At 36.1% G+C, this 72,089-nt stretch overlaps 1 protein-coding gene across 3 annotated transcripts; it reads left to right on the forward strand.

The window, feature by feature from the left end:
- Nucleotides 1–1,141: 1,141 nt before the first annotated feature.
- Nucleotides 1,142–10,042, forward strand: LOC114174163 (mediator of RNA polymerase II transcription subunit 18). 3 transcript variants are annotated; one of them, XM_028058939.1, is made up of 7 exons: nucleotides 1,142–1,481; nucleotides 1,585–1,869; nucleotides 1,980–2,030; nucleotides 7,158–7,257; nucleotides 8,447–8,504; nucleotides 8,608–8,964; nucleotides 9,545–10,042. In XM_028058939.1, the coding sequence occupies exons 3-7, from the start codon at nucleotides 1,995–1,997 to the stop codon at nucleotides 9,645–9,647; spliced, it is 654 nt and encodes a 217-aa protein (XP_027914740.1). In that variant the 5' UTR covers nucleotides 1,142–1,481; nucleotides 1,585–1,869; nucleotides 1,980–1,994; the 3' UTR covers nucleotides 9,648–10,042. The 3 variants fall into 3 exon arrangements, with proteins under 3 accessions (XP_027914740.1, XP_027914739.1, XP_027914741.1); XM_028058938.1 differs by having other exon boundaries at nucleotides 1,142–1,449; XM_028058940.1 differs by having other exon boundaries at nucleotides 1,142–1,449; nucleotides 9,405–10,039.
- Nucleotides 10,043–72,089: the final 62,047 nt, after the last annotated feature.

Consider the following 72,089-nt stretch of genomic DNA (forward strand, 5'->3'; position numbering starts at 1 on the left):
ACAACATATGGAACATCTTCTCAATACCACAACCCCACTAATATACCCCATTTCTGTAAGTGACGCTAATACTTCAAAATAGCTCCATCGGTCAGGATCACATGACCAATTTCTAGTTCCCCCCACCAATATATTTAAATAATCCATCACTGGCAAAGTGTCCATCGTGGTGGACCACAATCTCGAATCTTTTGTTAGACATCCCAAAGATCGATACACAAGAAAAAGCCTAAAAAATAACAACCTTTAAAAGGATCACTTACACAATAAAAAATGCATTAAAGGTTGGTGGAAACAGAAATCCAACATCATTTTGGACTAAACCCACCACCGAAAGCTGACAAACAAACAATTTAAAATTGTGGGATACAAAATTGTATTCCATTGACAACGACAACTCAAATATAATAAATCCCCTCATGCAAAAACAGAACGAAGCAAAAACCTTAATCAAAAAAATTAACCACAAACCCTAAACACAAAGCTAACTTGTGGGATGAAGATGCACACAATCCACGAAACGAACTTCACATAGCATCAATATTCTCTCACACCAATGTTCTCTAATTGAAGCAAATGCCCAATGCACACAATCAATCCACGAAATGAAGATAAACCCTAAGCAAATGTTCTCCCAACAACAATATAAACCCTAAACCCAATTTTGTCCCATTCGTAAACCTATCTAATTCAAAATTAAAAAGCATAGTACAAGTCACGGTAAATTAATAGCCACGTGAATCTACAATGCACCACGTTACAGGAACAATCCACCGTGTACACTGTTTTATTATTGATTTTAATGGTGTTAAGTAAAATGACTTAATTAAACGATATTTATGAAATTTAGGACCAAATTGAACACAAATCCTAAACTATGAACAAATTGAAAAAACTTAACCAAAATTAAGATTAAATGACTATTTAAGCCTAGTTTAAATTGATTATTTTAAAAAAAAGTTTTGAAACAAATATTTTAATCTTTAAATTCTAGGAGCGTAAACTTATAACTATATATTTTAAAATTTTCAAAACTAAATTATTTAAAAAATTTGGAGAAACAAAATTTAATTTGTCCAAGGAAAAACAACTCTTATAAACATGTTGAATTTAAGAAAAGGGCATTCTACGACATTGTATCACAGAAATTCATAAACTCGCGCTACTCAGAGTGAAATGTTTCTTTGTTTCATTCCTTCGCTTTCATCTGTTTTTCCCCTTTTGCTTGTAAAAGAGAGATTGTTGTTTCTAAATATTGAAGAACCTCGATCATTGTTTTGACAATTGACAATACCTAATAGGACCTAGATTTTATTCGTTGTTTTCATCTCAGTAGAAACTACACAGGTCAAATAACCTCGTTATTACAGTGTTCCAGTAAAACTAAAATCAAAATTGCAAAATAGATGTGAGTGTACAAAACACTTCTCTGTGATCTTTTGGTTTAAGGTATGCGAAATTATACTCGTTTACATTATCAGGTTTGTTATGTATGGTTTAAATTTTGATATCGTTAATGTGGTGTTTTCTTTTTTCTTTTTGTTTCCTTTTGCTTATGTACTGGTCCCAATCCCAACTCCATAGAAGCCAGAAGCCTAGAGCTGCCACGGCTCACCAATGATAACTGCACGAGAGGAGCGTTGAAGCCGCGCCACCGCAAGAGCCGCCACGCGAGAGTCGCCGCCGAGTGACCACGAGTAACATCGACGCCGTGAGAAGTCGACTTCTCCCTTGGCGCCGCCGCGAGAGGTTCCACCGTGAGGACTATAGGCTTCTCTCTTGCCACTGTGAGAATCTGCATCGCGGGACTCGCCACTTCCACGCGAGTTGCGATTTTCAACGCGGATCCAACAAAAACGCGACTTTCAGGTGACGCGAGATCGGAGAAGGAGAATAAGACTGTATAGTCGTAAGATGTTACATTTTGAAACGCGATTTTGACTTCCATAATACGTATATCTTTTTGTGTAATAATGCAGGTGAGCTTAGCGAATATGGAATGTGTGGTTCAGGGAATTATAGAGACACAGGTCAGTTTATGTTTTATTTGAATTGTTAATTGGAATTGGCGTTTCTTTTTCTTTGACGAATGGGGAGGTATTGTGGCTTTTCTTATCATGTTAATGACAATCTCCATTTTTAGAACCCTGATCTTGATCGCTGATTAACCGAAAGCCCAAGGCACCAGACAGTCAGGAAAAAGAATTGAGTAGCTACTCTTAATGGTGCATTTCTCAAAATAAAAAATACGAAGGAAAAAACTTAAGTGCACAGAAGAAACAAATTTAGTTACTTTACTAAATAATCACAAGAATGATTTATGGGTCAAAATAGTCAATTTCATATGTTTAAAGTCAACATTATCTGCAGGGGGTTAAAGTTCTCTCGAGAATGCTTGTGTTTATGTGAATGTGAAATTCATTGTGGAAAATTCTGCAAATTCATTTCGTTTATTTTTTTGTGTTATCAGCAAAGAGATTATACTTATAACGGAGCATTTGGGATGCCCAACCCTTTTACAATTATGTACTTACATATAGTTTCTATATATAATAGATCTGCTCCATTCTGAATCATATGAGGGACTTATAAACCAGCTGTATTTGACAAATCATTACAAAAAACATACTTAATATGTACAGATGCGTTGATCCCCTTCCTACGTATTCTCCTCTGTTACGTATGTCTAAAACCAACTGATTTTCTTCTGGTTTTCTCCTTCCAACTTTTGATCTGTATTATTTGTTGTTGCTTGTATGCATGTTTGTTGCCCCCTGCCATGTAATGTGTTGTTAGAGTTCCTTCATCTTTTCATGATGTCTTCCTCTCCTTCATTTCCCATGATGTTGCGCTGCCAATATTTGTGCACTATGTAACTCTGCATATGACTTTCACAAACCCATATTGCTTTACAGAGTAATATAATTTTAGAATAACTTCAGCCTTTCTGCTAGAGCTTCCATGTGCTGCTGGTATATTCACATTAATTTTAGACTTTCAACTGGACAAAGGTACCACTCTAGGTATGACACTCTTGCGTTGGTTATCTTGTGTTTCACCCATAACCATGCATTAAGTTGTGCCATACAAAGGATTTCTTCCACATCCACCTTTTCTTGCCTAAAAGTAACCCTATTTCTCTAGTTCCAAATGGCCTAAATAATTGTTATCCACATTCCCTTCCATATTCTGTTTTGTTTTCCATTCAATTCCATTAGATAGACATGCTGGAAATGAACGTTGGGTTGGTTATGGTGTACAAATGTTACCGCCACCCACCTATCACATAGCTCCCACACTCTTTTAGCTATTTTACAACTGAAGAATAAGTGTGTTGTGCTCTCATCTTTTTCTTTGCATAGTTCACATAATTTGTTGCCTAATTGTTTTGTACCCCTTCCTAACTAAGTTCTCTTTTGTTGGGATCTTGTTTAACAATACTCTCCATCCAAAATATTGTGCATTTGGAAGACTCGTGTTTTCCCCACTTAGATTGTGTTGCAATATGGTGTAAGCTGATCTGACCGAAAACACACCCGCCTCTGCAATTTTCCAGACCCATGTGTCCTCTATTTCTCTTCTAAAAGGTTTTTCTGTTACGATTTGCTTAAATTCTTGCTCTTGGGTAGTTTCCCAAACCATTCTTTGTCTCCTCCACATTAGATGCCATTCCCAACTAGTTTCATTTCATTCCCCAAGTTCCCCTATTGTTTTGTGCTTGCAATTTGTGATACCATACAACCTAGGGAACCTATAGCATAATGGTGTATCTCCCACCCATTTATCCTCCCAGAATTTTATTTTGTCCCGTACTCCCACAATCCAACCTATATTATTGTCAAACCAATTATCTTGTTACCCTTCCCCACACACTTTGCGCAAATCACTCTGCCACCACGATTCATCCTTTAGTTTTGTGTTGGTACTTAGGTTCCTTCATGATGCATACTTAGATTCTAATATTTCCTTCCATAATCCCTGTTTTTCCACCCCTAATCTCCATATTTTGCTAGTAAGGCAGAGTTAAACTTATCTATATCTCTTATGCCTAAACCACCTTCTTCTTTAGACTTGCACAAGTTTTCCCATTTGATCCAATGTTATTTTCCTATCCTAAGACCCCAACCCCACAAGAAATTTCTTTGTCATTTTTGTCAAACTATTGGAAACCGTTTTTGGCATTTTGAAAAGGGATAAGTAGAACAGTGATAAGGCGGAAGTAATAGACTTTATTAGGCATACTCTACCTGCAAAAGATAGTAATCTCTACCTTTCTATCTAGACAACCTATTCCTAACTTTATCCAATACATCCTGCCAAAATAGTTGCTTCCTTTTGTTATCTCCAATAAGGATACCTAGATATTTAAAAGGAATTTTCATGTACCCGCAATTCAATGTCATGGAAAATTTTTCCAGCTCTTCCTTGTCTATACCTATGCCTCCTATCATAGTATTGTAGAAGTTAACCCTTAACCCTGACACCATCTCAAAACATCTCAAGATAGTTTTTGTGATTTTAATGTTTGCCGCATGAGCTTCACATACAAATAAAGTGTCGTATACAAACTGTAACAAATTAATCATGGTTCCTTTCGATCTCACTCGTACTCCAAACATTTGTTTCTTTGTTGTTTATCTCACCAACCCTGCCAACCCCTCTGCAACTATTAAGAATAAGAATGGTGTCATTGGGTCCCCTTGTCTCAATCCTCTTTTTGGTTGAAATTCTTTAGTTAGGCTACCATTTACCAATACTGAGATTGTAGATGATTCCATACATGCTTTAATCCATCCAATCCATTCCATACAGAATCCTAGTCTACCCATCATGTAGTACATGAATTCCTAACTAATTGAGTCATATGCTTTCTCATAGTCAACCTTAACTATCGTGGCTTTCTTTTTTTTCCTCCTAATCTCTTCCTCTACTTCATTGGCTACCAAGATGCTATCTAAGATTCCTCTCCCCTTAATGAATGCTGATTGGCAATAATCTATAACTTTTGGAAGCACAATCTTCATCCTATTTGCCAGCACTTTAGCGATGATTTTGTAGACACACCCAACCAAAGATATTGGCCTAAAATCATTCAAATCAATTGGATTATTTTTCTTAGGTGTTAAAGTGATGAATGGCGCATTACAACCCCTAGGTATTTCCCCTAACTGTTGGAAGCAGTTCACTGCTTGGATTATATCTTGCTTCATGGTTTGCCAATTATTTTTGATAAAGTTGAAGTTAAATCCGTTTGGCCCAGGACTCTTATCACTCCCACACTGGTTAACTGCTTCCTTTATTTCCACCTCCTCAATATTGTTTATCAATGCGTTGTTATCAGCAGGTGTTAAGGATGGGAAATCTATATTGTCAAGGGTGATCCTGTTGTGGGTAGATGCACTAAATTTGTTTTGAAAAAAATTCTTTTACCATTTCTTTCACCTTAGTTGGATCCTCACACCAACTTCCTTGTATTCCTACCCTTTTAGTTCATTCTTTATTCTTCTCCATCTAATCCTAGAATGGAAGTATTTGGAGTTGGTGTCTCCCTGTTCTAACCAGCTGACCCTTGCCTTTTGATTTAGAATTGAGTTTTCTTTGTTATAAATCAATTTGAGGTCACTAAGTAACTTCATGCGCAGTAACCTTGTGTCTTCTTCTAAGTCTCTCTCATCATCTAACTTGTCTATCTCATCAATTTGTCTAATGATTGTTTGTTTTTTCATACTTGTAACCCCAAAGACCTCCTTGTTCCACGGTGTTAGATCATTTTTTAGTTTTTTCAGTTTTTTTTTTTTTCAATACTGACATAGGATTCCCGTTTTCTTTGTACTTTTCCACCTTTGATTTACCATGTCCTTAAAACCTGATTCTTTATTCCAAACATTTAGGGTTCTAAATGGCTTCGGTCCCCAATTTATTAATGTCATCTTAAGTACCAAAGTGCAATGGTCAGACACTTGTCTGACTATAACATACTGTTTACAATTTGGCCATTGCTCCATCCATTCTAAGGATGCTAATATTCTGTCTATCCTACTCTTAGCCCTACCATTAGGTCTATACCATTCATTCATTTTGTATCCTTAACTTTCTTCTAGATTATTTAAAACATGACTTAAAGGTTTAGCTGCACAATTCTACTTGTTATATTCACCAAAGCTTAGTTACCTTTTGCTTGCATGTAGTTATGCATTTCTATCATGGTTGATAAAGGTTAACCATTAAAAAAAAATTTAAGCTGTCATCTTTTCGAGAATTTGACTTATAGAACCAATTGTTCAATTGTCTGAATATATCAAAGTGAGATGCAAATAATGACTGTTCCAAGTTCTATAGAATCAGTTTTCATTTACATCATAAAAATATTGTCTTTCAACATTTGCTTGCATGAGCAAAAGGGTTTGACTATTTCATATCTGTATTCAAATATCATTCCAATAATTGAATATAATAAGCTTATTATGCGAGAATAAAGGCTTAACATACGTAAATAAACTGTTGTTCTCCCAAAGTTGTCAAATATTAGAATTCCAAATTGATCATTTTCACTTCTACTAAAATGTTCAAAAGAATTCTGATATCTTTTTAAAATTATATGTTGACACCTGGTATTCTCATTATGTTTCTCCTTGTTGCACAAATCTATTTTTTCCTGTGAATGATTCATTCTTTCTTACTCGTTTGGGCTTTTTTCTAAAATAACTTGATCCCCTTGGTGTGAAGCTATTGTAGTTTTAGACAGTAACAAAACTATTTTCTAATAGCTTGGGTATGCATGATTGTATATTATCCTACTTTATTATAATTATTTATTTGAATCTACACATGAAAGACAGGTTGTCTCATGGAAACCATTCTAGCTGTATGTGTTTTTGTGTCTTAATTGGAAGAAATAATCACTCATATTTTTCACAGACAACTTGCGAAACAAACATGCACACACTTTTCCACTCATTATTTGATGAAAGGCAATAGAATCACCCTATATCTTGAACCGATAATAATGTAAACATTCTTTTTGTTCTATATCCACAAATATTCTTTTAGATAATCAAGATATGTTCTGTTAGTATTACATTTTTCGGAAGGAAACTTTCATGTTGAAAAGCTGTCTATGACAACCTTGGCTTTTAATATTTTATTATTCTTCACAGCATGTTGAGGCTTTGGAGATTCTTCTTCAAGGACTATGTGGTGTTCAGAGAGAACGATTGAGGGTACATGAAATATGTCTCAAGAGTGGTCCACATCTGGGTGAGTGTTTTATTTCAATAATTTGATATTTTTTGGCCAACAACATTTTCATACTAAGAGGGAAAAAATATCCTGGGAAAACTAGCACGAAATAACTTGCATCAGAAGACAGGGATATGTATTACAACAAAGCCTTCAATTGCTATATGTCAAAGAAGCAAGCTCATGAGCAGTTAAAACTGGATATGAGATGAATAGTACTGAGAAGGAAGAGAAAAAGAAGGATAGCCCATCGGAAGCTGAGAGTGCCTATGAGATGAACAATGCTGAGAATAGAGAGAAATTCTATTTTGTAACAGCAACATAAAAGCACCATCCTTCACCCAGCTCCACCAAAAGAGAAAAAGGGCACTTCTGCCCAGAACCTTACCCAATTTACACCCTCCTAAGCCTTCTCCAAATGCAATTTTGGAAAATTACTTCGAATTATGAAGAAATACCCAGAATGCTTTGGAAGTCTGCAATGAATAATTCAGAATACCATATATGATTAGCTTCTGAACATTGTAAAATGGAACGACTTTATATTTTTGTTTAGTGTTGTCTGTACAACCACATAATGTGTAATCTCTATTAAATGTTTGTTTCAGTATATGGAGTGACAATTTCATTTAGAGTGATTTCGATTTGCTAACAAATGAAGAAGTAGATGATACAAATTTCCAAAATTATTTTAAACAAAGCCCTGAATTTGGCTAAACCTCATGATGGAGAATAATCATCAAGCCCAATCAATCTTGTACTAAGCATGGACTCTTACTCCGTGTCTGGAACTAAATAGCAGACAAAGCAGAACACTTGGATTTGACTTTGCTTGAACTGAGTTGTTTCTCGTGAACTGTTTTTTAGTGTGCATCAAGTGCACCCTTAAGCATTTGCACTGGGCTACATCTAAATGGCATGATTCATGCTTCTTTTTTTGACCCTTGATGCTCTTTTCTACCGGCTTCAGTTTTACATTTCATATTGTTGTTTTACTGTGTTCTCTGAAGAAATTTATGCTTATCCAAGATGAGGTTTTCTCTGTATTGTATCTTCATGAATAGAGATGAAATATTTTCAAATTTCTGTATGATTCCCTCAATATTTTTGTGTATTTTTTAAATTATTTGTGCATGTATCCAGTTTTTTAGTATAGCATATTTTGATCCTTTTCCATTAATCATGATTTTATGGGCTTTGTTTTTAGGCAGTGTAACCTCAGAGGTGCGACTCCTGTGTGACCTAGAGCAAGCTGAACCTTCGTGGTAAACCATGCATATTTACTTTCAAAACGTTGTTAGATTTTTATTTTTATTTTTTCATAATCAAGTACCCATTTAATATGTGATTGATTGGTGGCTTGTTCAGGACTGTTAGACATGTAGGTGGTGCAATGAGGGGTGCAGGTGCAGAGCAAATTTCTGTTCTGGTTAGGTCAATGGTGGAAAGCAAAACAAGCAAAAATGTTCTTCGTTTGTTTTATACACTGGGGTACAAATTAGATCATGAGCTTCTGAGGGTGGGATTTTCCTTCAATTTCTACAGGGGTGCACAAATCACTGTAACAGTTTCATCAATCAATAAAATGCTGAAGTTGCATGCAACTGACGAGGCGGTGCCAGTAACACCCGGTATACAAATGGTGGAAGTAACAGCACCTGCAGCTGCTGAAACCTACACTGAAGTTGCTGCTGCTGTGTCATCCTTCTGTGAATACCTTGCACCGTAAGAATCGCTTTTCTCAATTACTCATTTTTCTATACCAATTGCAAATGTTTTACACACCAAGAGGCTGGAGCTGCTAGTAACTAGCAGACTTACTGCATGCATTGTTAATTTTAATAACTTTTCATGCTTGGTTGATATTTCTCGGTCCTGATTGTCTAAGGTCGTGCCATCATATTAGAAATAGTTAACGGTTATCCATTTAAGTGGTTTCTCAACCTTGAGAGTCTGCAGAAAAATATCATACATTTATTATCTTTCTTCTCATCTATGAAGCACAAATACGAGGATAAAACTAAATTGAAAAAATATAGAACAATAGCGGGATCCGCTTGCGAAGCTCTCAGACAAGTGGGCCTCCATTTTGTTTCTGATTTCCTTATCTTGTTTTATTAAATTTGATTCACGTGTCCTGAGTGTTCTCCGGTGTGTTCCTCCAGCGTGTCAAGGACTGCACTCCTTCATCTCCGGTGTGTCTGAGAGCATGGCCGCGTTTAAACGCCATTTTTGTTACCTATCGGAGCTTCGCAGCTTCACATAGATCATTGATATATTTAACTCTTCGGTGTGAATTTCGCAGGCTACTCCACCTATCCAAACCAGGCATTTCAACCGGTGTTGTACCTACTGCTGCTGCAGCTGCTGCATCTCTAATGTCTGATGGTGGGGGCACAACATTGTAGTGAGACTGTACTGTTACTTTACAATCACACTTTATGTACATCACTTGCTTAATTGCTTCAAAGACACGTCAACGTAAATTTTCACTTCACAGTCGAAATATGCCGTCTCTTGCTTCATGATCTATAATTTGGTATAGAACAATGTGATTGTTTCAAGCTATTGGAAGTAGGAATAGTGTCATGTTTTATTCGTAAGAGAAGAAAAGAAACAGATGCGTGGCTAAATGTTTAATATGCTAAATTTTCAAATGTCCATGCTTCATTACATACGTTTCTGTTCGTCAATATCGCCATGATTTTGTACTTATGCCCTAGCTTTCTTTCCTAAATTGTGATCTCTGTAATTCAAAAGGAATTGAAGATTATAAAGACCTATGATGCATTGATTCTTCCTTTATTTTGTGTTCCGTATCCGTATCATTTTGTGTTCCGTATCCGTATCCGACATTTATTTGTATCCGTGTCCGACATTTATCCGTATCCGATACTTTAGGATATTTTATTGATATTTATGAATGAAGTATTTAATATATAAACCAATAATGTTTTTATGATGATAATAATTTATAAGGTTTTATGTTAAAAGTATTTAATACATCAGATTTAATTTAGATTCATATAAGAATAATCATATATTTCTCAGATTTTTTTTAAGAAAATTGTATATTTTTGAATATGTATATATCACACATGTTCTATTATTTTTAAAATTAATGTATCAGTATATCGGACACATATCATATCTGATACATGTATCATATTTACTATACGTATCATATCTGTGTATTATAGATAAAGACAAATACAAAACAAGGATTAAAAACAAAGACCGAAAAATGAAAAAAATACTCTAACCCTTTGTTACTTCATTTTGGGATGAGCGAAGAATATCCCGATTTAATTGTTTTCTTAAAATCATGTTTTTATTCTTAAATGTTAATTATGAATTTGTTAGGGGTATCGAAAAGTGGGAAGAAAATATTTAAGAGATTGAGAGTCACTATGACACAAAAGGTTAATAAGGTAAATTACTTATGGATAATTGATGGTCAAACTTCAAGATGGTCGATTGACTGAAAATTAAATATTATAAAGATCAAGGATTGTGAGCTTATAGCATTTAGAAAGTTGCCTTTGAAGACAATGTTGCCTTTGAAAGTTGATTGAATATTGCCTAACATCTTCTAAGCTATGAATCACAGATATGATATGTGTATCGGATATGACATGTATCCGATACGTCGATACGTTTATTTTGAAAATAATAGAATACGTAATAAATACGCGATATATGAATATTGAAAAATGTACAATAATTCTTAAAAACATAATAAATATATGATTGTTATTATGTGAATCCAAATAAACTGTATTACTAAAGTGGTCAACATAAAAAATATAAATTATTGTCATCATAAAAGTACTACTGTAAGAAAATTCTTAAATTATGACCAATTTTAGTAACAAAAAATATGTTAGAGACCAATTTCCTAATTAGAGACCAATCATTTTGGTAGCCAAAACCTTGCTAACAAATGTTAGTGACCAATTTAGAAACCAATTATTTTGATAATCAAAACCTTGGTAGCTAATGTTAGTGAACAATTTAGAAATAATTCATAATAAAGACTATTTTACTTATTAATCTAGAGACTAATTATAATGTTTTGGAACTATTTTAGTTTTCAATAATTTTTAGTTTTTAAATTGGTACCTAAATTGGTCACTATATAGTAACCAATTATTTGTGAGCCAATTATTTGTTGTCACAAAAATTGGTCATTATTCAAATATTTTTTTTTTGTAGTGTACTACGATTTTATAAATTAGATACTTCATTGATAAGTATCGGTAAAGTATCCTAAAGTATCGAACACAGATACGTGACCCAAGTTGAAGTATTAATGCATCATAGCTTCTAAGTCTCTATGGTCGTAAACTAGAGAGAATTATATTCTACAAAGGCCTTCGATTAAGTGTTTCTTTATGAAATGGATGCCATAAGACGAACATGTAGATCTTGGGAAGCCACAACAGTTATTTTTTCATCAAGAAGATTGAGGAAAGATAAAGATTAAAAGCATCAATCAATGCACAAAAGGAGGCAAGTCAAAGCAAGTGAAGCAACAATCGACCTGGAGGTTGGTGAGGGGTAACTGCCCATGCCATATGAGTCTTAAAACCGTCAAGGGTAGTTATTTAGAGTTAAATCGGAATTTAAATTCAAATATTGTAACCAATTGCGGAAGAGATAGAAAATATAAATAGGTTTATTTTGTATTTTACAAAAGTGACAACTTATGGAACTAATCATACATTCTAAAACGTTACGAATAGGAAAAAACGACTAGGCCAATGTTGATTATTGCAATTTGGGCCACTGCTTTCATTGACTTTTGTTACAAGTTTCTTTACTTTTCAACACAATTTACTTTAATTTACTGTTGTTAGCTATCATTTCCATCAACCATTGTGTTTTTGTTTGATTCAACCATATTTAATTTTCACTTCATCCATTCGTTATTACGTTTCATTCATTATCGCAAAAAATCCAAAAATATAAACAAAATGGCTGATTGTTATGTTCAAGATCCTTATGGAAGTTCGCATGAGTAAACAATCAAATTTCTTAAGTGTGTAGGTGAACTTAGTGCATCAAATCGACAACTTGCTTCAAATATTGGTGTTGTGCATCGATACTAAGATGTGAACAACACCTAAGTTAGGATTGGAAAACCAAGTATTTGCTAGCCCCATTAAGGAGAACTCGCATTAAAGAGATTTAGTTGTCAAAATCACCTTTAAAATCGGTTGACCGAAATCCTCGTGAAACAATAGTATAATTTGTAATTACTAGCTTATGGGCCTAAAAGTTTAAATATACAAAAAATATTCTATTTTAAATTTGTTAAAAACTAAAACAAAAAAGATGGCAATATTTGATCTAATTTAGGTTAGAGTTTGAATTTGATCTAATTTTGGTCTAAATGGTATGGAACTATTCGCAGAAATACACTAATCAATCGTATAATATAAATGGAAGAATACAATATTCTTTTACAAACTCACGAGTTGATAAATTTTAGATGTTTCTTAGTTTCCTCCTACTCAAATTTGACATACATTTAGCATTTAACAAAAAAGAGTGAGTTGCTCCAGAATCATATAAAACACTCAAACATTAACCTAACACGTATAATACTTTCATAATAAGCTAAAACATAATGCATAAGTAAGTCTTATATCCTTCAATGATTTCTACCAAGTGAAAAACTTCAAAATTAAAATAGAAAGTTATCCTTGATTTAGTCATGAGTGTTTATCCTCATCACCCCATCAAGATTATTTTTATCCGAATAATTTCATTTTCACAAGTCTTATCCACAACTCTATACTCAACCATTCTTAAGATAGAAGAAACACAATAAACTAACAACCCTCAAGTCCATCCTAAGATTGAGTTGTTATGAACTCTTAGATAATTCTCCCTAAAACGAACACACAACTAACACAACACAAACATAAGACCCCACTTCCCAAAGATCACCTAAGGTTGAACTTGCTCTCATACCATCAATTAAGACCCTTTTAGTCCTTATAGAATATTAATCAAACCATTATGGAGATAATATAAAGAAATTTAAAATACACACGAGAATGTATGTATACATAGTACATATACAATTCTCCTCTATGTAAATAAGTTATTCGAATGATAAAGAAGTTGAAATGTTCCATAAGTGGAGGATTTATACATTACTAAATACATATAATATTCCAAAATACTAGCTTCATATCTCTTTCTTAAAATCTCTACTACTGAGCCTCATTGTCTTTTACACTATCCTCCTCCACAATGGTGTCAAAAACTTATTAGTTGAAAACGGTAAGTGCACCGGTCACACGTAGCAAGTAATAAATATTGTTCTCTCCATAGAGACTAAGGAAACACATGACAACTCTTGCAATTCACAACTCAATTAGATAACTAATCTCACAAAAATACAAATCTCTTTTCGTATTTTAATTAAACAGTTGATGTGCACCAGGAAATTAACATAGAGTATTTACAAATGTTAATACTAGATTTCATGAACTTTATTCTCATGCATACACAATCATCTCAATTCCAAATTAATATCAAAATCAACTCATAAGATTACTCAAATTCTATTTCTAGTGACTTTGAGCCTATGTTAACTAATCAAGTTCCAATTCCTTGAATCCTCAATAAGCAACTATACATTAAGTTCAAGAGTCTTAAGACTACTAAGGAAACATGTTCTATCTCTAGAGACAAGCTCCATTAGGTATTTAATTCTAGTTCTAGGTTCAAAAGACATTTTCTAACACTTCAAAAACCACAAACTAGTCATGGGTGGTCAAGCCGCAATAAGCATTAAGCTCAAAAATCAAATACTAACTCGAATTTTAAAAGCATATATATATATATATATATATATATATATATATATATATATATATAACAACACAAATTACATAAGAAATTTGTTCATTACATCTAATCCCAACAAATGGGTCTAACTCTCCATGGTGGAGAACCTAGAGTTTATAAATATAAGAGATAAGAAAGAAATTGGAACCAAAGAGAAGAGGAATGTCCTTTTCCAAGGCACTAAGCAATTGCTCCAAGCTCCATTTGCATTCCGCATTGGCATCCACATCTCCCATTCATAACTCATCTTCCTCTCTAATCCCAAAAGTGAGAAAACCTCCATGGATGAAGGAGAAGACCAAAGGAGGAGTGAGAGAGCTTCCCAACACCCGTAGCAACCTCCAAGAGGCTATCCCAAGCACCCAAAGTATTTCTCTATTGTGCAAAATGAGGAATACTCAAAACTCTCGTGGAAGACATGCACAAATACCCTTTTTACGTGTCAACATTACTACTGCACATTGTATCCAAATAAAACACATATTAATGGCCTCTGCAAAGCCACTACCTGACGCCTTTTATGTATCGCCCAACACCGACAATTTCTCTTGCATGTGTCGTCTAACACCATTATCCATCGCCTAACGCAAAGCTCCCTTACAACACTAGTTGCGTACTGATTTTACAGTGATGGGCTCGATTCCAATGATGCCTAGTGCGAGCATTTGCTCCAAAATTATATTTTCTTGTCCAAAACATGATTCCTTGAGTCTTAGCTTGTTTTCCTCCACCACTAATGCTTCTTATTCACTTATTTAACACACTAAAAATAGAGATTAGAGGTAAAATAAGCATAAAATAACTAGAACACAAAGTAATTTGAAAAACATAGTAAACTTGAGGATTGAATAGGATAAAAGCTAGGAAGAGTTGATTTTATTCACTAAAACCAATATACCAAAACACGTAAAAGTTAATGCTATTAGTACCCCACAATCGTTGTAGGTGGACAAACCATAAAAAAAAGAAACACAAGGGTAAGCTATTGATATTTAACTATTTAAAATTAAAAAACACATCCAATATCAACCAATCAAAGCACCACATAAGATCATTCATACATACCTAATAATTTGTCACGACATAGAGTCAATTTATGGAATACTTATGCATTAAGTAGAATACTTGTGCAAGTCATGTAATCTTATAATGGATTATAGAAAAACACGACCCTGGCTCCACTTAGCCTAGTGAATTGCGGTAAGACACAACCTTGACTCTATTATAAAAGATGTGTGCTGGAATGGAATGATAGTGTGTTGAAGACAAAGATACGTGGGTATTTATGGAATGATGGGTAGAAAAAGGTGGATGGAGAAAAATAAATGCAAATGATGGTTGTAGAAATTAGATAGAAAAAGTGGATGGAGAAAAATAATTAAAAAAGATGGGTGAAGAAATTAGTTGGAGATAATTAAAAATGATGGGTCTATTAGATGAAGAAAATGGTTGGAGAAAGTAATTAAAATTGATGGGTGAAGAAATTAGATAGAGAAAGTGGGTAGAAAATTATTATATATAATATTCATATTAAAATATTAAAACATGTGTTTTACTTACTTAATTTAATAAATAAAAAGTTTAATTAGTCATCCAAATTATACACATCACATCATTTTATTAAATATATAAACTTGATTCAAGTATATTTTTAATCCTTTTAAATAAGTTTTTTTCTTCTTTTAGTTATTTCAAAAGTATTTTTGAATTTCAAATCTCTAATCTTTAATAATGATTTCATTAAATTTCTGATCGAGTAAGTTGACAATTAACAATTTGAGTATAAATTTTATCAAGATAATACTTTATTACACATGCTTTGTATACTTCTAATATATTTGAGATTTCTATTCTTATTGTAGTTTGTAGTGTATGAAACATCTACTGACTTTTTAACATATTATATGTTTATTTATTTGACTTAAAATGTTATTAGTGTTACATGGATCCATGTTTTAGGTCCATTTACTTATGACTTTTAGCATTACCTTTGTTTATATATAACACACCTTTTGTAATATTTTATACATAGTCAATACTACACAATCCCCTTCTTCATGTATTTCTTTGTTTTCTACCTGGTATTAGAGCCCCAAATCATACATGATTGAGAAGGATTCTTGTAGTAGTTCCTTTTTTCCAAAACCCTAATCCTCAAGTCCCTTTCACAAATTTTATGATTGAGAAGACTCTTGTAGTAGTTCCTCTTTCCTAAACCTCAAACCCTAAGTCATAAGCCCTAAGCCCTAAGTCTCTTTCGTAATCCTTTAGATTCCATCCGATCACAATTTTATTTTCTACTTTGACGCATTTTTGGAGGTTATATAGCATGTGCTTTATGCTATTTTAAGGTATTTGCAATCCTCTAATATCGGGTTTGTATTATGTTTTGTTCGTTGCTTTTGCGGTGTGGTTCACATATATGTTTTGTATTCAATTTGTTATGGCAACTTGTAAAGATGATTCTCTTTAGTCTATTAGTGTGCAATTGGATGGTAAAAATTATTCCTACTGGAGTTATGCTATGAAAAAATTTCTTCGTGGAAAGTCTGTAACATCCCGACCGAATATTATGAATTTAAATATTAAAATAAAGAAATATAATTAAACTACATTTAATTAAATATCATTACCCCAAAAATACGGGAAATTTTAAAACTTTTATTACCTCAACAATAATCCAAAATCCATAATAATAAATACTATTATAATTATCCAAAAGTCTAGTAATATCAATGCTTACAATTTATTTGAAATAATAAAAACAATATAAAAAATCTAAGAAAATCCTTCTCCCAAGTCTAGCCTCGCTTCAGCTCTATGCCTCACCAGATCCACTTGCAACATCATCTGCTCACGTATATTACGTATACGATCATCGCCACACACAAGCAAATAGGGTGAGCTAACAGAATAAACATATATACAATACATTTATAGATATATAACACAATCACACCAAAGCCACAACCAACACACTCACACCAACAACACTCGCAAACCTGAGCCACAACTCAAGAGTTCCTCGTGTTCATCCGCCATCCCAAGCCGCAACTCAAGGAATGCCACATGCTTAACCCCTATCCCGAGCCCCTACTCAATGGATATGTTCCGAGCCACAACTCAAAGAACACCAGCAAGTCGACCTTTAAGTTATCCTAGAAGCCTTGTAGACCACACAAATCACACAAGCAGAATATAATTCTGCTGCAGCAATATCGCCTGGCGCTGCTCACAAGGCACTAGGCACTCTCACTTCTAGACCGTCTGGAGGGTATGAGGAGTTCGAACCTTTGCCCTCATTAAGTGTTTAAATTTTGGGGTTTTAATATCATTTTTGCGCTTATGAATTGATTTTAGTAACATAATATATTATTGAATATTCTTATCGTTTAATAATGCAACCGAAATTTAATTTAGGTCCTTAAGAGTGTGAATTGGGAATATTTCAAGTCATAAAATAAGTCCCAAAATCAGAATTTTGGAGAGGAAAAGTTCAGGTGCTAAATGACCACCAGTTTTAATTTTTTACACCCCCTTCTGCAATTGGGCTATCTATTTCTAAAAAGGAATATTTTTGGAGCTAAATGCACCTCTAGTTTTTATTTGCCACACCCCTCCTGAAATAGGGTCTCCTAACTCTATTCTGCACCCCTTTTTTTACTAATTTGCACTCCTAATATCACTTGCTCTCCACTCAACCAGATTATGCCACGTGGCAATCCTCCACTCACTCAAATAACCAATTAAAGTTTGTCACGTCCTCAATCTTCCACTCACTAAAATAACCACTCATGGGATGACACCTCATCACTCTTTCTCCTTCACACATTTAGAAATCCTAACCCTAATTTTTTTTCCTCCTCTCTCTCTCGCACCATGCCGCATCTGCCGCCCTTGACACCAGCTATCACCGCACTGCCGTCGACTTCCTCCCTCGCACCTGCAACTCATCGAAACAACCCCCTTTCCCTCGCGCATCATCTTTGTCGTCTGCAGTAGCCCAAAACGGAACTCCATGGCTTCCTCTTCGTGTCACCGTCTCCTTCAATTTATCACGCTACCGGAAAACCACCATGGTTGCACCACCCGAGCTTGCAAGAATAGTCCGCACCTGCCCTCATCCATAATAGTCTACGCACCACACGCAGCCATGCTCGACGCCAAACCAGCCATGCTCATCGCCGTCCACCGCTGCACTCGTCCATTACTGTAACACATCGTCTTCTCCAAATTGTCATGCTGACGGAGCCTCCATTACCGCACCATTCGAGTTCGCCGGAACAATCCAGCATCTTTGGCAGCACCTATACCAACGTTGCCGTATCCCCCTCGCATGAGCTGCCATACACGACGCCAGAACCACAGCTCCGTCTTCACGCGTCGAACCACCACTGATGCACCATGCTCAACACCTTCACGGTAGCGCCGCCGTCACCTGCAGCCGCGATCCTTCGCGCGCGACCACCATTGCATCTCTGGAACGCAAACCTATCCCCATATTTCCACAACAGCCACGAACCTAGCCCCTCCGACGTTTCCGCCGCCACCACGTCAACCCACGTAACCTTCGCGCAAGCACTCACGGCAGTCAAACCCTAATGGAGAGAGAGACTACTCTGACACGTGGCAACCTCTCAATGGACTGTCAAAGAGTCAAGACTTGTCAACCAGTCAACTTTTGATGAAGGATTGACCCCAACCAAGGATGGAGGCACATGCTTAAGAAGACTAAGCATGTTTAGAAAGGAAGTTCACTAATCCTTCATCCCTTTCATTTGTGTTTGTTATTTTTGATTCCCTAAGTTGACTTAGTTGAATCAACTTTAGTTGACTTGTTGACCTTTGACTAGGTTTGACTTGTTGACTATAGTTGACTTGACTTAGCCAACATGCTAATCTATGTTTATTTGCTTTGTAGGTTAATTAGGAGTAAGAAAGCAAAGTTAGGTGGTGCATGGTGATTGGGGAGCATAAATGATGTGGAGGAGAGAGTAAAGCAAAGGCATAAAGCATAAAGTAAAAGGCATGAAATAAGTGTACCTATGTACCTTTGGTCTCCTTTGTTTTTAGCACACTTTGGCCACTTTTTAGAGACATATGAGACACATTCTTTGTCTCCTTTTGTGCTAGAACGAAATTAGCCTTGCACACACCATAGTTATTAGCTCTTTTGTCTCTCATTTTTTGTAACCTTATTTGACCTAGTTTCTAGAAGCTAGGGTTAGGTTTTTGTAGAGACATCCTTAGATATCTTTTATTTGCTTAGAGGCCCCTAAACTCTTCTATATAAGGGGTGCTCCTAGACATGTAAAAGGGTTGAACATTTTGAAGTAAAAACACTCTTGTGTCTCAACCATTTGTGAGAGTTTCCTCCCTTGGGAGTGAAACTTTTAAGCCTTATCTTGCATAGCAAGTGACGGCACACATCCACTCATCTTCAAGGTTGCCATGGCTTCTAGCCTAGCCTTGTAGTGGCGTGCTTCTCACATTTTTACCATTTCTTCCCTTTCCATTTTATGTTTTCTTCTTCCTTTAATTGTTCTTGGTTTTCTATGGTTTATGTGCTTTCCATTTCCTTTTTGTTTTGAATCAATCCATCATCTTCTTCTCTTGAGCTTTGTGAAAGGAACCTTCACATCTAGATAGCTTGCTATCTTAATGTCCAGTGGGGATTTCGCTTAGCTTTCTTAATCAACTCACACCATATTCAATAATATTAAAAAGGAACAAGATAATCCTTCATCATTTGGTATCTAGAGCCTAGGTTATCTTGAATATGATGTTTTTCATGTGCTAACCTTGTCTTATTGTACCAGTTCAGCGGTCCAAAAATTACATTTTTGGTATCAAAAGAAAGCTCTCTGAGTCTAGTTTCCAGAAAAAAAAGAACCAACGTATTTGGAGTTCTGTGGAGAAAGTTATGATCAAATTAGTGAGCAAAGGTCAGATCTGCCAAGAATACGTGAATCAGCGTTTTCAGGTTCTTGTGTGGCAGTTTGGCTACGGTTTTTGCACCTCTTTAAGCTCCTAAATGTGGTTGGATAACATGTCTTTGGATGCTTAGTCTTTGAGCCTCAAATCCATGAGTTTAAATGCATGATAGCTACATTTTTATGTCTTTGTGTATGTCATGTTGAGTCTTTAAATGCGTCTAACTTTTGCTTGAGTCATATGTCATATGCTTCTTTGAGTTTTCTTATTCTTGTTTCTAAGTATTTGAGCTATTGCATGAGATCTATGCCTTTTGTTGTAGCATGCTCCTTGAAATTGATTTTGACCTAATTTTTAAGGAACTAAGTGTTCAAGACACCCTAAAATATCCTTCTCATCATCTTAAGTACCTAGTTTTGAAAAGAAAAATTATTTTCATGACCAAAAACAGTTTGGCCAAGAGCTAATGTGTTGCTTGGTGAATCCATTTGGCCATTTTTACTAGGTGTTATGCTACCAAATTTTATACTTGGATTTTGGGTGATATTGGCAAATTAGTTCCATGCTTTAACTTGGTTATGATCTTTCTTGGTGTATGCATAATTTGAGGTATAATCTTGGCTTGTTCAAATGCTTTCCATAGAGTCTTTAAAAGTGTTTTTCATTGCTTTAGTCTTGTTCAAGTTTTGTCTTTAAAACAAAATTTCCTTAGAAGTTAAACTTTCTTGTTTTTGTGTTTTTCTTGCTTGTCACTAGGTGTTCTTTGTTGTGTCACAGTAGTTTTCTTTTCTTGAAACTCTTGGGATGTTGTGGCCGAATCACTTGTCTTGCATTTGAAAGGTTTTGAACAAGTTTTTAAAAGTGTTTGCTTCACTCCTTTGGTGGATTTTGAGTGCTAGCCTTGCCTTGTTACTTTGGGAGTGTGATCTAAACACTTGGGTTGCATTTTGGGTTGGATTTGGTCTCGATTTTCATGTTGTCTAACCCCTAATCCATTTATTTTGTCTCGGATTTGAGTGTTTTTGTTGTAGGAATCATGGCAAGTTCATCAAATGCACCTACACCAAACAAAAACAATACATTGATGAGATTGCTTCGGGATTTGGAGTTGTCTAGGAAGGAGGCCTTTGAACAATTGAGAAAGGACAAGGAGCAAAGTGACCTAAGAATCCAAGAGCACATTCAAAGGCTTGAAGCTAGGGAGCAAGAAAGAAAGGCTAGGAAAAGAAGGCATTCTAGGCACAACCCATCACAAGAGAAGCAAACTCCAAAGATTCCTAAGTTCAAAGGAGAAAATGACCCAAACATCTACATTGAGTGGGAACAAAAAGTGGACCAAATTTTTACCATTCATGTAGTTAGTGATCAAAAGCAAGTAGATTTGGTAGTCTTAGAGTTTGAGAATTATGCCATGACTTGGTGGCATCAATTATGTATGGACAATATTAACCAAGAGTCACTCGCGACTTCTTGGAGGGACCTTAAAAATTTGATGCGCGCTAGATTTGTTCCTTCCTACTATAGGAGGGACACTCTTTTGAAGCTCCAAAGGCTTCAACAAGGGTCCATGTGTGTGGATGAATATTACAAGTTGATGGAGTCCATGCTTCTAAAAGTAGGACTCCAATTTGAAAGTGAAGAGGAAAAAGTAGCTAGATTTGTGAGTGGGTTAAGGAGGGACATACAAGATTTAGTAGAGTTATATGAGTACTCCTCTCTTGACAAAGTTTTACATTTGGCCATCAAAGTTGAAACTCAATTGCAAAATAAAAAAGAGGCCAAGAGGAGTGGTTCATATAATGACTACTATTCTAGTACTTGGAAAGATAAAGAAAGAAAACATGATAAATCACCACTCAAGAGTTCCCAAGACCCACCTCTTAGGACTAATTCGTCTAGGCCTTCTAATGAAACTCCTAATTCTTCTCAAGGTACAAGGACAAGTTCTATGAAATGTTTTAAGTGTTTGGGATATGGGCACATAGCTTCAAATTGTCCCACCAAAAGAACCATGGCCATAAAGCTTAAAAAAGAAGTAGAGAGTGAACATTTTTCTCCCCCTTCCCCCAAAAGTACTTCTTCCCACACTTCTTCTTCAAGTGAAAGGATTAAACCCCTTGAAGGTGGATTGTTAATGATAAGGCACCAACTAAGACAAGTTTCCAAGGAACTTGACCCTTCTCAAAGACAAAACCTTTTTCATTCAAGGTGTCATATCAAAGACAAACTATGTCCCCTCCTCATAGATAATGGAAGTTGTGTAAATGTGGCTAGCGCAAGGGTTGTGGACAAGTTTGGCTTGAAAACTATCCCTCATGCCAAGCCCTACAAGCTATCATGGCTTAAGAAAGAAGACATTAAAGTAACTCAACAAGTCCTCATTAACTTTTCAATTGGAAATTTTAAAGATGAGGTGTTATGTGATGTTGTGCCTATGGAAGAAACTCATATTTTGTTAGGTAGGCCATGGCAATTTGATAGAAAAGTCTTTTATGATGGCCATGCTAACACCTATGCTTTCTCCTTCCAAGGCAAGAAGTTCACACTCCTACCTCTCTCACCTAATGAAGCAAATGAGGACCAAAATAAAGTGAAAGATAAGAGAAAAGATGAAAAAGAAAAAGAGCAAGTTACCTCCAAAGTGTTACTTGCCTCCAAAAAAATATTTCCAAAGCAAGATAGACATCACCATTCTTCCTTCTCTTGCAAGGCTCAAAAGGAAGACCCAAAGCACAAGCAAGAGAGGAATTGTAGTCTAGAAAATAAAGATGGCCTAACCAAAGCTAGGGGTAATACCCTTAGAAATGATGGAACAAGAGCTCATAAAAGGGAGGCACAAATCTTCCCTCAAACCAAGTCAAGCTCCATCTACAATGGCTTAAAGAATTTATGGTCAAATTCTCTCCAAGGAGGGGAGGATGATGAAGGATTGACCCCAACCAAGGATGGAGGCACATGCTTAAGAAGACTAAGCATGTTTAGAAAGGAAGTTCACTAATCCTTCATCCCTTTCATTTGTGTTTGTTATTTTTGATTCCCTAAGTTGACTTAGTTGAATCAACTTTAGTTGACTTGTTGACCTTTGACTAGGTTTGACTTGTTGACTATAGTTGACTTGACTTAGCCAACATGCTAATCTATGTTTATTTGCTTTGTAGGTTAATTAGGAGTAAGAAAGCAAAGTTAGGTGGTGCATGGTGATTGGGGAGCATAAATGATGTGGAGGAGAGAGTAAAGTAAAGGCATAAAGCATAAAGTAAAAGGCATGAAACAAGTGTACCTATGTACCTTTGGTCTCCTTTGTTTTTAGCACACTTTGGCCACTTTTTAGAGACATATGAGACACATTCTTTGTCTCCTTTTGTGCTAGAACGAAATTAGCCTTGCACACACCATAGTTATTAGCTCTTTTGTCTCTCATTTTTTGTAACCTTATTTGACCTAGTTTCTAGAAGCTAGGGTTAGGTTTTTGTAGAGACATCCTTAGGTATCTTTTATTTGCTTAGAGGCCCCTAAACTCTTCTATATAAGGGGTGCTCCTAGACATGTAAAAGGGTTGAACATTTTGAAGTAAAAACACTCTTGTGTCTCAACCATTTGTGAGAGTTTCCTCCCTTGGGAGTGAAACTTTTAAGCCTTATCTTGCATAGCAAGTGGCGGCACACATCCACTCATCTTCAAGGTTGCCATGGCTTCTAGCCTAGCCTTGTAGTGGCGTGCTTCTCACATTTTTACCATTTCTTCCCTTTCCATTTTATGTTTTCTTCTTCCTTTAATTGTTCTTGGTTTTCTATGGTTTATGTGCTTTCCATTTCCTTTTTGTTTTGAATCAATCCATCATCTTCTTCTCTTGAGCTTTGTGAAAGAAACCTTCACATCTAGATAGCTTGCTATCTTAATGTCCAGTGGGGATTTCGCTTAGCTTTCTTAATCAACTCACACCATATTCAATAATATTAAAAAGGAACAAGATAATCCTTCATCAACTTTTGGCAAGGGCGGGTCAATATTGGTCAAACAGGCTATTTTACACTATATTTGGTAGGTGGTTCATCTACAGGAACCCTAAATGGCCTAAAAAGGAAAGAGTCGTCTTGCAACAATTTATCACCAGCCAGATAGTTTCTCCAAATTTCCAGAACCACAAGCTTTAAACGGAATAAAATAATTCATGCATAATCATACCATATTTAGCATGCCAATCATACTTAAAATAAAATTAACGCGTAAAACTACTATATTTAGCATGCCAATCAGACTTAAACATAGAATTAATGTGTAAAGCTCCCCTAACCTGGTTTCCTTAGCTTATTTCGGACTTGTTGTGAGTTACCTCTTGATCACCAATGATCTTCCTTTGACTCTATCTCTATGCAGCTCCTTACTTCCCTCAATGCTCACCTTACTCTCTCAATTTTCGTATTCCTATGGCTATGCAACAATAACAGTCCTTAAACCACTTTTTCTTTCTCTTAATTGGTCACTAATTGTGATCTTAATGAGAGGTAAATGATATAAAATGAAAGTACCATTAAACTTGAGTTTAATTGTCATTCATTGGCCATTCTATGATGGTTTTCCAGCCCCTTGGCTGCTAGGGTTTCCTTGCCCTTTCACCTTCATGCCAAAACTAAAATTGACAAAAAGAAAGCCTAATTTGATTCACTAAGACTCGAATCCATAACCATGCCAATGTCATATCAATGTACAACCATTTAATCAATTCTTTCCCTTTCCGACTAAGGTTGTACGCATCAGTTCTTTCCTTATTGAATGAGATTGTTCGTCTATGCCTTTGTTAAAGATCAGCTCTTTCCATTCTGAGATTTGTTCGTCTGTACTATTGTCAAAGATCAGCTCTTTCCTTTTTGGGGTTTGGCCGTTTGTACTTCTCAAATATCAACTCCTTCCTTTTTGGGGTTTGCCCGTCTGTACTTTGCCAAATATCAACTCCTTCCTTTTTGGCTGAAATTGTGCGCTGCTCCTCTGTACCTCTACGTCATAATCCCATATTCTATCTGTCACATCATTGGGCTGGGATGTACACGACCAAAAGGGGTCGGGATATATCCGGCCATCACACTTATTGGGCCCTCTGTGTTGTGTTGGAGAAAAGGTGAAAAACAGGTACCCGAGTGACTGGGCCACAACGAATGTGCCTAATACTTGGGCCAGGGTGATCCCGACCATTTATGTCTTATTGGGCCAGGATGTACCCGGCCATACACCAACACCAGCCCCCCAGTCTCGTAGTGAATGAAGTGAAACAAGAGGTTGAAATGTGTAAAATCGAGTGTGAAGGAAAGAAAGAGTGTGGTTGGTCGAGATGTACCTAGCCATTCCTGGACGGGATGTACCCGGCCATTCCTGGCTGGGATGTGGTTGTGACGCTGCCAACATGTGTCTTGGCCGAGATGTAGCTATTGTTGGTCGAGATGTGGCTGGCCTCCTGTCCTACTAGGTTAGTAAGTCCGCCTTTGTGTGTTATTATGTGTCATCTTTGTCGTATTTATTTTATCAATATGGGGGGATCATCTAGGGCGATGAAGCTTCCTTTCCCATTGATATAGATATGAGGGGATCATCTAGGGCGATGAAGCTTCCTTTATCATTGATACAGATATGGGGGGATCATCTGGTTTGATGAAGCTTCCTTTCCCATTGATATAGATATGGGGGGATAATCTGGTTTGATGAAGCTTCCTTTCCCATAGAGAAAATGCTAAAAAAGTATTTGATTAATGCATTTGATTTAAATGCATGTGTGCTTTAGCGATGGAAAATGTAAGCATAGAGTAATAATGAGGAAAAATTATGCTTTATTTATTGCTATGATGCCTCATTAAATCCTTCTTGACAAAAACCCTCCTTAGGGAAAAAATATCAAGGTAGGAAAGAGTACACCACTTATTACGCTATCAATCCACAAATCGTTTGAAAGAAGTCTGAAAATTAAAAATAAGCATTTAACAAACTAACTGTAATAAAACTTGAGATGTGAGGCGTTCTAGGTTGTTGGAATAGGAGCACTCGACATGTGTTCCAATCTGTATGCGCCCTTACCCACAACTTTCCTCGACACGGAATGGCCTTCTTCCCAGTTGGGTGAGAATTTCGCCTCGTGTTTCTGGGCAGCACTTGTCATTCGTTATACTAGATTTACCTGATGAAAAGACATAAGCTTGATTTTGGTTTTGTAGCGGCGCTGGGCTCTCAGCTTGGCGTATGGGTCTTTCTCTCAGGCTGTCTGCATAGCATTTGCGCACAGTTGGTTGATCTACATGTATAGTGATTATGACCCCCAAAGTTGACGAAAATTTCATAGCTAAGTGATATGTGGATACCACCGCACCAAGTATGTTCAACGAAGGTCTCCCTAGCAAAATATTATAAGAGGTATGAGTGTCAACAATAAGGTATCGAATCTTTACCGTTCGCGTCATGCCCTCTATCCCAAACTTGGTGAACAAATCAATGTAGCCTTTCTTCTTCTGGAATTCTTAGTTTTCTGAATGCGCCCAAGTATAGGATGTCCACCGAACTGCCTGGGTCTACCAAGGTTTTCCTTACTGCAAAGTCCTCAATTTCTACTGATATTACCACTGGGTCGTCATGCTGGGGGTCAATCGCTTGGAAATCATCGTCTCGAAACGTGATGGGTGGCATGTGCCGTCTGGGACATACGGATACGGCATTGACGCTTTGGATGGCTCGTACATACTTCTTTCTTGCGGACATAATGGCTCCATGTAACATCCCTAAGGAATATTACTTAAAATTAATTAATAAGAGAAATAAATTATATCAAAAGTTGTCTTGATAATAATCCCAACGCGGGAAAAATTAAATTTATGAAAACACGTGCCAAATCTCATAAACTTAAACAATAAAGTATTACAATTTCTCAAAATTCGTGTTTGTAAATGAAAGTATGATAAAGTACATAAGAGAAAACCCTAGCTCTACTCCCAAAGATAGCCCTTACTCCGTCGCCTGAACATTCTCAGCACCACCTGTATCAACATCTGCTCCCGTGTAACGAATCACACGATCATCGCCATACACACACAAAAAGGGTGAGCTGAGACAAATAACATAACAGATATATCATATATAAGAGAAATCATCCACGCATCTTAATTAATCTACTAGTTCTTGGCCAAGACCTTAAACCCAAGGCTTTATAGCCTGCAATCACACAACTGGTTAGCCTTGGACTCGGGAATATGATGCTTACACGAACCTGCCCGCTCGTGGTCCGGCATCTACGAACCTCCCCGCTCGTAGTCCTGCTCTACGGACCTGCCCGCTCGTAGTCCAACACATGTGATCCACCAGCCCCGTAACTCCCCGCACGTGGCATCTCTCATCGTGAGCACGGAACATACGAACCTACCTCGCTCGTATCCCCACGTGAGAGTAACTGGATATGAACCTCCCCGTTCATATCATCACATGTCAAACACCATCCATGAACCTACCCGCTCATGGCACAGCATCTCCCGATCCAAGCAAAACATCATTGTTAGTTAAAAACAACACACACAACTCGTAACCTAATGCACAGCCGCCTAACGCATCAGTCAGCACCGCCTGGCGAAATAGGCTCAGACCGCCTGGCGGTATCTGCCTACCGCCAGGCGCCAGCGCTCTTCCAGCGCCACTGTATTTCAAACACAGCCTGGCGGAGCACACCCCTGCCGCCAGGTGCCATGCGATGCAGAGATCCTCCATGCTGATCCTATCGCCTGGCGGCACCAGTAGGCCGCCAGGCACTACACCAAAAGTCTTGCACTGTTAGTTTTTTTGGCACCCTCTTTGGTCTATCTCATAACCTGATCACTACCAAAAGCCTCGCACTACCACCTTTATCAAGACTTTACACAAATTTCCCAGCCCAACCTTATGCAATTCTTTTATTCATAACTTCTAACCTAACTCCATGCAGTCTCAACAATTAATTCCCAAACTCTCCATCCAAGTATAATAGCTCAATCAAATTACCCAATTCATCCCCTTTTACGTACTCCAATCAAAGGTGGGAATCAATCACCAATCTCGACTATCTAAGGCTCATAATAGAGTAGTGGCTTACCTCTATTGATATTCAATGTCAATCAGCTTCAAGTCTCATGCTTACTATCTTGCTACCTCACCTTACACTGTCGCCCTCATTACTTGACTCATCAGCCACAACCAATTATAACTCTCCCTTTCAAGGTAATTCCACGCTTCCTACACCACATTCTTATATCAGATTATTCATTGTCACACCAACGTTTTCATTTTCTAATTGTCAGCAATGCATTTCAATTTCACTCTCTCATTTAGTACACTATATATATGGCACAATCCACTTCCTATCCTTCTAATTTTCTTTCACTCAAGCTACCTTTCTTCCCATCCACTTACTCATAATTTCCTTCGCCCCACTGCACCAAACTTTTCAATTCACCAGAGCTCTCTCTTCCTCTCTCGTAGTGACCCACAACACAACACGCAATTTGGGACTGCCACACGTCATCGCCTGGCGGTCAACACGGAGCCACCAAGCGGCATATCAGAACCGTGCCACACTGCGCCTGTTTCCGCTTACTCCCTGATTCCAATCCCACTCCTCTTCATTCTAGTAATCCATTAGTCAATCATATTACAGACGTAAATCAAAATTTGTGATACTAATCCCCTCTTGATCATGATACCAATTTAAGATTTCATCACCCACGAAACATGCATAGAATCTGGAAACCTACCCTCACGTAAATAAAACCTTTAGGGTTATAATCACAATCTGAACTATAATTACCCTCCACAAAGCACCCACGTATAATTAAATATTCTCAATCGGTTAATCATCCCAATGGAACCCCAACACACGCAAAAATCCAAAAAAACAACGCCAAACAGCCACAAACATCAAGAATCGCCTAGCGGAATGCCATCCACCGCCAAGCAACTCAAACTTAAAAACCCAGTACATTCAGCACTGATGTGCCGCCTGGCGGCACATGCATGCCTGCCAGGCGGTTTCTGGGCAGATTCCCAGAATTTCGCAGAAGTATCATGATTCAATAGAGAACAATCATACAATTCGATTAATATCATTACAGGGCATTATGCACGAATTAAAAACATAAAAAACAACTCCCCTTACTTGGATTTCCCGCTCTTCACTCGAATCCTTGATGATTTCACTAACCCGAACCTTCCTTGAGTCTTCTCTTGCACTCTCACACTATCTTCCGCTCTTCACTCTCAGTTTCCAGCCCTCTCTCTCTCTCTCACAGTTATATCTTTTAAGTGCTCCCTTCCCACTATAAATCAAAATTAGGTTTCATGTGCCTAATGACTAGACAACTACCCATTGGCATAAAACTTTCAACCATTTGAATGCCTGCTTCTGCAGTTAGGGTTCCTATGCCTCTCCAATGCCATGCAAAAATAATAGTAATCAAAAAATGAAACATCTATTTTGGTTCTTAGCAAGACTTGAACCCACCACCAATCAATTACCAAGTTAAGAGTGCAACCAATTCAACCAAATCATCTTTTGTGATAACTCCTACATCTTTAAAATTTTATCATCATGTCAAACCTCCGATATATAACTAAATAAAAATTCATAATTGAAATAACATAAAATAACACACATAGGACTCGAACCCAAGTCCTCTCACACAATCAAAGTACTCTTAACCACTTGAGCTAGCACTTTTTCACGTCATAACTCCACACATTAATTGCTTTAAATATTTCTATTACCCGCCATACTTAAATAATTATTTAAATAACTATTTAATTTTTCTCGGGTCTTACGCTCCACCTCCTGCAAAGCCTCCTGAAATATAATTGATTACCCCTCTTAGCGGTTTTTCTCTCATATCCCGCTCATAATCTTTCTTGGGTTCGATCCTTCTTCGGGTGCCTTCTCCTTCTCCCTCCCAGTATCCTGATGTTCCTCGTGGTTGCTCCTCATATCTCCCTTCTCACTCCTCTTTGGAAGAGAATCCCCTTTCCTCCCGTTTGACAAATCTTCTCAATTGTCCTACCTGTATAAGCTCTTCGATTTTATCCTTCAGGGTAAAACAATCCTCTGTCGTGTGCCCATAATTTTGATGATACTCACAATGCTTAGTGGTGTCCGCATTTGGGGGAGTCGGGACCCTTTGAGGGGTTGCTATTAGGTCGGCATTCAGGGCCTCGTCCAGAATTCTCGCTCTATTAGACATGAGGGGTGTGTACCTGTTGTACTTTGGTTGTCTAGAGTCCTTGAACCTACTGTTAGGTCGCGGCGCTAGCACCCTTTCCTTGTCGATGTATTTCTTTTCTTGAGTGTCCGATCTTGTTGTACTGCAAAACTCTTTTAATTCTTCCATCTGCATGAATTTGGTTGCCCTGATTCTAAGCTCGTCCAAATTGCTCACAGGCTTCTTGCACAGACTGTCAACAAACGGGTCAGGCTTCAATGTTGTTATAAGGTGGTGCATGGCGACCTCAAGATTCAGATTAGAGATATTCAATGATATCTTCCTGAACTACTCCATAAATTCTCGCAGAGATTCTCCCTTCTCCTGTCGTATATTCACTAACGCCAGAGAGGTGAGATGATGTGGTTTACTAGTGGCGAATTGAATGCCAAAATGGGTGACCAACGTATCGAAACAATCGATAGAGTTGGGTGGTAATCGTGTGAACCAGTTGAGTGCAGGCCCCTTCAGGGATGTTGGGAAAACACGACAAAGAATTGCGTCATCTGAAGTGTACAACCCTGCTTGGGTGGTGAATATATCCACATGCTCCTTTGGATTTGTAGTGTTATCGTACTGGCTCATAGTCTATCCCTTCTAGCGTGCGGGAAGTTCTACCTCCATGATCCCGTCCACGAAGGGGTGGCGTCTGGTTGTTTTGGGTCTCGCGCTTGTTTGGTTAGTGGTCTGTACCCTGGATTCATTCCGTTCTGTGTCGCCCTCTCCTTCTCCATTACTACGAGATTCTTCCCTTTGTTGGAAATTTTGCTCAATTTTCCTTCACATCCGCTGGTTCTCCTCTTTAAGGGCATTTATCTCTTCTTCGTTCTTGCGTCTTAATTCTTCCAGCTAACGGTTCATCTCCCGTTGCATCTCCGCTGCTACTGTACTTTGATCGACTGCTACTCTTGTCGACACCATCCTTCTTGAGAATAGCCTGGCCCCACGGTGGGTGCCAATTGTACCTGATCGATACTATTTTGGTGCGGAACCAGACGATCTCAAGAACCCTCTGTGTCGAACCTCCTCCCGTTCCTTCCTGGACTCCTCCTGGATCTCCCTGCCGTCTGCACTCCGGGGGTGGGGGTACCTACAGGCACTCCGACGCTCAAGTCAGAAAGTGATTCGATATGAGGTGTAATTGGTTCAGTGAGAAAAGCATATCTTTACGTGTTCACTAGGCCTTAATTTATACTAATTTCTTAATGGACTTGTTATTATTATTTGCGGGCCGTTTGTATTCGAGGATCAATTCTTTCCCTTTCCGACTGAGGTTGTACGCATCGGTTCTTTCCTTATTGAATGAGATTGTTCGTCTGTGCCTTTGTTAAAGATAAACTCTTTCTATTCTGAGATTTGTTCGTCTGTACTTTTGTCAAAGATCAGCTCTTTCCTTTTTGGGGTTTGGCTGTCTGTACTTCTTAAATATCAACTCCTTCCTTTTTGGGGTTTGCCCGTCTGTACTTTGCCAAATATCAACTCCTTCCTTTTTGGCTGAGATTGTGCGCTGCTCCTCTATACCTCTGCGCCATAATCCCATATTCTATCTGTCACATCATTGGGCTGGGAGGTACACGACCAAAAGGGGTCGGGATATATCCGACCATCACAATTATTGGGCCCTCTGTGTTGTGTTGTGTTGGAGAAAAGGTGAAAAGCAAGTACCCGAGTGACTAGGTCACAACGAATGTGCCTCATACTTGGGCCGGGGTGATCCCGGCCATTTCTGTCTTATTGGGCCGAGATGTACCCGGCCATACACCAATAATATTGAAACAAATTGCCATTTTACTTATCATCATCTTCAACTTATCATTATATATTTACGATTTATTCCTTCGGTTGTACAGATTGCAGGTATATTTATCAAACTGCACTCCGTTTTACGCTTTCCTTTTTATTTACAAATTCTTAATGCATTTTGTCGTAACATTGTGAGTTTGAAGGAGATATTAGCACATGTCTATGTTTTAGGCCCATTTACTTGTGACTTCTAAGATTATATATATATATATATATATATATATATATATAAATAACACTTGTAACATTTTTTATACACAGTCAATATTACACAATCCCCTTCTTCGTATTTTTTTTATTTTCTACAATTTGAGTATTATAAAATTTATTAACTTAATACTTATATTGCATCTTACAACATTCCTATAATACGAACCTCTTTAAATATTTGTGGTTTCATTAAAATATTCGGTCCTAATACTTCTTTATTTATTTAACCATATTTTATAATAACTTGTTTACATTAATTATACCTTTATTTGACTACATAAAACTAAAAGCGTTGACATATAAAAAAAAGAAGATAAAAGAGACACTGTTGTTGAATTATTAACTTAACTTGTATATTTCAACCATGAACCATATATGTTCACAATATTATTAGGCCCAAATATCCTATGGAAGTCCTTGAATCCTACAACCATAAAATACATTTATTCAAAATGATTCATTAAGTAGAATCATCACTCTGCCTCCTTTATCGATTCCGTTCAAAACAAATTACCTGCAAAATTGAATAATTTTAATGTTAATAAAAATAAATAAAATAAAGTCTTTATTGTAAAAGATATAAGTGGAAAATAAACGGAATAACACGCTTTTGGAGAGCAAGAATAACAAAAACAATTTTGATAAATTTTCATAACTTCAATATCAAGACCTGAGGATGGAATCTAGCATTAACTACATTTTTTTAATTAATTTAATTTTAAATACCTGATTCTTCGTTTTTATGATTACAAACACAGTATCCCGCAGAGCAAGAAACTATTGATGGATCGCAAGGTAGAGCACGAATATTGCGAAGACAGTCCTGCTTTGTTTGACATGAAACTACAACTATGTTGTCACTTTCCTCTGTCTTTGGTTCTGTAGAAAATGAATGACCTACAAAGATTATTGTATCTTTTTAATACAAGTATATATGAGAAACAATAACTCAGTGACGAAGGGATAATCGAATACCATAACAAGCTTCCACGGTGAGAATTACAAAGAGAAATGCTAATACGAATGAATTCCTCGACATATCTTTCACGTTACAATCTCACTATATGATGATGAAACTTAGAACTCAGACGTTTGTGATGACTTTGTAATTCTTAGATTAGACGTTAATCCCTTGATTATTTATATGAGAGGACATGGTTTTTGAGTAACGATATGCTTGATGTATTTAATGTAACTTATGCAAAAAGTTTTCTTAACTTTATGTGTAATTTAATATTATATTGTTAAATATTATTCACTGCAATTAAGGAAATTTCTCATTAACAATCAATTTTAATGACAAAAAATTATTATTTATTATAATAATTAAGTTAGGTACCAATTTATAAAATAAAAAATATTAGTTACCAAAATAATCACTATTATGAATAAAAAAATTATAATTAATCACTAAATTAGTCAGTAATCAATTAGAAACTAATTTAGAAACCAATTCTTTTGATATCAAAAACCTTGGTAGCTAATGTTTAGTGATCAATTTTTTTTGGTAACTAAAAATTTGGTTGCTAAATTTTAGAAATTAATTTAGAGACCAACTATAATTTTTTATTCATATTACTGAATATTTTAGTAACCAATAATTTTTTATTTTGTAAATTGATATCTAAATCGGTCAAATATGTAAAGATTTAGAGAATAACTTTTGATCAATAAAATTAGTTGTTAATAATTTTTTTTTTTGTAAAGATTGGGTTAAATGTATATTTTTTTTTTGTCTCTAAAACATATTTAAAGGGTTAAATATGTTTTTGGTCCTCAAGTTTCAGTGAATTTTGGAATTAGTCCCTATTCAAAATTTTATACCAATTTAGTCCTTCATCTTTATAAATGTGTGGATTTAGTCCCTCTTACCAAATTTTGTTAAGTTTATTTGACATTTTAAACGCATTTTATGATAATATTTGAGTTAACATTGAAACGAAAATGTGTCAAACGGTGTAAACAATTCAAATACTATTATGAAATACGCTTGAAACGTCAGATAAACTTAACAAAATTTGGTTAAAAGGACTAAATTTACGCATTTTTAAAGATGAAGGACTAAATTGGTCAAAATTTTTGAAGAGAGACTAATTTCAAATTTTACTAAAATTTGAGGAATAAAAACATATTTAACCCTTTAATATACGTTACTATGAAACAAATGAACGACATGTAAAGATTATAGTCTACTATGAAACTCTCTTTAATATATGAAAATCATTTCACGTATTGATTGTTGGAGAAGATATATTATATTATTTTCATGGAAGTATACACTTTATGATTTAATTTAAAACTAAACTCAACTTTTTATAATAGTTCCCATGTAAAACGTATTTAATGTAATCTAATAATATTATCATACGTAACAGTTAATAAATAAGAGCATTTGATTTTGATAAGTATGAGATTTGTTTCACTTTATTTCACATTATATTTAAGTGATTTATATTCCATTATCTAAATGAGACCGTTATTGCACTATACTTCAATGAATTTTTTTAAAAGGTATAACAAGTTTCAATAAAAGTATAGTTAAAATATTATATTCAATATTCATATTTAAAGTATAGAAACGCATGTTTTATTTATTTAATTTAATAAATAAACAGATTAACCTTCATGTTAAAAAATTGTAATGTGATATTTGTGATCAACTATGATGCTTCGATATTTTAATTTGGGTTACGTATCTCTGTCCGATATTTATCATATCTGATACTTTAGAATACTTTATCGATACTTATCAATGAAATATGTAATATATAAAGTCGTAGTGCACTACAAGAAAATCTTTGAATAGTGACCAATTTTATTGACAAAAAATAATTAGTCACTATATAGTAATCAAATTGACAACTAAAATAGTTCCAAAAAATTATAATTGATCTCTAAATTGATAATTAAAATAGTTTCAATTATGAATTGGTTTCTAAATTGGTCGCCAGCATTAGCTATCAAGGTTCTAGCAACCAAAATAATTGGTTTCTAAATCGATCCTTAACATTAGCTACCAGATTTTGGCTACCAAAATAATTAGTCTCTAAATTGATCTCTAATTAGGAAATTGGTCTGTAACATATTTTTGGTTACTAAAATTAGTCATTATTTAAGAATTTTCTTGTAATGGTACTTTTATGATGACAATAATTTATATATTTTATGTTGACAACTTTAATACACGTAGTTTTAATTTAGATTCGCATAAAAAAATCATATATTCATTATGTTTTTAAGAATTATTATATACTTTTCAATATTCATATATCACATATCGTATCTTATTATTTTAAAAATAAACGTATTGACGTATCAGATACGTATCATATCCGATACACGTACCGTATATGTGCATCATAGGTGATCAACAATATAATATAATTATATCATTATCTTTTTTTATTTATTCATATTTTATTTATATATTTGTTTTAGGTGAGGTGTTTTTAGTCTCATTTTTATTTTCTTATATTTATTCGAGTTATGCACTATATGGTTTATTTTTTTATATGTTTAATTACTTTTTTTAATCCTATTTTTGTCATATTTATTCGATTTGCTTATCTTTTTCGTTAGACGTTCAATTAAATCGCACTCCTTGTTATTTTGGTCAATTTAGTTTTTTTTGTAACATTGCTTAAATAGTTAATGTGTGTTAACCGTGCATGTCAAGTTTCAGTTCTTCATTTTTTTAATGTTTTAAATTTTTTTAATTTAAAAAAAATTGTCCATGTGTTAAGTCAGCATCGTGCCACACGTTACAAACATTGACACGTGGCATGATGCTGACTTGACACGTGAACAATTATTTTAAAATTAAAAAAAAAACAATTTTAAAAAATTAAATACAAATATTAAAAAATTAAAAAAAAATTAAAAAAAAATTAAAAAAGTAAAGAAAAACTAGGATCTGACACGTGACATGGATAGTTAGAAAATGTTAACTATTTAAAAACTATTAGCAAAAAGGACCAAACTAACCAAAATTAATGAAAATGAAGACCTAGGTGAACGTACAATGAAAAAAAGGACCAAAATTGAGCAAACGCGACAAAAATAGGGACAAAAAAATATTTAAGCCTTATTTATAATTATCTCTAATTATTTCTTGATCTTATTTATTTAGTTATGTTTATCTCCTTACGTACTCGTCTTTTCTACTTATATATATATTTATCTCAAGTTACACATTAATGTTACTTATTTATTTATTCAGTTATGTTGTTTGGTTTCAAATAATTATTATTTTATTTGCTTATGGCAAACAAATATAGTGATGATAAAGTGAAACATGAAAATTTATGATAAATAAAGATTTGATTACTGCATCTGGAAATATGACCTTAGAAATTTAAATGAGTGGTTATTATTCAATATGAGATGTTCTTGGATTATTTTGATGAAACTCATTTATCGTGACTAGGCACTATAAAATTAATTAAACTCTTCACGAAGAATGATAAATGGAGTTGGAGAATTTATAAAGAGTTTTCTTGAACTAATGATGATTGTGTTATATGTAATATGTTTTAATGTCAATATCTTACTCTCCTTATTTTTTTTTTCCTATTCATAAATGGTTATTTACTCCTTTTTTTCTCCAATCATTTCACTTTATTTTTAACAAATATAAATTTATTTTATATATTAATTTAATAACATTACAATATTACCACCTACTAATATAATATTATACATATTTAAAAACTGAGTACACACAGGTAGGACAACGCTTGTGTTTACGCTATTATTTTATAATGTAAATTTGAGTAAGTTTAGATTTCCATTTTGTGTGGATATAAGCTTTGTACAATCTCTTTGATGGGTTTATACTACAATTGATAGTTTAAATTTTATGGTGTTACATTAACAATGAAGTGATCAAAATAAGCTCATGCCAGGCATCAGTGCCATTACATGAATATTTTATTAAAACATAAAAAATAAAAAAGAAAAAGAAAATAAGAACATAGGGGACGATGTAACATCCTAGCCAGATATTACTTATTTAAATAAAATTTAAAGGGTTAAATATGTTTTTGGTCCCTAAAGTTTCAGTCAAATTTGGAATTAGTCCCTTTTCGAAACTTTTGACCAATTTAGTCATTTATTGTTAGAAATGCGTGGATTTAGTCATTTCAACCAAATTTTGTTAAGTTTATTTGACATTTCAACGCATTTTATGATAATATTTGAGTGAACATTGAAGTGAAAATGTGTCAAACAGTGTAAACAATTCAAATACTATTATGAGATGCGCTTGAAACGTCAGATAAACTTAACAAAATTTGGTTAAAAGGACTAAATTTACGCATTTCTAAAGATGAAGGACGAAATTGGTCGAAAGTTTTGAAGAGGAATTAATTCCAAATTTCGCTGAAACTTAAGGGAACAAAAACATATTTAACCCAAATTTAAATTATCATATACATAAATCGACAATTTATAAATAAACCTCTTTCCCAAAGCGCGATAAAATTTCAAATTTTATTAATGCACCAAAGTTCAAATTACATTAAAACCACAAAGGTGCCAAGTCTCCCATTCATAAATCCAAGTATAGGAAATTGATGAAGGATTATCTTGTTTCCTTTTAGAGTTATGAATATGGTGAAGTTGTTTAAGAAAGCTTTTTGAAAATTCCCACTGGACATTAAGATAACATGCTATCTAGATGTGAAAGTTCATTTCTCAAGCTCATGAAAGGAAGAAGAGAGTTGGATTCAAGCTTAAACACACACGGCAATAACAACACTAAAGAGCAAAATGAAAGAAGAAACAATAAAAATGGAAAGCATTGAAGATGAAGAATGGAAGAAGCACGCCACTCATAGGGGGGGATCTAAGCCAACCAGGCCCTAGAGATGAGTGATGGTGCCGCCACTTGCAAGCAAGATAGGCAAAGGTGAGTTCACTTCTAGGAAGGAGAGCTCACGAAAATTGGTGGTTGAATGCACAAAGTTTATAATAAAATAATCAACCCTTTTACAAGACAAAGAGCACCCTTTAAATAGGAGTTCATAGGGGTCCTTTAGCAAATACAAAAACATGAAAAAGGATTAACTAGCAAACCCTAAACCTAATGTGAGAGTGAGTCTTGGCCAAGTGAAGGGAGATGATTGGTGGAGGCATTCCCATGAGGATTCTAGGCCAAAAGAGGAAGGAGACCAAGTGACCTTCTAAGGCATAAAACACAAAGGCAAAAGGAGACAAGGTACATGTCTACTTTTGCTTTTGCTTTATGCTTTTTGCTTTCCTCTCTCTTCCACTTCATCCAAGTGCTCCAATCACCAAGTGCCACCTAGCCATGCTCTACTTTCTCTTAATTACCTACAAAACAAGACAAACAAGGATTAGCATGTTGGTTTAAGTTAATCTAATCTTGGTCAAAGGTCAACTTTGGATCAAAGTCAACAAGTCAACCAAAATAAATCAACTAGAAACCAACTTAGGGAATTCAAACTAAAGTAATGCAAAACAAAGATAAAGGTGATGGAATAGAAGACTCCCCTCTAGACATGCTTCTAGTGATCCTTCTTGAGGGAGCTTCTAAGGAGGTGGTCATGCCTTCATCATCCTCCCCTTCTTTGAGAGAATTCGACCACGAATTCTTAAACCCTACATCAAAAGGAGAAAGGTCACAAACATTAAATGAGTTACTTATGTTGTAGCTTGGGGGTAAGTCTAACTCATAAGCATTGTTGTTAATTCTCCTAATGACTTGAAAGGGGTCATCCCCTCTAGGGAGGAGCTTAGACTTCCTTTGAGTAGGGAATCTCTCCTTTCTCAAGTGAAGCCAAACCCAATCTCCCTCTTGGAAGATGACTTCCTTTCTTCCCTTATTACCATCCTCTTGTTGTTTCTTAACTCTCCTCTCAATTGTTTCCTTGACTTGTGAATGCAAGTCTTGGATGTACTTGGCTTTGGCCTCACCATCTTGGCAAGTCCATGCCTCATAAGTGTGTAGGGGAAGGAGGTCTAAGGGAGTTAGGGGATTGAACCCATACACAACCTCAAAAGGGGAATGAGAAGTGGTGGAATGCACAACCCTATTGTAGGCAAACTCTATGTGGGGAAGAAGTTCCTCCCACTCTCTAATGTTTTGCACTATCATACATCTTAGCATTTGCCCTAGGGTTCTATTAACCACCTCGGTTTGGCCATCACTTTGGGGATGGCAAGTGGTGGAGAAAAGAAGCTTGGTGCCAAGTTTACCCCACAAGGTTCTCCAAAAATGGCTTAGGAACTTGGAGTCCCTATCACTTACAATGGACCTAGGTAGGCCATGTAGTCTTACCACTTCCTTGAAAAAAAGATTTGCAATATAAGTTGCATCATCAATCTTATGGCAAGGAATGAAATGGGACATCTTAGAGAACCTATCCACCACTACAAAAATGGAATCCCTACCTTTTTTGGTCCTTGGGAGGCCTAAGACAAAATCCATAGATATGTCAACCCAAGGCTTGGAAGGGATAGGCAAGGGAGTGTAAAGACCATGGGGTTGGACTCTAGACTTGGCTTTCATGCATGCTATGCAACTTTTGCAATGCCTATCTACATGCTTCCTCATGTAAGGCCAATAGAAGTGTTCTTTCAAGACTTCCAAAGTCTTGTTTGGCCCAAAATGCCCCATTAATCCTCCCTCATGTGCCTCTCTAATGAGTGAGGCTCTTAAGGAACCTTGGGGAATGCAAAGTCTTTTACCTTTGAAAAGATATTGATTGAGAAGGTAAAAGTCTTTGTAAGCCCCTTGGTGGCACTCACTAAGAATGGAGGAGAAATCAACATCCCTTGGATACAATTCCTTAACATGATCAAAACTAAGAAATTTAGTTTCAAGAATTGAAAGGAGGGAATGCCTTCTTGAAAGTGCATCCGCCACAATGTTAGCCTTTCCTTGCTTATGTTTGATCACATATGGGAATTGCTCTAAGAACTCTACCCACCTAGCATGTCTCTTGTTTAACTTGCCTTGGCTTTTCAAAAATTTGAGTGACTCATGGTCACTATGTATCACAAACTCCTTTGAAAGAAGATAGTGTTGCCAAGTTTGCAAAGTTCTCACAAGAGCATAAAGCTCTTTGTCATAGGTGGAGTAGTTGATGTGACTCCCCTTGAGTTTCTCACTAAAATAGGCTATGGGGTGCCCTTCTTGGAGAAGCACGGCCCCAATGCCTACATTGGATGCATCACACTCAATTTCAAAAGTTTTGGAGAAGTTAGGGAGGGCTAAGAGTGGTGCATTGATCAATTTTTGTTTTAAAGTTTCAAAAGCCTTTTCTTGATCTTTGCCCCACTTATAGGCCACACCTTTCTTGACCAATTCATTAAGAGGGGCGGCTATGGTGCTAAAGTTTGGCACAAACCTCCTATAGAAACTAGCTAACCCATGGAAAGACCTAAGCTCACTTATATTCTTTGGGGGAGGCTAATCCTTGATGACCATCACTTTTTCTTGGTCCACATGGACCCCATGTTGATTTATTTTGAAACCTAGGAAGATCACATGATCCATCCCAAACACACATTTATCCATGTTAGCATACAAGGATGCCTTCCTTAAGGTTTCTAACACACTCCTTAAATGATGCAAGTGGTCATCTTGAGACATACTATAAATGAGAATGTCATCAAAGTATACCACAACAAACTTCCCTAAGAACTCTCTAAGAACATGGTGCATGAGTCTCATGAATGTACTAGGTGCATTGGTCAAGCCAAAAGGCATGACTAACCACTCATATAATCCAAACTTAGTCTTGAAAGAGGTTTTCCATTCATCACCTTCTTTGATTCTAATTTGATTGTACCTACTCTTCAAGTCTATTTTGGAAAATATGGTTGCACCATGTAACTCATCAATCAAATCATCTAATCTAGGAATAGGATGCCTATACTTGATGGTTATGTTGTTGATAGCCCTACAATCTATGCATATTCTCCATGTTCCATCCTTTTTGGGGACAAGAATCATGGGCATTGCACAAGGACTCATGCTATGTTGCACCCACCCCTTTTCTAACAACTCATTCACTTGTTTTTGAATTTCCTTAGCCTCCTCGGGATTAGTCCTATAGGCTGGCCTATTAGGTAAAGATGAGCCTTGTATGAAATCAATTTGGTGTTCTATACCTCTTAGGGGTGGAAGACCCTTTGGAGGTTCTTGAAAAACATCTTTGAACTCATCTAAGACTAATGACAAGTCTAAGGGACATTTAGAGTGAGGGTTTTGGAAAGAGGGGGAAGATTCACTAGGATAAGCTAGGAAGATGGGTTTTTGGGCAAGCATTACCTTCTTCACCCCTTTGAGGGTGATCATGCTCTTCTTGGACTCATTTCCATGCCCTTGCGCCTTCTCTTCTTTTCTTTTCTTTATCATTTGCAATTGGTCCTCATTGACTTCTCTTGGTGAAAGAGGTAGTAATGTGATCTTTTTGCCTTGGAAGCTAAATGTAAATTTGTTGCATGGCCATCATGAAAAGCTTTCCTATCAAATTGCCATGGCCTTCCTAATAAAATGTGGGTTGCTTCCATGGGCACTAAGTCACATAATACCTCACCTTTGTAGTTTCCAATGGAGAAGTTAATAAGGACTTGTTTGTCCACTTTAATCTCACCTTCCTCACTAAGCCAAGAAAGCTTATAGGGCTTGGCATGAGGGATGGTTTTCAAGCCAAGCTTGTCCACAACCCTTGTGCTAGCCACATTAACACAACTTCCACTATCAATTACGAGGGAGCAAGTTTTGTTTTTGATTTGGCACCTTGAGTGAAAAATATTTTCTCTTTGGTTTTCAAATTCTTTAGGCACTTGGCCTAGCATGCGCCTAACCACCAACAAACCTCCTTCATTAGGTTTGATTTCATCTTCACTTGAAGATTGGGAAGAAGTGTGGGAGGAAGAACTTTTAGGGGAGGGGGGAGAAGAATGCTCACTTTCAACCTCTCCTTTAGGGTTCAAGATCATGTTCCTCTTTGTTGGGCAATTTGAAGCAATGTGACCATAGCCCAAACACTTAAAACATTTGATGGAACTAGTTCTTGAACTTTGAGAAGAGTTTGCACTTTCATGGGAGGTTCTAGACGAATTAGTCCTAGGTGGGTGGTCTTTTGAAGGTGGTTTCTCATCCTTTCTTTCTTTTCCTTTCCAAGTTCTAGAGTAGTATTCATTGTATGAAGTATTCCTCTTGGCCTCTTGTTTCTTTTTCAATTGACTTTCAACTTTAAAGGCCAAGTGTAAAATTTGTTCAAGAGTGGAATACTCATACAACTCAACTACATCTTGAACTTCTCTTCTAAGACCACTCACAAATCTAGCTACCTTTTCTTCTTCACTTTCAAATTGGAGTCCTACTTTGAGAAGCATGGACTCCATCATTTTAAAATATTCATTCACACACATAGACCCTTGTTGAAGCCTTTGGAGCTTCAAAAGAGTCTCTCTCCTATAGTAGGAAGGAACAAATCTAGCGCGCATCAAAGTTTTAATGTCCATCCAAGAGGCCGCGGGTGGCTCTTGGTTAATATTGTCCATACACAATTGATGCCACCATGTCATGGCATAATCTTCAAATTCTAAAACTACTAAATCTACTTGTTCTTGATCACTAACTAAATGAATATTGAAGATTTGGTCCACTTTTTGCTCCCACTCTATGTAGAGGTTTGGATCATTCTCCCCCTTGAACTTTGGAATCTTGATTGGTGGAGGTTGTCTTTGTGGGAGTTGATTGCGCCTTCCACCACCATCATAGCCGTGTCTTCTTCTTCTTCCACCATGGCTAGAGTCCTCGGAAGAGGACCTCCTCCTTCTCCTCTCATCTTCCCTAAGCTCAAGTCTTTGGATGTGCTCTTGTAGGAAGGTCTCACTTTGCCTCCTATCCGCCCTTAATTGGTCAAAAGTTTCTCTCCTACTCACTTCCATCTCACGTAAGATGTTGGCAAGGGTCATTTGTCCACTTTCTTGGGCCATAGGAGTCACCATGGGAGGGGAATAAGGTGAGGCCGACTCCTCCTCTTCTTCTACCTCCAAAATTGGATCCATATTCATGTTCCTACACCAAAAACTCACCAAAAACCGAGACAAGGAAGAGGTTAGCTAACAAACAATCCAAACCCGAGACCAAGTGTGGTCTTCTCAAGCACCCAAGTGTTTTTGATCACACTCCCAAAGCACACAAGCAAGGCTAGCACTCAAAAACCTTCCAAACAAGTGAAAACACCTTTAAAGAGATGAAAACCTTTTCAAAGCTCAAACAAGTGGCTCGGCCACAACACTCTAGGATGACAAGGAAAAGAAAACTACTAAGACAAAACAAAGATTACCTAAAGACAAGCAAGCAAAGCTAAAAAAAAAAACAAGAATGTTTAACTTCTAAGGAAACTTGTTTTTAAAGACAAAACTTGAACAAGACTAAAACAATGAAAAGCACTTTTAAGGACTCTATGGAAAGCATTTGAACAAGCCAAGATTATACCTCAAATTATGCATACACCATGAAAGATAATAATCAAGTCAAAGCATGGAACTAATTTGCCAATATCACCCAAAATCCAAGTATAAATTTTGGTAGCATAACACCTAGTAAAAATGACCAAATGGATTCACCAAGCATTGTAAAAGCTCTCGGCCAAACTGTTTTTGGTCTTGAAAACACTTTTTCTTTTCAAAACTAGGTACTTAAAATGATAAGAAGGATGTTTTAGGGTGTCTTGAACACTTAGTTCCTTAAAATTAGGTCAAAATCAATTTCAAGGAGCATACAACAACACAAGGCATAGATCTCAAGCAATAGTTCAAAAACTTAGAAACAAAAACAAGAAAACTCAAAGAAGCATATGACAAGAGACTTAAGCAAAAGTTAGACACATTTAAAGACTCAACATGACATACACAAAGACACAAACATGTAGCTATCATGCATTTAAACTAATGGATTTGAGGCTCAAAGAGTAAGCATCAAAAGACATGTTATCCAACCACATTTAGGAGCAAAAGAGTCACAAAACCGAAGCCAAAATTGCCACAACATAACCTGAAAACGTTGTTTTTCGTATTCTCGGCAGCTCTGACCTTTGCTCACTCATTTGATAATAACTCTCTCCACAGAACTCCAAATGCGTTAATTCTTTTTTTGTTGGAAACTAGACTCACAGAGCTTTCTTTTGATATAAAGAACGTTACTTTTGGACCACTGAGCTAGCTGCAGTATTTTTTTTCAAAAACGCACACGTTGCTGCCAGCACTGTTTTTATATGGACCATTCAAAGATAGCTACACAAGACAAGGTTAGAACATGAAAACACCATATTCAAGGACAACCAAAGCTCTAGATACCAAATGATGAAGGATTATCTTATTTCCTTTTAGAGTTATGAATATGGTGAAGTTGTTTAAGAAAGCTTTTTGAAAATTCCCACTGGACATTAAGATAGCATGCTATCTAGATGTGAAGGTTCATTTCTCAAGCTCATGAAAGGAAGAAGAGAGTTGGATTCAAGCTTAAACACACACGGCAATAACAACACTAAAGAGCAAAATGAAAGAAGAAACAATAAAAATGGAAAGCATTGAAGATGAAGAATGGAAGAAGCACGCCACTCATAGGGGGGATCTAAGCCAACCAAGCCCTAGAGATGAGTGATGGTGCCGCCACTTGCAAGCAAGATAAGGCAAAGGTGAGTTCACTTCTAGGAAGGAGAGCTCACGAAAATTGGTGGTTGAATGCACAAAGTTTATAACAAAATGATCAACCCTTTTACAAGACAAGGAGCACCCTTTAAATAGGAGTTCATAGGGGTCCTTTAACAAATACAAAAACATGAAAAAGGATTAACTAGCAAACCCTAAACCTAATGTGAGAGTGAGTCTTGGCCAAGTGAAGGGAGATGATTGGTGGAGGCATTCCCATGAGGATTCTAGGCCAAAAGAGGAAGGAGACCAAGTGACGTTCTAAGGCATAAACCACAAAGGCAAAAGGAGACAAGGTACATGTCTACTTTTGCTTTTGCTTTATGCTTTTTGCTTTCCTCTCTCTTCCACTTCATCCAAGTGCTCCAATCACCAAGTGCCACCTAGCCATGCTCTACTTTCTCTTAATTACCTACAAAACAAGACAAACAAGGATTAGCATGTTGGTTTAAGTTAATCTAATCTTGGTCAAAGGTCAACCTTGGATCAAAGTCAACAAGTCAACCAAAATAAATCAACTAGAAACCAACTTAGGGAATTCAAACTAAAGTAATGCAAAACAAAGATAAAGGTGATGGAATAGAAGGCTCCCCTCTAGACATGCTTCTAGTGATCCTTCTTGAGGGAGCTTCTAAGGAGGTGGTCACACCTTCATCAGAAATACAAAGAAAATAGTGATAAAATAGTCTCTATGAGATCCCCATACTAGCCCCGTTCTGACATTAAGCATCACCAGCACCACCTAAAACATCATTTGCTCTCATGTAACAAGTTACACGATCATCACCAAGCACAAATAGATAGGGTGAGCTCAAATAAAATAAAATAATTAAGAACAATAAATGGAAACTTAGACCCAAGACCCCTCTGAGAACTAAAATCCTCAGACCCAAGAAATCACAGCTTCCATTGTATGCCTCCTAATTCTACACCCTTTGATGATATCCTTAAGATGACACTTGCCACCACAAGCTCGAACTCATGCTCCTTCCATCTCCCGGCCACCACCTGTATATCACATACGAGAATTATCCAGTAACGAACTACAATCTGTAACACTGAGTGGAGCTCCTCAATACGGACCATAATTTGTATTCTTCACAAGACTACTAGCTCCCTGGCTCCGACCGTGAATGGTAATCTAGTGAACCATTCGTACTAGTCAAAACTAGTATGCTCACACAGGAATTCCAATAGCATCAGGCTACAACCTAGAATGACCACATGTTTAATTTCCCAATACAAGCTACAACTCGTAAATGGCCCTTAGTAAGTCATCTCCTCAAGGCCTTCATCCAAAGTTGTGTAGAAATCCCCTAACGCAACTCGCCCCTACACATGAAATCGCCAGGCACAACACCCGCGTCACCAGGCGAAACAACGCTCCAGGCCGTTTGGCGGCACCTCACGCCGCCAGGCACCACGCACTTTCCAGAGCCTTTGTTTAATCATTTTCGCTTGGCGGGACAACCCTTTTCGCCAGCCATGTGTTGCAGGACTCCCTGGTTTTCCCCCAATCACCTGGCGGCTCACCCCATGCTGCAGGTGCCACACCAGTAGCGTCATTGTTACTAATTTTAGGCATTGTAGAAATGGTTCCAAAGAACCCAATCACTCCACATGCAATTCTTAGCACTAAACATCCTTATCTAGTCATAATAACCTGACTGAATAACAATCCAACACAATCATATACACATCAAATCGTAAATTTGAGGTCATGCCTTTACGTAAATGTTTATTAAGAATCCACCACACCTATCCCTTTCCCAAGTAAAGCTTTCCATACTGATTTCCAACCAACAATACAAATTGGCACATAAAAGAAAGTTCTCTAAATAGAAATTGTACCACCATTGTCAAAGTAAACCAGTCCCCGTTACACTCTTATTAATTCTAATTGACCCAGGTTCAACTAAGTTTAGCACTAACATGAAATCACATGTCATACCTTTGTCCCTTTTCCCAATACGCTTTGCCAAATAGGTAACTCTTGTTACAGACAAATCTAGAAAAGGACCCCCTGAAATCCTCACTTCAACCCCAATGCAGACACAACCAGAATGCACATTTGCACTGGTCTATCGCCTAATGGTAGTTCGTGTGCCGCCAAGTGGTGTATTCAAATTCTGGGCAAATTCCATATGTTCTTGCATTAGTGGGGACCCTAATCCACAAATCATTCCTTCCCTTTCTACAATATCCATCAATTCGTGTTCGCCCATAATTACAGAGTTCGCTAGTAAATAATCTGTCATTTAATTGCATCTCATCATTCCCTAATTTTAATCTGAAATTAGAGTCCCTCATCCTAATCCCAAACATATACCTATGCCCCGATTATACCCATGTTCATGCAATCATCATTAAATAACGCAATCCTATACATTCAATCACCTCACCAATTACCCAATCATACATAAAGATTCAATTCAGGCCTTTCAAACATCACAGAAAACACAAGAAACCAGAAAAGTAGGCAATCTAGTTCGCGTCGCCTGGCGGATAGAACATAGCTGCTAGGCGGTTGATGGCAAAACCCAGAAAATAGGTTATGGAAGCATGAGTCGCAAGGTGGGTCTTCAACGCTACGAGGCGATTTTTGGAAAATTCTAGAAACACGAATAGTTTAAACAAAATTTGGCAGAATCCAAGGACCACATGCATTCCATTTAATCCAGAATCATACAATTAAACACAAAACACAAAATACAACTCCCCTAACCTGGTTTCCTTCTCTAAAAATGTTCCTAAGCTTCTTCCTTGATAAAAATCTCCATATGTCTCTAACAACAGTCCACTCTTCACTTTTGGGCTCTAAAATCCTTCTCTCACCAGTTCACACGAATTCTTTCTCTAAAACGAAAATTAATTAGGGGAGGGTTAATGCTAATTCAATTCCCTATTACTTGGTGGTTTCTCAGCCTCTCAGCCTTCTCTGTAGAAGGCTAGGTTTTCCTTAGCTTAGCAAAAATAATAAATGTAAACAAAAACTACTTTGCACTAGCCAAGGTCCAAACACACAACCACATGCTTAACAAGCCAATGCACAACCATCCAACCAATTCATGTTTCTTGATAATTCTTACTTATCTAAGATTATATCATCATGCTCCATGATCAAGCATACATACAAAACAATAAAAGAATTAAATTAACGCACTATGGCATATACCAGACTCAAACCCAAGTCCTCTTAGCATAGCCAAGTACTTTCAACCACTTGAGCAAGTACTATTCCTTGTCTTCTCTCTCCACATTAATTAACTTAAGGATTCTTGCCCTCACGTTTATTAAATAAATATTTATTTATTTCATTTTCCCGAGTCTTACAGACGACACCAAACCCATGATAAAATAACATCACACACATGAATAAACTTAGTAAACACATGAAAACGCCTTTAAACCTCATTTTTTTTTCTAAATTCCTTGCTTTGGATGATTTAGTATTAACTTTCTTTGGCATACCCCTACTAGGTTTTCTTGTAGTTTGAACTAGTACATCATCCTCTTTAGTATTAAAATCTCCCTTCTTATCAAGCATATTAGCCCACTTATAATCTAATTTCAATTTCTCTACAAAATGAGCTTCCTTATACATAAAATAAATAGGAATTGCCTCATAATTACTAGATGGTGAATGTAGTTATTGTAAACCCTGTAAACTATTAACAATGGGAGTGACATCCTCTAAAGAAGGCATACTAGTCAAGGAATTAGGCTCCACTAGCACATTACTAGTACCAATATCTAGATTCTTAAGAAGAGAATATTCATTCACAACACAAAAATTATCATAATTAACCACTAGTGGCTCTAGTTGTGACTGAACAGTAGGTTGTACCACAAGCTTCATAGCAAGCTCCACCATACGTTCTACCACAGGCTCCACATCTTTTTATTTCTTTCTTTTATGCCTTCACATGTTATCTTATCCTTTTTATTTTCTCTCAATTTCACCTTTAAATCACATCTATTGCAAAATCTGACCACATCTTGTCATAGTGGAGGAACTAAGAAACACTTTGCATTGATTAGGTTTCTAAACAAGGTAAGTTTCTATTTACTCTATAGAATCATGCATCTATTAGTTTTATGTTGTTTTAGTAACCAACATTAAAGGGGTCAGTTGAGAGAAGTAACCCTCTAAGCTTGTTTAACCATATATTGAAATTCTATTATGTTTGAATACTTTGCTTTAGGGCTCTTGTTATGAGTATTAGTGTTTTTTTAGTTGTAGAACCTTAATTTTGAGGAAAGTTATTCTCAAGTATCGGAAGTTAATAAAAAAATACTAATAGTATTGAGTCAAATTTGTAATGATGATAAGATAGTGCTAAGTGGATGAAATATTGAACTCTATTTTTGGATTAATTACTTTTGTGTATTTTAGTTGTTTAAATTTGACATGGTAAATGTTTGTATTTGAGTATGATGTGTCAAATTGGTTAATTTGTTATATCTGTGCATGTTTTGAGCTGAGTTAGACATATTTTATTACATGAAAAAGTATAATGGCTCGGATTGACCTAATAGGCCAATATGATACACATAAGATTTTGAATTATGTAGTCTTGCTAGGTGGGACCTTAGAGTCACTAGGTGTGTGAGAAAATTTTCATTCTAGAGAGCTTTCTACTTTCTTTTCATTGGGCAGATCATTTTGTCGTAGGGCGAGCAAGGTGAAATTGGCTCATAGGGGTTGGGCTACTAGGCGAGAAGAAAGAATTGCCAACCAATTTTTTTTTTTGAAATCCAAATATAAGAGATTATGGTCATTGGGCAAGATAGAGTTGTTGAGACCATATGAACCCTTTTAGATGATAGTGTTTTGATGATAACAAAACACTAGAGATACAAGATAGACAAAGGATATCATCATACATTATGAGACACAATTTCAAAATACACTAATTAGATGATATAAGAAAGGATCATAATAAATATTTTTATGAACTTTCCTAAAATTTCTAATTGCAGCAAAAGCAATTGATTATATGATATGATCAAATGGACAAACAAGATAAATAATTGTTCTATATTATGTTTAGTCTAATGTATGTTTATAAAGCATATGTGATCCCGTGAATAGGTCAGTTGAGTATTGATTAGACGAGTATTGACCAGATGACTCAGTACTAGAAGCTATAAACGTAATGATTAGATGAGTGCCTTCACCAGATGATTACATTCATCATACGCTACACTCACTAGATGCGCTTAAGAATTTCTTGGTAATTTTGAAACCACACTTATAAAATTATCTTTTTCATGTTTAGGCAATCATTTTATATCGGTTGACAAGTTTAGTGTTGCCTAAAGCCAAAAATAATGTAGTGTTGGATGGTGTTCATTTTCACTAGTCATTTAAAATGTAAAGGTAATAGTGGCACGTTGAGTTTCTATTATAAGGTAACCCTCGATCAGTGATTAGGTGTCAAGATAGTGGTTGTCATTGTTGGAACTAGTTGTGATGGTGGCATTCTTAGTTAGGGCCAATGTGTAAGACCCGAGAAATTTCAATAATTAATTAAATAATTATTTAATAAATGCGGGTAATAGGGGCCTTTAAGGGATTTAATGCGAAGTGTTATGACGTGGAAAAGTACTAGCTCAAGTGGTTGAGAGTACTTTATTGTGTGAAAGGACTTGGGTTCGAGTCCTATGTATGCAAATTGTATGTTATTCTAATTTGTGCATTATTTTAATGATATGTTGGAATGTGGTTAGTGATAATGTAATCCTAAAATTATAGGAGTTATCACAAAACATAAATTGGTTGTTTGGTTGTGCACTTGCTTTGTGATTAAATGGTTGACGGTGAGGAGAGTGAGTAAACTTCTATTGTGAGTGCACTGAGAAAAAGAGTGATCAAAGCGAACCCTATTGGCATTGGTGCAAGAGTTTCAGAGCAATTTTGTGGTGAAACAAAGGAGCACTTGTAAGAGGCACAAATTAAGTTTGGAATTTCGAATTGGGAGCAAGAATTCTAGGTAAGGGGAGCTACTTTTAATTGTCTTGATTCATGAATAATGTATTTTGACTTGTATGAACTGAATTGCATGAATCTCTTTCTGAATTATGTTGTTTCTCGCAAAATTCTAGGTTTTTGCACAGAAACTGCCTGGCGGGCATGAAGGTGCCGCCAGGGGCACATCAGTCTTACCCAAATTCTGGGTTCTGTCATGAATTGCCTAGCAGTGAGACGGAACCACCAGGCGATGCACGTTGTCCTGTCACTATTTGGTTGCAATTTTGTATATTTCTTGATGTGCTGACCCTTCCATATATGTCCATATCTGCGGGATTGCAAAATATCGTAATAATCATATTGGTTATGTGAGTTTTAGTTACCATTAAGGGTGAAGATAAGGTGAATCGTAATTCAAACTAAGAAATTCAATGAATGTTGGGTTATTGGTATTGAATGATGCATATAGGAATCATATGGTGAGTAATGTGTACGATGATTGGGTGTGGAGTTGATAAATTGTGAGAAGTTTATTTTTGTTCTGATAAAATGGGAGTCCAGATCACATTTTGGGAAATTCGAGTTCACTGCGGGTGCAGAAACGCGTGTTTTTTGGCCAAGTTCTGATACGCCGCCTGGCGGCTCCTTGCTGGCCGCCAGGCGATGATGATGGATGGGCCTAGTTTGGTGCAGTGATGTTGTTGGCTGAGAGAGAGAGAGAGAGTTTTGGTAATTTAAAGGTAATTGGGCAATTGGTGATTGAAAATGGGAAGATAAAGGTATAGAGGTAAGCCTAGGAGTAGATTTTGAGGAATATAATGGTATATGTGTGCTAAGGCATGATTGGAATTAAAGTTTGAATGGTATCAGGAAATAAAGAGTGTATTACTCTGATGGGGAGAGTAGGTACAGGGAAAGATGTGCTAGGTAGGGGTACTTTTGGAGAAGTATGATGTTTATGCATTATTAGCTAAGTTAAGAGTCATAGTATGTGGAGACTTAATTTAAAGTATTTGGGTTGTGTGGTAATGTCATTCAGTTGGAGCAAATTCTTGGATAATAATAGCATGATTGGTAAGTCCTAATTCATGATTGGAGTAAACTATGATCTCAAATTATAGGTAAAGGATCAGGTAGAGTAAGGGATTGGTTTCTGCTATAACTTGATTAAGTCATGTTGCAATTATATGGTGGTGGGTAAATCACCTAGTTTGAGATGATTAAATGGCGAGTATGAGTTATAGGCAACTAGACTATGTTGAAGTGGATGGGTAATTAGAATCAAGTTCTAATATAAGAAGGTGATGTTCATTTGCAAATCAATCAGATAGCAGAACAAATCAGTTTTGGGACCTCCAGGGAAGTCCTAGCATCGTGTGTCGCCTGGCGGCAGGGTGTAATCCGCCAGGCGATAGACCCTACAATAGTGGGTCTGGAAGTGGCTGGCGCTTGGTGACAAGGGGTAAACCGTCAGGCGGTCTGTGCAAGTTTCACCTGGCAACACTTAGGCTACGCCAGGCGATAATGCTACGGATAGTGGTTGTGTGGGTTATTTTTATGCAGTGACGTGATACTTGGATTAGGGTATGTTGTGCCATGAGCGGGTAGGTTCATGGATGGTGTTGAACATATGATTATATGAGTGGGGAGGTTCATATCCAGTTACTCTCGTGTGGAGATACGTGCGAGGTAGGTTCGTATGTTCCGTGCTCACACTTGAGAGATGCTGCGTGCGGGGAGGTACGTGGCTGGTGGATCACATATGTTGGACTATGGACGGGCAGGTTCGTAGAGCAGGACTACGAGCGGGGAGGTTCGTAGAGTAGGACTACAAGCGGGGAGGTTCGTAGAGGAAGGACCACGAACGGGGAGGTTCGTGTGAGCATCATAAACCCTGAATCTGAGGCTAACTATTTGTGTGTTTTAAGGTTGAAAAGCCTTGGGGTTTTAAGGTCTTGGCCAGGAACTAATTAGGATGAATAAAATGGGTGTCTTGCTTATATTCTGTTAATTTATATGTTGTTTCTAATTTTATAAGCTCACCCTTTTTGTTTGTGATTGGCGATGATCGTGTGATTCGTTACACGAGAGCAGATGATGATACAAGTGATGCTGTGGTTGCGCAAACGACGGAGTGAGGGCTAGCTTGGGATTAGAGCTAGGGGATTTATTATGTTTTCATGGTTTTGTTGGATTTTTGGAAATTGTAATATTTTTATCACGTCTACTTTATAGATTTTGGCGCATTGTTTAACAGTTTAAATTTTTCGCGTTTGGGAACAATAATATTGTGACGTTTGAATTTCATTTTCTATATTTTTTTATTTAATTTAAGTAATATTCCTTAGGGATGTTACACAATGCAGTGGTGTAGTGGTGGTGCATAAAGAGGAAATGAAGATGGTGAGGAATGGTTGATTCCCATTTGGCATTGATGGATTTTGGAAGATAAACACCCACTTTACAAGAGGAAGAAGGGATGGATGTCGGTGACACCTCCGGTCACGGCGAGATGATGACTCCGGTTAAGAGTGACATGGCAATGCTAGCGGAGGGCAAGTTGGACATGTTGGGAAGGAGCAGGGAAAACTTTGAATGGGGTTAGGAGAGATGAAGAATACCCTAGATGGATGATGAAAAAAAGGGGTTGTTCCAATTTTTTTGTAAAGTTAGGTTGATATAATTTAGTTGTTCGTGCACCTCCCTCTTTTAAATTTTTTGCACCTCCACAAGTTGTATCGGACCTATTCTAACTACTTGTTACACTTTACACACACATACCACTATTTTTATTTGTTGGGTTGGTGATAGCAAACACTTTGTCACACAAGCCAATCAAACAAAGACCATATTTTCTCCCTTTGCTAATGTAGCATAGAGGTCAACCTGAATCAGTCCAAGAAACACAAGCCTAATGAATTCATTGATTGAGATTTCAAAAGAAAGGTTCAGGGGATTGAAAAGCTTTAAAATAGAAATAAAAAGAGAAAAATAGTAGGTGTATTGAGTAAAGAGAGTTGTAAATGGAAGTAGAGAAATGAAACCATGATTCAAAAGGAACAAGGCACCGAACGGTACAAATGTAAAGGACTAGACAATTCAAACTAACACATTAGACGAAAGTAAAGCAACAAACGATAAGAAAACAAGGAATTAGATGATTGAGAAAAATGAAGCAACAAATAATTTATAATAGCATATACTCGACAAAGCATTAGAATAAAGGAAAATGAAGAGTAAACAAAGCATAAAATGCAAATACTAGATGAAAAGAAATGGAAAGGCACAAAAATAATGGAAAATAAAGCATTAGACAAGTTGAAAAAGAAATGATATTTTAACAAACAAAAGTTCGACAAACTTGACCAAGTCCACGTGGCTTATGTTCAACAATATTTTTTTTTAAGTATTCCTCCATGTTATATATGCCAAAGTCATGACCCCACTACTCACTTTTTATCTTCTCCGTCGTATATTCATACTTACACTCCTTCATCGCTCTCGAATCCTCCAACCTAGAACTACATTTACTCTTTTTTGTACTCAAGCTAGAGTCCAAATTATTTATAAAAGCACAAAAAACAAACACCCTACTCTTCAACCCCCTCCCCCAATTTGACCCCACTTTCCTTCCCTCACCACAAATCGTGTAACATCCCGTCAGGATATTACTGATTTAAATAAATAAAACAAATCAAATCATAAAAATGTCGCATTTATGAATAAACTTCATTTCCCCAAAAGCGCGGGAAATTTAAACTTTTATAATTTCAATATTTAATTCCAAATCCAAGATTACAAAAACTGAATAAATCAGAACGATCTCGTAGACTTTTACATTTTATTTCAAAATACAAATAACATAAAGCCATAAAAAGTCTCCCATGCTATCCACCGCTCCGTATCTAAGCATCACTGGCACCACCTGCATCAATATCCTCTGCTCACGTGTACCGCGTACAGGATCATCGCCAAACACAAGCAGATAGGGTGAGCTTATAAAATCAACATACATCATAATAATAAATATATAACCAACCATATAACTATATTTTCTGCAAAGAACCAATGTACGATCTCTTTCTCTATTCTCTACCATTTGGCCACAACCAGACCATTCGTGTTCTACCTTTCCTAGTGGTTACCCTAAGATAATTTTCTGCCAAACCTATCGGCCACAACCGACAAAGCACGTTCGGGAACCAATGCCATGGATCATACACCGTAACGCCAGGTGGAGTTCCCAAATACGAACATAGTCCGTAATGTCCCAAGACTACCAAACTCGTCAGCGTTTTACTGAGGAGGGCAATCTATCTGGACCCATCCGTACTGGCCACAACCAGCACACTCTCACCGGCAACACTCGCCAACCCGAGCTCAACTCAAGGGTTCCTCGTGTTCATCCGCCATCCCGAGCTAAACTCGAGAGATGTCATTTCGAGCTCAACTCGAGGAATGTACGTGTTTAACCCCTATCCCGAGCTCAACTCAAGGGATACGTTCCAAGCTCAACTCTCAAGAATCATAAAGTCTGCAACTACCGCCCGGCGGGCCGTTCACACCGCCAGGCGGACGCTGTTCCAGGAACTACTATTTTTGTCGCTATCGCCTGGCGAAACCTCCCTTCCGCCAAGCGCCTCCTGCACCAGAACCTCACTGTTGCCTCGCTACCACCTGGCGGACCTAACTCTGTCGCCAGGCGTCGTATCAGTACTTATGCAGTACTGGTTTTGATCAGATACTCTTCGCATCTTACACTCGCACCCATCCTCAATCCATTATGCTCTTAATTCAGTGCATGGTATTGTTTACTTGTATAAATATTTACCACTCTCCCTCTCTACAACAACTCAAAAATAATTACACTCCAAGAGACTCACAAATGGTTGGGTGTCATTCATGTTTTCCGAAATCAATACTGATACGCATGTTATTAAGGCTCTGGCAGTACTGGAATATTCCATGAGCTAACATACTCCCCATGCTTCTAATTACCATTCACTCAACTACTTTATACACCCACAATGTTCGCTTATAAAGTAAGATGGAAAATATCATTACCTTAGTAGGATCGCTATACATTATCCCTTACACCAGTCCTCTTCGTTCAATTATATATCCTACTGCAAAATCTTAACAGATTCCTTTCCTTAGTAGAATAACACATTCAACTCCTAATTTCATTTGTCCTTACTAAAGACTATTATCCAACCCTTATCTCTAGCCCCCTTGCAGATAAACTAGAAACTGATTTACCAAAGGACCAAACACCTAATATCCCAAAACACTATTATAGTCCCGAACAACCACTCAGATCCATGTTCACTGCGTTGGCGCCTGGCGGCCATTCCCGTGCCACCAGGTAGTGCGCCTGCCTTTCTGGGAAATTTCCAGAATTTCGTCACTCTGTACAATTCAAACTCTCCAATTTTCTCATCCTAGTTCCTCCGTTCTTCCACTCAATTCCACTCCCTCGTTTACTTGCGATTATTACTCTTGTTAAACCTTCACATACGTCGAATTTCCTTATGATAACAAAACCCCAATTTCGACCCTACGACACCTTTCCACTATTCCATTCAAATTCGTCCCTCAAATATACTTAGTTCATAGAAATACCACATTATCTCATCACTTAACACTATCACAGGATTTCCTACTATCAGAAACAACCCAGAATCACAAAATCACCAAAACCAGACCTAACCGACTCGCATCGCCTGGCAGAAATTCATCACCGCCAGGCAGTTCATTAGAGAAACCCAAAACTAGGTTGTAGACTTACGTTGCCTAGCGGTACAAAGACTCACCGCTAGGCGGTTCCTCAGGGAGCCCAGAAATACACTAAGCGAGTATGTGCCACCTGGCGGCTATGAACAGCCCGCTAGGCGGTTTTTGGAAAAATCTCCAGAAATCAGAATTTTACAATTTAAACAGTGATCATGCAGTCATATTATCATACGTTTCATATATTCATTAAAACGAACAAGTAAATTGGAGTCCAGCTCCCCCAACTTGGTTTTCCTTCACTTAAAGCTTTGACGATTAAGATTTCTCCCTACACCAATTGCCTCCTTAGCCTTCTCTCAAGTCAGCCCCAAAAGTCTCACTCAAACCTTATAAAATCTCAGATTTCGTGCTCTCTCTCTGGGTATATTTTCCAGCTTGCAAAAACCCCTTCTATTAACCCACTTTTTCCTTTTAAAGTGTGCCTAAAAACTAGGTGAATTTCCTAGAACGAAAATTGAATATTAAGGGGTGGTTAATGCCATTTACCATCTCATTATGACTATTTTCCAGCCACCCCTCCCATACTACTAGGGTTTTCCCCTCAACCTTTCCTATTCAGACCAAAGCCAAAAATACTAAAAAAATAAGGTTTTAATTTGAGTACACCAAGGTTTGAACCCATCATCATTCTATTGCCAAATCAATGTCAAACCATCATGCCAATTCATGTTTCTTGCTAACTCATATAATTCAGATATTATATCATATGAAACATGATCAATCATATTATATAAAACAATAAATAATTAAATAACACAAAATTTGGCACATATAGGACTCGAACCTAAGTCCCCTTACACATATAAAGTACTCTCAACCATTTGAGCTCATACTTTTCCACATCATATCAATAAGAAATTAATGTCACAAATGATCTTCCCACCCGCATTTATTAATTATTTATTTATTTAATTAATTAAATTCCACGGGTCTTACAAATCATCTCCACAACACTCTCACCGTTCTTTCTTAATCCCTCATCACTCTTCCTAGCATCAAACACAAATTCCACACCACCACTCCTAATTTCCCCATCAAATCCCTAACGGACTCCACGACACATTTAGAAGCGCAAAGTTGTTCTTGGATCACTTCTCATCCTTTTATTTTTTTATATTTTGTTTTGTTTGGTTAAAAGTTCATTTTTGTCACTTTCTTCCTCAAAAGCTTTTGTTCTCTTTGGCTTCTCTTATGTTTCGCATATGTTTTCAGTTAGGGTTTATTGGATGGTTTTGTAGAAAACATAAACTCGGATGACGGTGGGCTTTCATATATTGTGTGGATTTTCTTCTTCAAGCGATGAATTGTTTTGATAATGGATATAAAGTTTCATCTTTTCACCAATTTTGATTTGGAGTGTTTTATTTTTATTTGTGTTTGGGTTTTTTTTGGAATCCCCTATTTTTTTTTCAAATCCTTTGTTGTGGTGTGATTAGTGTTGATCAAAGTAAAAACTAGATGGGGTTATTATTGATAGGGTAAATGAATTTGTTATAGAACGTTCAACTATTAACACTACAGGATGAACTCGAAACAATTTGAGAACACTTTTATATGTGTGGATTTTGTATGACCAAAATATGCACAACGAATGTGTGCTTCATTAGTTTGATGTTGATATTGTTAGACATTGATGAATTTGTATATTTACACTTTTTTGCAATGGTCATAAATGTTAAATGTATATATACAGGTTTTTTCAACAGAATTGGGTGATTAGATATGTGTACAAACATTGTGGATAAATGTTGATGTTTAATTGTATTTGTAGGAAGTCATGTATTATATATATATATATATATATATATATATATATATATATATATATATATATATATATATATCAAGAAGTTGCATTACGTTTACCACATAAATAGTCTTTGTTTGGTGTTTAATACTTTGGGATTGTTTTAACAGTTGGTACAACCCATTGTTTGATTCATTTTGTTGATTTTGTTATGTTCTGTCATTTATGCCATGTTATTGTATAATATGCATTTCGGTGACGTTGTTGTATGCCATGTCTAATTTGTTTATGGTCTTGGTTTCTAATTTGGTGAAAATATTTTTTTTTAGGATTGGTTTGTTTATAATTTGTGCCATGTCGGTTGTTGTATGCTATGTATGTTTCTGTTTATGGTCTTGGTTTCTATTTTTGACAATATTTTGTATTATTTTTTTCACGTCATTCATGATTCACAACATGGGGACCACAACACTCTCAATTCTTATAAATCAACATGGACATGTGACTCATGTCAAATGCAGTTTGAAATAAGTGGGCCATCTTCATCTGGTTTAGGTGGTATGCCAAATCATGATTTGAGTTTGCCACTTTACGAGAAGGTGTGTGATACTTAATGATTTAAAAAAAATTATACTATTTTTTCCACCCAATTATTGATGTTGAAATTTAATCTTTAATGAATATAGTATATTTGTAATTCATAACTAATCTTAGATGTCCCCAAAAGACGAGGAACTTTTATATGTCGAAGAATTAACTCATTATAATGGCATTTACAGGTTCCAAATGTGCAACGTAGTGGTTTTGTATCCCTCTTGACATTTGTGGAGTCAAACCGAGACGTAAGTGGCTTGAGAGGTTCTTGATACCACTTTGATGAGCTCCCTTTGATGTGGTGGAGAGAAAGGAACCCATGGTTGTAGCGGAAAGGAGTGGAAATGAGAATGGAGATAAGTTTTAGAGGCTCTTATAGCAATGGTGTGGAGTGGTGAAGGTGAAAGACTAGGAATATAATGCTATCATAGAGGAAGGTGACTAGAGGAGATTAGGTAGAATCCTAACTTGCCATGACTCTCACTTAGGCAAATGCATGGAGTGATCTCAACATTGGTTCATTTACCATTCAAATCAAGAGTGTGATTAGAAGGCAAGGAGGCTTTTACTTATAGTAAAGAGTTCCTCCTAAATGAAATGCACATGCACCTTGAAATGAGACCCAAATGTGCAAGCCTATGCTAGGATACATGTTCAAGGAACGTTCTCGGCCAAGCTTTCAAATGGACTTAGAAGTGGCCCAATTTGGAAGCTAAAGGAAATTATACCTTGGCCTTTTATTAGAAAATAATTGTAAGACCCGTGAAATTTAATTAATTAATTAATAAGTGCGGGTGGGAGAATTAATTATGACATTAAATTAGGAGTGGAATGACGTGGCAAAGTGCTAGCTCATGTGGTTGAGAGTACTTTGGTTTGTGTGAGAGGACTTGGGTTCAAGTCCTATGTATGACATTTTGTGTTATCATTCCTTGTTATTTTAATATAGCATAATCATGTTAGGAAATAGTATGATAATTGAATTAGGATTGTTAGCATGAAATATGAATTGGCATGATGGTTTGATAATGATTTAGCAATGGCATGGTTATGAGGTAAAGGGAAGGGTTTTGGCAAGCTGGAAACTATACCTAAAGAGAGAGCGAAAATTAGAGAGTGGGAGAGGTTTTGGTGTGATTTTTGGGGCTCAATTGAGAGAAGGCTAAGGAGCCAATTGGTGAAGGGAGGACATTTAATCATCAAGCTTTAAGCGGAGAACAACCAGTTAGGGGAGCTGGAACCTCGTAATTTTGTTTTCTTGTATAAGTGCATGAATTGTATGATGATTATGTGGATTGGAATCGTCTGAATTGTGTGAGAATGTTCGGTTCTGGAATTTTTCCAAAAACCGCCTGGCGGGTCGTGACTGACCGCCAGGCGACTCATATCTTCTGTGTGCGTTTTGGGAGAAGAACCGCCTGGCAGTACACTCCCAACCGCAAGGCCGCCAGGCGACGCGTGATTAATGCCTCAGTTTCTGCAATTTTGTTTCGACTGCCTGGTGGTGATGAATTTCCGCCAGGGGACACGAACCAGTTTAGCTTGATTTTCATGATTTGGGACGCTGGGGAGGTTCTGGGCATGGGAAAAGAATGGTTATTCAATAAAGGGTTGTCTGTTGGTTGAATTGTCATCGAATTTCATGGTATGAGCAGCTTACATGAATGAAACAGTGTTTTGAATGGGTTTAGTGGAGAATTTTGATACTCATTGAATTAGGGTTGTTCTTGTAAGGGAAAACTTTGAGTGGAATAAGTGAGAGAATGATATAGGGACGGGATTCGCAATCAATGGAGTTGATGAACTGTGGGAAAATCGGAAGTTGGTGCAATATCCAAAGTTCGCATAACTTTGAAAATGAGGGAGTTCCTAGAGAATGCAGGAATCGCTTGGCGGTTCGTAGGTGGCCGCCAGGCGCCGTAACAGTGGGGTGAGACCGGGTGTGTTGATGGAGTGGGAAAGTTGGGTGCAGTCAGAAGTATATAATAGCATGATGAAAGTTGAATGAAAGTGGTCTAAAACCGGAAACAGTGGTTAAAAGATTATACTAACTAGTGTGTGGCATAGAAATGATAAAGACTTAAGTAATTGAAAATGATATTGATGGATGGACAGTTAATATTACAATATGAGGAACAAAATAGTATAGGGTTGGTGAGATGTGTGTTAGATACTTCAGTACAGGTCTATGTGCAAGTTATTGAGCAAAAATTTAGGTGGTTAGATGTGGAATTGATTAAATATTGAGATATAGAGGATTTTATGAAAGACTCTGCTATATCAGTATCCTAGTATCTGGACTGTGACGAGAATCTTATAACGGTAGTAAATTGACTTGGCGTAAATGCAAGGTGAGGCATTCGGGAATACTAATATGGTAAAACTAAGAAAGCTTGAATTGGAAATTGTATGGGTAGTGATAGGGTAGGGATTTCTACTCAATAAAGGAATGATGATTAGGTTTCACGATTGTTGGTGACCATAAAAGTTATAGGATATTAGAAACGTAACCAATGGTGCGGATGTGGGAAGTGATGCCAGACTGGAGCAGAAACTGGTGACGCGCAACACTGTCATGGCGCCTGGCTGTGAAACTGGAATCGCCAGGCGATGGCATGGATCCAGTGGGGTCCTAGACTGGGTGGCGCCTGGCGGCATCGACATGAACAGTGACTCCTGGAACAGCGTTCGCCTGGCGGTGTAGACTGTCCCGTCAGGCGGTGATTACAGACTTTGTGAACTTTGAGGCGCTTGGCGGTACGTGTCCCCCGCCAGGTGGTCTGGAAGCGGATAGCGCCTAGCGGTACGTGGCCCACGCTAGGCGATTTGGCTGATGTAAGTCCTAGTTATTGGACTTTGAAGGGTGTTCTACAAGGCTTTTGGTGGTGCTTTAAAGGTAAGATTGCTGGGTTCCTTGAGTTGAGCTCGGAACGTATCCCTTGAGTTGAGTTCGGGATGGCGGATGAACACGAGGAACCCTTGAGTTGAGCTCGGGTTGGCGAGTGTTGCCGGTGTGAGTGTGCTAGTTGTGGCCAGTACGAATGGGTCCAGTTAGATTGCCCTCCTCAGTTGTTGGCTGACGAGTTTGGTAGTCTTGGTACATTACGGACTATGTTCATAATTGGGAACTCCACTTGGCGTTACGGTGTGTGATCCGTGGCATTGGTTCCCGCACGTGCTCTGTCGATTGTGACCGATAGGTTTGACAGCAAATTACCTTGAGGTAATCACTAGAAGAGATGGAACACGAATGGTCTGGTTGTGGCCAGACGTTAGAAAATTTAGTATGAGATCTTAAACTGGTTGTTGTAGAGTTTACAGTTGTATGATTAGTATTTAATTTTTGTTATGATGTATGTTGTTTTCATAAGCTCACCCTATCTGCTTGTGCTTGGCGATGATCGTGTACGCGGTACACGTGAGCAGAGGATGTTAATGCAGGTGGAGTCGGTGACGCTTAGTCGCGGAGAGGGGTTCGACTCGGGGAAAATTTATATGTTATACTTTAATTGCTTTTGGAAATAGTTGTAAACCCTGATGGGTGAATTTATAACATTGTTCTTTTGGTTTTGTAACGGATAGTTATAAACTTTATTTGCTCATTTAATAAATTTTAAATTTCCCGCGTTTTTGGAAAATGAGGTTTATTCATAAATGCGATGACTTTATATATTTAATTGTTTTATTTATTTAAATCAGTAATATCCCGACGGGATGTTACAAAAATGACATAAAATTTGGCCCAAAGTAAATCTATGCTACTGCTTCTCTTGAAGTCCATCATATATTCACATCCTCTTTGGCCCATGAGAAGAGAATATAAAGCCCATTAAGCCTATTGGGCTTGTGTGGATGTAGGCCTAGTTGAACCTTCTTCATCATACTTCTTGTGATTAGCCTTTTGATGGGATTGGGCCTAAATTGGAGCTTAGACCTTGAAGTTGGCTTGTGCCTGATTCAACATATATTTACAGAATTACTCAATGTATGATAGACCTTCATTGTATTGCATATGTAATATGTAGAAATTCACACTTTAATTATTGATATTGTCTCAATTGTATGTTCAGATCCAACGTTACAGTGGCAGACCTTTATCTAGGAATTTATATTTGCAATACCTATATACCAAACATAGTGTACTTAAGTGGCAAACGCTGTAACCGTTTTTGCACAGCACATTAACTGATTCCAATTAACAATATAGTTAACACAATATTTGGGGTGGATGGCAACTACATGTAGAATTCAAGAAAGGTTGTGGGGGTCTGGGTTTCCCCATGATTTGAAATTAACATGATTTGCTAAAAACACTCTAAAATCTTTCCAATAATTATGTATCAAACGTAATGTATTTAAGTGGCAAAAACAGTCAAAATTTTTGGACAAAAGGTCAAACATTTACTTCCATTGTCTATTTCAATTTTTGTTTGTGGTGGGTGACAACTACATGTGAAATTCAGGAAAGGTTGTGGGGTGTGGGTTTCCCCATGATTTAATTTAACATGATGTGCAAAAAACATTGTAAAATCTATAGTATTTTCTTTATACTTTTGAAAAAAAAGAATTTATAGAAAACATGTCTCTTTGGATATTTAGTAAAAGATATCATCTTTGGAAGGGTGTTAGCACCTTCCTAGCACTTAACCGACTCTCGAATCCAAAATTTTATTTTCACAACCACATCTTATCTTTATGGATTTTATGCAATTTTCCGTAATAACTACGGTTACGACTCTAAACTCTCTTCTTCAAAATTTATTTTTGATTTATCGTCCAATCGTGATTTCAATTGCAACATTCATATTACAAGTTAGATTTTGTTGTTTTATGATATGGTTTCTGATAAGGATCAATTGTGAGAGTTAGTTATGCAGTATATTAGTAGTGTAGAAAGTTCCCTTACATATTTCCAGAGGAAGTATTAGACGTTGTTAGGACCTGACGTTGTAAAACCCCATCACACGATGAAGTTATTAATTAGGCTTTGATGATAACAAAATCTATAGATAAGTGAAAATACAATTTAGAATGATTCCAATATCAAAGTCCCATATTAGCTAAGAAATAAATAGAATATGCATATACAAGATACTAGATGAAGAAAGTTCACTAGAGCACTAGACGATACATCAGACTAAACAGATACTTAAGTCTAATACATTATATAGTAAAGAAAATATGAACAATGAAAAGGAAGATTTAATGAACAATTAATATATCAAAATCCTTATTATACAAATCAAGAATTAGAGGAAGAATCATTGATTGAAGATTTTGTTAAAGAAGAAGAATATTTGAATATTAACTACGCCGAAGATGAAATTTATCTTGGAGATTATGTAAAAAATTAAAGATTTTAAATATATGAAGAATATCTTGGAGACTATATTCAAAGTTACGATAGTAATATGAATTAAAGAGTGAAGAAATATAAATTGAAGAAGAAATGCATGAACCCAAAGAAATGATAATTCAACGAAAAGAAATACTCTTAAAGTTATATTAAGACCTTCCATATGAGGTAAAGATATTGATTTGAAAATGAATTAAAGAGAAAAGATTTAGAGATTAATATATATCAATGATCATATTGTTTAGCGTGAATATAAATAGCAAGACCTAAATTAAGAGGAGTAGAATTGATACAGAGAACACATATGAACAAAATTACAATATTCAAGTCATAGAGAAAACTTCAAAGAAAAAGCACCAAGTAGTCAAAGGTAGAAGAAAAAGTGTTGTGTGATATATAATTGGGCTACGTTCTCAGCCATTGTAATATTCTTCATCTTCAGAAGTGTACCTTTTAGCTTTGATTGTACTCTCTTAGTCTGAGTATAATTTTGGTTATTCAAATTATTAACTCTCTATCTCAGGTGGAGATTGAGAAGGGTACTTGGAGAGATTTATACTTGTAACTTGGAGAGGTTGATACTCGTAATTCTTGGAGAGTTTGACAATCGTGTTGTCTGGAAAGATTGTACTCATCTTGTAATCAAATTCAGTATTAGTGGAATGTCTTAAGTTGTTGCTTAAGAGACTAGACGTAACTCTTATGTTGAGGGTGAACTAGTAAAATTTTATGCATGTCATCTATTGATTACATTCTTATTTTATAAATTAATATCAAGGTAAAGGTGATGCTTTAGTTGAATATTCTAATACTATTTTAAGGACCAAAGGTTGTTTGAATCTAATTAACTATTACATGAGGTTGATGTAAAGGTTTTCCAAGACAGTAGCATTGTTAACACAACTAAACTCCAATTAATAAGTTTTTTGCGGGGATGAATGAATAAGAGTAGGATATTTTAGAATTGTAGTAGATATTGATTAGCTTACTAATATTCACAATATTGGACAAACAAAAATTTGTTTAGTATAAGATATCACACCATAGGTTGAGTTATTTGTAGGTGTAAGAAGAAAGGGTGAAAAAATATATTTGAAGGAAACTAGAAGTTTAAGAAAAAGATACTCTACTTGTGATATAGAAATGGTGGTAGTAGTGTTACCTTTAAAAGTTAGGGATGTAAGACCCGAGAAATTTAAATAATTAAATAAATAATTATTTAATAAATGCGGGTAGTAGAAGCCTTTATGGCATTTAATGTTAATTGTTGTGACGTAGTAAAGTACTGTGAGAGGACTTGGGTTCGAGTCCTATGTATGCTATTTGTGTGTTGTTTGAATTATTTTAATTTTAATGATATGCACGATTATGTTGAGTGATAACATAATTATAGAATTATAGAAATTATCATAAACATGATTTGGTTGAATTGGTTGTGCACTTGTCTTGTGATACCATGGTTGTGTGTTCAAACCTTGTTGAGAACAAAATTGATTCCTTTATTTTTGCTAATGTAATTGTGAGTTGAATGTGAAAGGGTGGAGAAACCTTAAAGACTTTGGGCAGCGAAGTTGGGAGCACGAATTCTGAGGGGAAAGGTGAATTTAGGATTTGAGAGTAAAGCTATATTTTGATTGGGAGAGCAAAGGAGGGTTCTTAGGTATCACAAAGTCAAGGTTAGGCAACCATTTGAAGTAAGGATTTCCAGGTTAGGAGAGCTCTTTTTCATATCTATATGTATTTTGGTGACAATCTTGTGCATTCTGTGTTGTTCATGAATAAATTGTATGATGGCCATGAGATTTTCGTAGTCAATATAATGAGAAATTGGGTTTCTTATGGTTTTGATGTGTATGGGAAATCCTTTATGCGAATATACGCAAATAATGAGGTTTGCAATATTGTATGTGTGATTATGGTTAGAATTTGAATTTAAGGGTTAAGTTGGAGTCTGACTCAGGTTCCTAATGTTGGTGTTATGCGATGAATTTTTTAGGTAATGTTGAATGTAATTTTGGGCATTGTTTATGTGTTTGGGTGTGCGTAAACAGGGAACCTATCTGCTAATTTCGCTCAAGCAAGCCAGGCTAGCTCAGGCGAGAGTTGCAGAGTGGTGACTCTGATTATGCTCGAGCCACTCGCTCAGGCGGAGGCCCAGGGTTTTGGGCGACTTGTTAACTCGCTCAGGCGAGTGTATCTCGCTTAAGAGAGAAATCGAGGGTTGTGAGACTCCGGTTTGAGGCATCTCGCCCAGGTGAGAGGTTCTCGCTTAAGCGAGAACTCGTGATTATTTTGTGTGATGTTTAACTCGCCGCCTAGGTGAGAGTGATGCTCTAGGCGAAGGAAGAGCTCGCCCAAGCGAGATAGGCTCGCCTAAGTGAGACTTTGTATGTGAGCCACTATAGCACGCTCGCTCAGGCGAGGAAGCTTAGCTTGAGCGAGACAGGCCTAGTCGCTTAAGCTAAGGCTTCTAGCCCAAGCGAGATTAGTCCAGTTGTGTGTATTGTTTGTACGTATCGATGCGAACGTGGATCAGGAGATGTTGTGCCATGAGCGGGTAGGTTCATGAAGGGTGGTTAACATGTGATGGTATGAGCGGGGAGGTTCATACATATTTACTCTCCTGTGGGGATACGAGCGAGGTAGGATCGTATGTTCCGTGCTCATAGTTGAGAGATGCTGCGTGCGGGGAGGTACATAGCTAGTGGATCACATGTGTTGGACTACAGGCGGGCAGGTCCGTAGAGTAGGACTATGAGCGGGGAGGTTCGTAGAGGCAAGACCATGAGCGGACAGGTTCGTGTAAGCATCATGAATCCTGAGTCCATGGCTAACTTTGTTGTTAAATTGGAGGTTGAAAAGCCTTAGGGATATTAAGGATGTGACCCTAGTCTAACTGTGAGAATATAATTGGGTGTGTTATCTTATTTAATTGATATGTTTCTTATATTCTTTTGAGTTCACCCTTTCTGTTTGTGCTTGGCAATGATCGTGTAATTCTTTACACGGGAGCAGTTGATGATACAGGTGATACTGCTAACACTTTAGGCGGAGAGAGGGCTAGCTTGGGGATTTTGAGCTAGGGATTTTTCTTATGTTTTTCATTGTCTTGTCGGATTTTGGAACTTGTAATAAAATTACTATTTATCGTTATTTAAATTATGGCACGATTAATAACGTTTTGAATTTTCCCGTGGTTTTGGGAATAATAAAGTACAACATTTGAATTTATTTATTCTTATTTATTTTATTGATTTATTGTAATCAAGTAATTTCCAGTAGGGATGTTACAGGGGACATTATTCTCATGGTACTTAGTTTCACATGTTCAAGTCACACGGGCCTCAAGTACTTATTTGATGAAAAATGGATTGAACATGAGACAAAAACAAATAAATGAACTTATTAAAGTATTATGATTCCAATTCTATGTATCATCTAGGAAAGATGAGTTTGGTTAAGATGCCATGAGTAAAAGAGAAATTTCAAGTGTGAGATGTAGTGATTAAGAACTCAACTTAATAGAGTATCAAGTACTAAATCAACTAAGAATTTCATAATGAAAGTAAATGAGTCTCTAAGGTTTGAGATAGAAATTGAGTACATGTAGACAAGAAGTTAGAGGACATGACCTAGAATGAAATATAAAGCCAACTTAATTTGTATCATGCGTAATTAAGATATATCAGTACTTAAAAAAGTACTTTTGATAGTTCAACATAAAGAAATAGGTTCAATGTTTCTTTGTCTATTTGATTGGTAGAGGTCAAAGTGGAATGTCAAAGACTTTAAAGAATGTTACTACATTTGGATATGACTAACTACAAATGGGGTAGTATTATTGATAAGTCTCTAGTTTTAGTAAAATTGCATATCATTTAGACACTTATCTTGCATAAATTCAATATAAAATCTAGTAAAACAACTCATTTTGTATTAAAAGACAAAATGAGGTATGAAGAAGTTACAAAAAATGGAAATTAACATATTTGTGATATTTTTACAAGAAAACTGAAGAAAATTGAGAAGTTAGATGCCCTAAAATTGCAGCTCAGCCATAAGTGATGAATTGTGAAGATTTAAAATATGAACCTCGGGTTGAGTAGCGATATCGATGTTGAGCCACATATGTGGAAACCTTAATCAGCATCACTTATCTTAACTTTTATTCAAATTTGTTTTCAAACTCTTAAACCAAATCCTTGCTACTGTTTTATTACAAACTTAAGTAGATTATAGATCACTATTTTATCAAATCAAATCCTTGTGAATGCGTAATTTTATTACAAACTAATGATGTAAGTCACATAGACTAAGATTTCAAGTGATGAGAAGTAGAGGGGGAGTTCATGCATATTGTGACATTTGTAGATGTGTGACTTTGATTGTATTGAATTTACCCTAGTCCTTCCTCTTAAATTTGTTTGTACAATCTAAGCTCTGGGTATTAGATAAGATGTTAGTATCTAATAGGATATACTTAATATAAGTCTTTTAGAAGACGTCGATTAATATTTTGTGTATTGAATATCCTTTAATGATATTATATGATTGTTAAATGTTGGATTTTGAACTATACTAAATTGTTAAATATCTTTTTATATATTTTATTAAAATAAAAGAATTGGTTCAATAGTTTTCCCTAACGTTTGTGTTGTTTTAAAATTACATTATTTATGAATTCTTAATAAAGTTCTTTCTTTTTATATAATTATCTTATGTTAGAAATTTATTTTCAATAACTCTTTACCTGTTGTTGCGGTGAAACTTGAAATCATTATATTATGTACCCAAATAAATACACGATGTTTGAACAATAATAGAGATAAATTATGACATTATATATATATATATATATATAATATGTATTATTTCATTATCATTACCTTAATATAGTTTTTTTATTTTTGTGATGATCAATTTTTTTTTACTATTATTTTTTATATTATACTTATAAAATTTGACACATAATTTTACAATAACATATAACATACTTAAAATATTCACATATACATATAGGTTTAATCATGTCTTTGGTTCCTATTTTCATAGCGAAATCTCAATTTGGTCCCTCTATTTTTTTTCATTTCAATTTGGTCCCTATTTTGGAAATTTGATTTCAATGTAGTTCTTTCCGTTAGTGGTACAGTAACAACGTTAAATGGGGTGTCACGTGTTAATTTCTCGATTTTTTGAATTTTTTTTTAAAAATTTGCCACGTGTCAAGCTGTCATCGTGCCACGTGGCAGTGACAAAGTGATGTGGCAGTGACAATGACACGTGTCACTTATGTCATTTCCACTTTCTCAATTTGGTCCATTTATTTTAATTTTTGTCTCAATTCAGTCCCAATTTTTGTAAAAATTTAACAATTTTGTTCCTCTCCAAATTGAAACCAAATTTATTTTTTATATAAATGTACACAAATATTTCTATCAAAATTGATATTTGAAGTAAATATTTTTAACAAAATTAATTTCATTTAATTAATATTTACATTGAACTTTATTTAAAATTGTTTTAAAGTTGTTAATAGAAAAAAATGTTAATAGAAAAAAAAATTCATAAATTAATAAAAAACATATAAATTTGAAATTTGAAAACAATTTGAAGTTAAGTTGAATGTAAAACACAAATTTAAATAAAACTTAGTTATATTAAAAATATATAATAAAAATATCAATTTGAATAAAAATATCAAATTTAAGAAAAATATTTGTATAACATTTATATAAAACTTAATTTTTGTTTCAATTTGGAGAGGGACGAAATTGCACTATTTTTACAAAAATGGGGACTAAATTGAGACAAAAATTAGAATACAGGAGCCAAATTGAAACTGAGTAAATGACACCTAACATAATACTAACACCTGTCATTATCACTGCCACATCACTTTGTCACTACCACGTGGCATGATGACAGCTTGACACGTGGCAATTTTAAAAAAAAATTAAAAAAATAAACAAAAAAAAATTCAAAAACTCGAGGAACTGACACGTGGCACCCCATTTAACGCTGTTACTGTACCACTAACGGAAAGGACTACATTGAGATCAAATTTCCAAAATAGGGACCAAATTCAAATGAAAAAAAATAAAGGGATCAAATTGAGATTTCACTACGAAAATAGGGACCAAAGGCATGATTAAACCATACATATACTTATATATTTTACAGTACTGTATGAATCTTATATTTACATCATTTGGTACATATTATATTTTCTACACTAGAAGAGAGAGGAGTATTATTTATTTACAGTTTCTCCCTCATATATTAGCCTTCAAACATGTGGAGGAAAAATATTATGGATAAGATTCACTTGGACTATTGGGGGTAAATAAAAAGTGACTCAAATTTGTCCTTCAAGGATAACCGGTACATTTGGAGCATTTAGGAATGTGATGGTAGAATTTCTCATTCCTTGAAATGTTACCAAATTATTTACCACATTTGTCTGTCATGCATTTCTTGGAAAGACTACTACGATATCAGCAAAGAATGGATCGCGCATGTTAGGGACAACCATCTATGATGAGATTATAAGATTTTTTTTTATACATAATCATAAAATAGGAAAGTGAACAAATATCACATGAAAATATAGCATGTCTTAATAAAATAAAATAAAATAAAATGAAAACTCTTTCAATTCTATAAAACTTGGATTTTTATTATACTTTATAAAGATTTTTTATTAATTTTGTAGTGATTATTTGTAGTGATTAGTCAGAATAAATGAGTCTCACCATGACCAACATAGTAATCCAAGAACATCTCATCTTGAGTACCAACTACTCATTTAAATCCCTAAGGTTATACCTCCAATTACAATAATCAAATATTTATTTATCATAAGTTTTATTTTGATATTAAATAATGTAATTGTATAAATAAATAAATAGGATCAATGCATAACTAAAAATAAATATATAATAAACAAAGAGGACAAGTACATAGGAATAACAAATAAACTCGCCCCGTGGATATTGCTCGAACTTGTCCTCGTTTTAACGGGGAATCCCCGCATTGACTAGGTATGGGTATGGGTATGAGTATGGGGAATCCCCAACTTTTTCGATTTGGTATTAAGATGGGTATGGGTATGCATATATTCGTCTCGTCCCTATTCCCATATCAACTGTAATACCCGTCCTCGCCATATATTCGTTACCGTTTAAATTATTAAAATATTCATAATCAATTAAATAATCTTATATATTACTGTTATGTATAATGTATTAGAAGTAAGTAATGAAAAATGTTTTAATAATTTAATATTTAACAATGTAGTTAGGGATGTCAAAAAAATCTATACCCGCAGGTATTTGCGGATAAAACCCGTAACGGGTAGGAAACGAATATTAAAAATGGATACCCGCTACCCACGGGTATTTTTTATATCTGCATGTTAACAAGGCGGGTACGAGTATCATAGTATACGTACCCGTGGATACTCGTACCCGCTAAACTTTAATTCACAAAGCACTAATTAAAGAATTTTCATTGTGTTGAACATTATTTTATATTTACTTTTATAAATATTTGGACTTGTATGAACTTGAGTTTATTTGAACTTTATTTAAAATTTATGACAGGGATGTATTTTATTTTATTTTATTTGAATTT

This window comes from Vigna unguiculata, chromosome 2 (assembly GCF_004118075.2).
Source record: "Vigna unguiculata cultivar IT97K-499-35 chromosome 2, ASM411807v1, whole genome shotgun sequence".
Lineage (NCBI taxonomy): Eukaryota > Viridiplantae > Streptophyta > Magnoliopsida > Fabales > Fabaceae > Vigna > Vigna unguiculata.

Coding starts and splice junctions, on each gene's coding strand:
- LOC114174163 (XM_028058939.1), top strand. CDS start 1,995: ATGGAATGTGTGGTTCAGGGAATTATAGAGACACAG. Junction 2,031..7,157: donor AGGGAATTATAGAGACACAG/GTCAGTTTATGT, acceptor TATTCTTCACAG/CATGTTGAGGCTTTGGAGAT. Junction 8,505..8,607: donor GAGCAAGCTGAACCTTCGTG/GTAAACCATGCA, acceptor TGGCTTGTTCAG/GACTGTTAGACATGTAGGTG.